The sequence below is a fragment of the Oryza glaberrima genome, chromosome 8 (assembly GCF_000147395.1).
Source record: "Oryza glaberrima chromosome 8, OglaRS2, whole genome shotgun sequence".
In the NCBI taxonomy this organism is placed as follows: Eukaryota; Viridiplantae; Streptophyta; class Magnoliopsida; order Poales; family Poaceae; genus Oryza; species Oryza glaberrima.
In genome coordinates, this window is record NC_068333.1 from 15,351,017 (window position 1) to 15,419,464 (window position 68,448).

The 68,448-nt window shown below is 43.0% G+C and overlaps 7 protein-coding genes across 8 annotated transcripts; 4 read left to right on the forward strand and 3 right to left on the reverse strand.

The window, feature by feature from the left end:
- Positions 1–805: 805 nt before the first annotated feature.
- On the forward strand, positions 806–3,923 carry LOC127783250 (nudix hydrolase 15, mitochondrial-like). The gene is made up of 4 exons (XM_052310490.1): positions 806–1,112; positions 2,666–2,808; positions 2,961–3,080; positions 3,446–3,923. Exons 1-4 carry the CDS (start codon positions 878–880, stop codon positions 3,644–3,646), a joined length of 699 nt encoding a protein of 232 aa, XP_052166450.1. The 5' UTR covers positions 806–877; the 3' UTR covers positions 3,647–3,923.
- A 3,911-nt stretch (positions 3,924–7,834) lies between these two features.
- Positions 7,835–11,180, reverse strand: LOC127783174 (receptor-like protein kinase HSL1). The gene is made up of 2 exons (XM_052310414.1): positions 8,557–11,180; positions 7,835–8,479 (listed from the first exon to the last, which is right to left on the reverse strand). Exons 1-2 carry the CDS (start codon positions 11,129–11,131, stop codon positions 8,127–8,129), a joined length of 2,928 nt encoding a protein of 975 aa, XP_052166374.1. The 5' UTR covers positions 11,132–11,180; the 3' UTR covers positions 7,835–8,126.
- An 8,251-nt stretch (positions 11,181–19,431) lies between these two features.
- LOC127782735 (patatin-like protein 2) lies at positions 19,432–23,323 on the forward strand. Its single transcript, XM_052310003.1, has 4 exons — positions 19,432–19,895; positions 21,026–21,203; positions 21,333–21,494; positions 22,628–23,323. Exons 1-4 carry the CDS (start codon positions 19,477–19,479, stop codon positions 23,189–23,191), a joined length of 1,323 nt encoding a protein of 440 aa, XP_052165963.1. The 5' UTR covers positions 19,432–19,476; the 3' UTR covers positions 23,192–23,323.
- Positions 23,324–31,049: 7,726 nt separating this feature from the next.
- On the forward strand, positions 31,050–32,590 carry LOC127782909 (leucine-rich repeat receptor protein kinase EMS1). The gene has a single exon (XM_052310187.1). It carries the CDS (start codon positions 31,164–31,166, stop codon positions 32,331–32,333), a length of 1,170 nt encoding a protein of 389 aa, XP_052166147.1. The 5' UTR covers positions 31,050–31,163; the 3' UTR covers positions 32,334–32,590.
- Positions 32,591–36,125: 3,535 nt separating this feature from the next.
- Positions 36,126–36,908, forward strand: LOC127781141 (two-component response regulator ORR8). The gene is made up of 5 exons (XM_052308052.1): positions 36,126–36,213; positions 36,337–36,383; positions 36,470–36,547; positions 36,646–36,716; positions 36,827–36,908. Exons 1-5 carry the CDS (start codon positions 36,126–36,128, stop codon positions 36,906–36,908), a joined length of 366 nt encoding a protein of 121 aa, XP_052164012.1.
- Positions 36,909–39,964: 3,056 nt separating this feature from the next.
- Positions 39,965–43,914, reverse strand: LOC127783072 (uncharacterized). The gene is made up of 8 exons (XM_052310342.1): positions 43,899–43,914; positions 43,324–43,502; positions 42,731–42,941; positions 42,348–42,619; positions 42,047–42,262; positions 41,310–41,402; positions 41,091–41,195; positions 39,965–40,321 (listed from the first exon to the last, which is right to left on the reverse strand). The coding sequence occupies exons 1-8, from the start codon at positions 43,912–43,914 to the stop codon at positions 39,965–39,967; spliced, it is 1,449 nt and encodes a 482-aa protein (XP_052166302.1).
- Positions 43,915–45,207: 1,293 nt separating this feature from the next.
- LOC127783403 (uncharacterized) lies at positions 45,208–50,550 on the reverse strand. 2 transcript variants are annotated; one of them, XM_052310673.1, is made up of 4 exons: positions 50,073–50,550; positions 47,381–49,924; positions 47,207–47,294; positions 45,208–46,344 (listed from the first exon to the last, which is right to left on the reverse strand). In XM_052310673.1, the coding sequence occupies exons 2-4, from the start codon at positions 49,915–49,917 to the stop codon at positions 45,544–45,546; spliced, it is 3,426 nt and encodes a 1,141-aa protein (XP_052166633.1). In that variant the 5' UTR covers positions 49,918–49,924; positions 50,073–50,550; the 3' UTR covers positions 45,208–45,543. The 2 variants fall into 2 exon arrangements, with proteins under 2 accessions (XP_052166633.1, XP_052166632.1); XM_052310672.1 differs by having other exon boundaries at positions 47,381–50,550.
- Between the last annotated feature and the right edge of the window lie 17,898 nt (positions 50,551–68,448).

Here is a 68,448-nt window from a genome sequence, read left to right on the forward strand (position 1 = left end):
GAAATACCTATTTCATAGAATTTTGGTGAGAACTAACATGGAACCGGTTGACCTAGGGTTCCAAAAACGATCGGTTCTCGTAAAACCACTGATCATTAGTTTGTGGTAACAAGCATTTTAGTTGGTTTTCGTACAACATTGACTAAAAATCGTTGGTTTTTACTGGTTTTTGTAGATTTTTTTATAAATCGGTGAGGAGCGGTTTTTATTTTGGAAACGAGAAGGAGAACTCTAGCCTCGTGCTTTCTCTTCCTTACTCGAAAAGTAACTATGATTTTCTTTTAGTGCCACCAACAACATTTGTCACAAATTCATGTGATCAATTGGATTGAACAATTTGTTCATATGTTTTTTTTCTGTTAATACGATTTCAAAAATATACTTCCGTAGTTCCAAAATATTTTGGAATGGAAGAAGTACATTTCGAAGCTCTAAACCCTTTTGTTTTAGATAATATTTCTCTGTTTCATCCTATCATAAGCTATCAAACTTTTTTATGTTTAATCAATTTTATAAAAATAATTAGCAATATAACTCCAAATTAGTTTCGTTAAATCTAGCACCAAATATATTTTAATAATATGTTTACTTTGTGTTGTAAGTACTAATATGTTTTTCTATATAAACTTATCAAACTTAAACAAGTAGTTTGACTTAAAAAGCTGTTTATAATATAAAATAGAGGAAGTAATATAAATAAAAATAAATACAGAATTACAAATGCGTTCTTGGCGGGGGTCAACGGTCAACTTTGTACGCGACACACACACAACGCAACACAGTACAGTAGGCAGGCCATTGCTGTCGTGTCGACTGAAGGAAACGAGCCCTCCTCCCCTTCCACCATTCTCACCTTCTCCGATCTCTCATCCTTCCCATGGTGGGGACGACGGAGGTGGAGGGCATAGAGGCGCTCGTCCGCCGCCTCAGGCTGTACCAGCCGCCTCCCTCCCCGTACGACGGCGCCTCGACCACGGCGGCCGGCGGCGGCGGCGAGCTGTTCCGGCCGCGGAGGGCCGCCGTGCTGGTCTGCCTCTTCCGCCGCGGCGGAGGCGACGGCGAGCTCCGCGTCATCCTCACCAAGCGATCCTCCTCCCTCTCCACCCACTCCGGTGAGCTCGCTTCCTTCCTTCCTTCCTCCTCCCTCGCATCGCCTTCGCGTGGTGTGGTGTGGTGTGGGGGGGGGGGGGGGGGGGTCCGTTGGGCGATCGGGCGCGAGTGCGATCGATCGGATTCTTGCGGGTAAGCTCGGAGATTTGTCGGCAGCGGGGCTCGCCATTGCGGTCCATGCGAGCGGTAGGTTGGGGAATGTGGGGGGAGGGGGGCGGGCATTCCCTAGGCGCTTTCTTCTTTCCATCGGTCCCCAAGGGGGATTGGCCGTTAGTTCTTGGCATTTTTGCTAAGGTCAATGAAGCAAATATAATTGTTTCTGAGAGCATAGAGGAGCAGGAGTTCGTGATTTTTTGGTGGATTTTGTTCAGGTATTTTAGTGGCATAGATGTAAGTTTCTTCTGTTTCTAGTGTCCTCTACGGTGCCTATAGTAGTTTATATAAAAAATATTAGAGTAAATTTCACAAAAATACAGGTATTTTGACCAAATTATCACAAAACTACAACTACAGATTTAATGTGTTGTATCACAAAACTACAACTACAGATTTAGCATCAAATTTATCACAAAACTACAGTTTTAAGGTTAAGTATCACAAAAATGCATATTTAATATTGAAGTTATCACAAAACTACAACTTGGAGTTTAGATCCCTAGCACCATTGTTATATTGGAGCTATAAACATTATTGCTTTCTGACTAAATTGGTTCTAAACTTGTAGTCTTGTGGTAATTTAGTTAATAAACATGTAGTTTTGTGACACTTCATCATAAATGTGTAGTTTTGTGATACACCGAGTTAAATCTGTAGTTTTGTGATAATTTTGTCATAGTATTATGTCAGATTGAAACATTTTTTCTTTTTGGGGGTGAGGGGGGGGGGTGTTAATATATAGTTCACAAATATGATAGGGAGTCACTTTCTAGTTTCTACCATGTGGGTGATTCATTCATGAAGTTAGTTTACAAATGATATAGTTGTTTCTCTCTTGTCTTGTCCACTTCAACATTATTAGCCAACTGGCTTTTGTGGAATGTTTTGAACAAACAATTTGTACAGATGATTGGACTTATACTAGGAACATCATAGCATTTCTTACTTCGGTGTCTACTTGAGAAAAACAAGTAGGGTGCATCAGAATTTACAAATTTTAAGCGACTTGGCCTCACCTCAGGAATTGTTTGAGCAACTTGAGATTTGGTTCTGAAGTGAAATGAAACAAGCTGACTTTCTGAAATACTTTTGAAACCAAGCCTGCTCGTATATTTTCTTGTTATAGATTTTGAGTTTGGGGACTTGAGCTCACAAATGGTCTCAAGATAGGTTTGGCTTACACAAGAGTTATAAATTGAGCTTCTGGCTCTACTAGAGAGCTGACTTGGTTTGAGTCAGCATATTCAGGTGAGCTGATCCAAATGTAGTCTGCCCTGGCTCATTTTATCTAAACTTGCTTCAACTACACCCCAAAGTGTTGATGGGTGCTCATAGATGCCCAATGCTGCTTCTATGCTTTTTCTTAACTAAGTTTCTTGCCTAAATTTGAGATTGTCAGGGGAGGTTGCATTGCCAGGAGGGAAGGCTGAGGAAGGTGATGCTGATGATGCAGCAACAGCACTGAGAGAGGCAAAGGAGGAGATTGGGCTTGATCCTTCTTTGGTCACTGTTGTTGCCTCTTTAGAGCATTTCTTGTCAAAGGTGCAATGCCTTTCGGTCTTCTTTTACATCGAAACTGAAATTTTTTCTTAGATCAGAGAAAACCGTGTTGCAATGCATCAATAGAAAATAGGGAAATCTTTTTTTATTTTTTTTCTGGTGTTACAAATACAAATCTTTATACATTCTTGCAGCATCTTCTGGTGGTTGTTCCTATTGTCGGCATCCTCTCAGATATTGAAGCATTTAAGCCTGTTCTTAATGTCGATGAGGTAGATGACATTTTTGATGTACCGCTGGAGATGTTCCTCAAGGTCAGTTTATTTATCTTCTTACTGTATTAATTAAAAGGCATCACATTGTTTGTACTTTATGAGTAGTAAATTTTTTACATCCTTCATTCCATGTTCATGACATACTGACATTTGCAGTTTACTGTACAAAATTACAATTCACTGTTAAAAATGTCCAGGCATAACTGCCATAGTTACCATGCTGCAGTGATTTACTTTGGAACATGCTCTGTTATGTACGTTGAACTGCTTTGGAAAGTTACCAGAATTGCATGGGTTAATACAGTAAATTAATTATTATGTGCAAATAATGGCAAAAGAAATCTGCTTCTTTTTTCTTTTTTTTTGGGACATTGTGATATCCAATCCATTCTGGAACGCTGCAGGATGAAAATAGGACATCTGAGGAGCGCGAAAAGATGGGGCAGACATTCACAATTCATTACTTCAATTATGAGAAAGAGAACCAGAAGTACTTAATCTGGGGCCTGACTGCACGCATCTTAATTCATGCTGCTTCAGTTGTATACCAGCGCCCACCAGACTTTCCCGAGCGAAGAGTACATTTCAACCTGCCAAAGTTCTGAAGGGCAGTGCCATGGATCAGCATATACTAAATACTGTTAACTTACTATGGAGACTCAATTATACCGATTGAAGAGCATAGCGGAAAAAAAAATCCCAAAAAAGGTTGCTGGAGAATATATATTTTCTATTCTTTGCACCATTCTTTACACAACACGCTGATGTTAACATTTGTTGATGCTGAGTTATCTGAGTAACCCCCATTTGCTCCCTGTTGATGTCACCAAACAGTTGCACTAATACAGTTGGGTTTTATATGTGAAGTATAAATCAAATTTAGTGTGTTGAGTGCGTTGTTCAGTCACTCAATTAGGATCAGATGTTTGTGAAAACCTACCAAATTGCTGATCCTGTTGATGCTCAATTGTTCCATTCCTTCTGAAACCTGTTTTTTCTGCAGTGTTATCTTTTTGTTAACCTTTCCCTATGTTTACTACAATCAGATCATGGTGTTGCTTTTGTCATGTCTCTATCCCACAACTTCTCTTGATGTGTCGCAAACAAAAATGGTATATCCAACATACCCAGATGAAAACTTTTGCAGGTGGCAAGTTTGGATTGGGCAACTCAACCTGAGATAAAACAAATGAGATGCAAAAGAAAGAAAGAAAGAAATGGTAGACAATGGATTGCTAGTGCTTCTCCCAGTATGTATGCAGATAGTATAATTTCATTGCTAAACAATTTTTTCTCACCTTCTTTCTCAGTTACATTACTTCACATCAGAGTGTTACTTTGCTTAGTTTTCTGTTGGCTTTTTAGCCATCGTGTCCTCCTGTGGTTAGGCACTGTACTGCAGGATTGTCCATGGGCTTTCTGAAAAAACCTAACGAGTAGTGGGAACTTTTTGGTAATAGAACTTTAGAGCAGATTCATGGAGCCCACACAACATAAGCATGCCTCTTGTAAATCTTTGGGTTAATCATGGGGAGGCTTCCATGAATGTCATTTCCATGGATTCCATCATCCACAAAAATCAAATCATGCACCGCCATTCTTTATCTGCGCTTCGGTTGTTGACTACAGCGATAGCATGGCTCTATTGTAGTTTCTCTTGAGCGGCATGATTTGGGAAAAAAATGGTAGAGTTTCAAAACGAGATTTGTATTATTTTTTGGGGAGTTCTGCTGGCAATAAAGGGTCTGTTTGGTAGAACTCCAACTTCTAAATTTAACTCCAGGAGTTGGGTCTGGAGTGGAGTTGTAGAGCTACCTAAACACAGCTCCACCAGTCTATTTCATTTTGTGAGAGAGCTCCACCTAGATCCACCTCTTCTAGAGCTGGAGCTGTACTAAACATGTCCAAAATCCTGTTTGGAATGGAATTACGAAGGATTATCGTACTCTTGTTTGGTTGGACTACCCGTTGGGCATGTTGGTGTTTGACTGTTTGGTTAGCTGATTATCCCAAATTATGTGCTCTAGAACATAAGATTAAATTTAACAGTACATCAATTGGAAAACCACTACTCCCTCCGTTTCAGGTTACAAAACTTTTTGACTTTGGTCAAAGTCAAACTGTTTTAAGTTTGACTAAATTTATAGACAAATATAGTAATATTTATAATACTAAATTAGTGTCATCAAATCAATAATTGAATATATTTTCATAATAAATTTGTGTTGGGTTGAAAATACTACTACTTTTTTCTATAAACTTGGTCAAATTAAAGCAGTTTGACTTTGACCAAAGTCAAAATGTTTTATAACCTGAAACGGATGGAGTATTTATTAAGGGATTTTTTTAGCAGATAGTTTAGAGTTGCGAGTTTTGTTTAAAATAACTAATAATTGGATTCCAAATGGGATTACCTCGCCTACTATTTGGTGTTCTTTTTTATTATTCCAGTTGCAAAATGGCACAATTCCTTCTTTGTGTATGGTTACCCAATGCTATGTATCATCTTAGAAAATGAACACATCATAACAACCACAAATTTTGGACTGTAGAGGGTGTTGAATCAAGAAGCCTTCTTTGCAAAACCGAGCAGCAAAGATGGACATGATGCAACACAACTCCTTTTGCATATCCCCCAAAAGAAGAAGCAAAGAGGGACAGATGGACTGGTATTGATTTCGCAATAACATCTCTTGGAAACTCCTGTTATTATAATTCAGTTGATCGGTATAGGAACTCAAACTCCTCATTTCATAAACGGCACAAACACACTTCCTCTTAGTCCAAAGACAATGTTTTTTTTCATGCACTAATGGAGGTAATGGATTACACAAAACATGCCACTGAATGTGACCTGAGACAGAAATTCCCACTGAAGGAAACTTCCAAACCCTTGTGCTTTATTCCTTTTCAGCTTTAGCAACTTTGTTGATGTTCAGAGTTTCAGACAGACAGATAGACAGGGATGTGCACCTGTGAAGGAAAACGACGGCAGCACTAGAACGGAAGCTAAAAAGATTATCTGAATTTCAGTAGTAGGGGAGTGTGTGCTTGTTGTCTCCAAAGGCCACTTTGGTCAGGCAGGCGTGCCCCTGCAGTCCCATCGTCTCTGCATTTTTTGGCTGTCCATTTCTTCAGTCTCCCAGCTGCTTGCCATACCACTCTGCTCCTCTGAAAAGAAGGCGAATTGGCAATATGCATCCATGGATAGAGAGATTGCCTTTTGGTTTCAAGTTTTTAATTTCGACAACAGTGGGGCTGAAATATATAGATAATGTTTGGATCATAATAAGTTTGAACAGAAAAAAACTTTGTGAACTCCTTTCTGAAATAGATTTTGCAGTCTTTTCGGTGGTCAACTTTTCTTGAAACATTTGTGCTAACTTTATGTGAATTTTCAGTTAAATAGTAATATACCTGTGCATACCAATAAACATTGATTCATAAGCTTATGGGCCCATATAATTAGTAGACTCAAATTGTTTTTAGAGTGGATGGACGACTCTACTTTTAAGTATTTTCAGTTGACGTGAATCAAGAAAAACTCGACGATAAAGACATGTAAAACTGAAAATCCTTGAAATATCAGCAGGCAACAAGCCGACCATTCTGATCGTGACCCTGTCATATATCCTCTCAGAAAGAACCATTGATATAGTAGGCTATCCGAAGAGTCTCCTGTCTACTACTAGTACCAACAGCATGGACCCACATGTAATTCAGACAGACACTTGGACAAGTTTGGGGTTAACTGGTTACTGTGCTATGGTGTGCGGCAGCCGTTGAATTCAGTTAGTTACAGAAGTGAAAACGAAAATTCACTGATGCTGATCCTGTCCCCTCATATAAACTGTCCAAGCAGAGGGTAATTGTCTGGATCAGTCAGTGACAAAGGACTTAAAGACAGTAAAAACATTTTCTCTGAAATCTATGAAGGACAATTTGGAGCTTAGCATTTCATAAAGGTTTTCTTCAGGACCATTGACACCAAATGTACATGTTACTGTAGATGCAGACATTCACTACACAGTTGTGTGGCTATGGTCCAGGACTCCAGACTGTGTCCACAATTTGCATATCCTGACAGATGCAAAGCCCAACAGTAATCCCAACAACAAATCACCTAACCTTTTTGGATCTAAACCCTGCAGGCTAGCAGAAAGGTAAGGGAAGAAGGGAAAAGAGCCAGCACAGCTTCTGTACAGCCTCTTGTTCTGTTGCTGTCACTTGATCTCCACCACAGCTGAATGCTCCCAACTTAATAGCAAAAGCTGAAACCTAAGCCTGCAATTGAATGGAGCACTGAATGACCCAAAAATTACAGCACTGAAGGATCATATTTATCCGGGTCGAGAGATGATGTTCAGGTACATACCTAGAAATGCTTATACTAAAATGAAAAGTAATTAACATGTTAAAACTAAAATAGCAATTTTACTCCCCTTATCCCATAATATATGAATCTAGAACTGAATGGGACATAACATAGTACAATTAATTTGGACAGGAGATCTATCCAAATTTATTGTACTATGTTGTGTTCCATACGATTTTAGATTGCTATGAGTAATTACTACCCAATAATTTGTTCGATCCAAGCCAAATCAATCACTATATCTTATACATGTGTCTGTGTGATAAACTGATAGCAAGTGATAACTGAACATGTAAAATGGAAAAAAGCCGCTCAACAAGTTCAGGTACAACAAGAGGCACCTTTTTCACTTTTCAGGGTCTGAAATGAGCACAGAATAATGCAGATGGTCCACAGAGTCAAAAGTGTTAGCACCATCTAGCTTAAACCAAATCCTTGTTGGCATTGATACTTTAGACAAACTGGTAGTAGTACATTAACCCATGAAAATACTAGAATGAGCTATACATAGAGGACCTTTACTTAAGTAGTTCTAGCTTACATTGCATGCTTGAGGCTTCAACCTTAATGCTGGGTACTTGAGTACATTAATTACTACTGATTGTTAATGTGATTATGCTAACTGATTTTTGAAGCGAGTGATTATGCTAATTGCTAATTAAAGTGAGGTACTACTGTTCAGTGTGTTCATCAGTGCTGGCTTTGTGTGATCAAACGAGGAGAGGCTTCTCCTCCGCCATGGCCTTCTCCTTGCTCTCCGGCCGGAGCTCCAGCAGCAGCTTCACGACGGACCTCATCGACGGGCGGTTGATCGGGAGGCTGGACGTGCAGAGCAGCGCGACGTTGAGCGCCCTCCGCGTCTCGTCGCGCGGCGCGCCGGCGAGCCTCGCGTCGAGCACGCGGTCGACGCCGTCGCGCTCGACGCCGCCGCACACCCACCTGACGAGGTCCTTCTCCCCGAGCTCCGGCCCCGCCGGCGCCTTGCCGGTGAGGAGCTCCAGCATCACCACGCCGAAGCTGTACACGTCGCTCTTCTCCGTGATGCGCAGCGTGTACGAGTACTCTGGGAACACAAGAATATCGTCAGCTCGAGCTCGTCGGCGGCGCCATGGCGATCGAGGTGTGCGCATGATAACTCACCGGGGGCAATGTAGCCGCAGGAGCCGGCAATGGCGGACACGGTGGTGGGCGGCGCGGCGGAGACGGCCCTGGCGACGCCGAAGTCGGCGACCTTGGCGCGGAGGTCGGCGTCGAGGAGGATGTTGTTGGACTTGACGTCGCGGTGCACGATCGGCGGCGCGCAGTCGTGGTGGAGGTAGGAGAGACCCTCGGCGGCGTCGACCATGATGCGGTGCCGCGCCGGCCAGTCGAGGAGGCCGCCCTTGCCGCCGTGGAGGAGGTCGCCGAGGCTGCCGTTGGGCATGTACTCGTAGACGAGCAGCCGCCGCTCGCCGCTGCTGAGGCTGCACCACAGCTTCAAGATGTTCTTGTGCCGTATCCTCCCCAGCGTCGCCACCTCCGCCTCGAACGTGTCCTTGCCGCCGCCGCCGGCTTCCATGGCCGCCGCCTTCTTCGCCGCGCCGCCGTTGGCCCAGAGCTTCTTGACGGCGACGACGGCGCCATCGTCGCCGCCGCGGGCGCCGTGCCCGAGGACGGCCTTGTACACCTTGCCCGCCGCGCCTGTGCCGACCACGTTGTCCTCGTCGTCGAGGCAGCTGAGGATGTCCTCCTCGTCGAACTCCGCCTTGTGGAACGACGTGACCACCCACCTCGGCTTCTCGCCGGCGGCGTCCTCCGTGCTCCACCTCCTTTGACTCCTGTACCTGTGGACGAACCACGCGGCGCCGAGCAGCAGGATGACGCCGGCGACGGTGACGATGGAGGCGGTGACGCTCCCGACAAGGCCGCGGCGGCCGGCGCGGCCTCCGCGGCCGCTCGCGCACGAACCGCCGGTGCACAGCCCCGGATTGCCGAGGAAGCTGTCCTTGTACATATCGCCGGCGAACAGAGGAGGCAGGACGCCGGCGAGCCGGTTGTTCGACAGGTTGAACAGGCTCAGCTTAAGGTTCTCGAGTTGCACCGGCACGCCGCCGGTGAGCTCGTTGTTCGACAGGTCGAGCGAGTTGAGCACCGGCAGATCGCCGAGCTCGGCGGGGATGTCTCCGGTGAGGCGGTTGTCGGCGAGGTCGAGCTGCGTCAGCTTCCGCCACCGTCGAACACCTCGCGGCAGCTCGCCGGAGAGCGAGTTGTTCCTCAAATCAAGCCGGCCGAGCGTGGTGACCACGGTCATCGACGCCGGCAATGGCCCGGAGAACACGTTGTTGGAAGCCGACAGCTCGAACAGGTTCGGCAAGCTGCCGAGCTCCGGCGGCAGCGCGCCGGCGAAGCGGTTGTCAGATATCAGCAGCTGCGACAGGTTCCGCGCCGTGGCAATGGCGGGCGCGACGGCGCCGGAGAGGCCGTTCCCGGCGAGCTCCAGCAGGTAGAGGTGCGGAAGGCCCCACATGTCCGGCGGCACGGCGCCGGAGAGCCGGTTGTTCGGCAGCCGCACCCGCGTCAGCGTCCGGCATTGCCCCAGCTCCGCCGGAATCGGGCCGACGAGCTCGTTGTTCAGCATGAGAAGCTGCTCCAGCTTCCCGGCGCTGCACAGCGTTGCCGGAATCTCGCCGGAGATACGGTTGTCTGACAAGTCCAAGAACTCGAGCGGGCTGTTCTTCCCGAACTCCGGCGGCAACTCCCCGACCAGCCGGTTGGTGAACAGCCTGAGGTCGTTGAGCTTCGCCGCGTCGGCCACCGTCGCCGGCACGCGTCCGGTAAGCTCGTTCTGGTACAGGTGGAGGCTCTCCAGCCTCGGGGCGAGGAACAGGTCGGCCGGTATCTCGCCGGAGAGCTGGTTCATGGCTGCGTCGAAGAACCGCAGCTTCCTGAGCGCCGCCATCCCCTCCGGCAAGCTCCCGGTGAGCTGGTTCGAGTAGAGCTCGAGCTGGACGACGCTCTCCAGCCCTCCGATGCTGCTCGGGATCTCGCCGGTGAGGTTGTTCGTCGAGAGGTCGAGGTTGACGAGGCTCTTCAGGCTCCCGATCGACGGCGGGATATCTCCGACGAGGTTGCACCCGGCCAGCCACAGCACGCGCAGCCTCTGGATTCCGGTGAACGTCTCCGGCAACGGCGACGGCGCGAACTGGTTGTACGCGAGGAGGAGCTCCTCGAGGGCGCTGACGTTCGCCAAGAACGCCGGGAACTCGCCGGACAGCTCGTTCCCGGCCAGGCTGAGCGTCAAGAGAGACGGGAACCCCGCGCCGTAGCTCCTCGGGACCTCGTCGGAGAACCCATTCCCGGCGAGATCAAGGTGCCTCAGCGACGGCATCGCGGCGAGGCAGCCGGGCAACGGCCCGGTGAGGTCATTGTACGACAGGTCGAGCCGCGCCAGCGAACGGAGCTCGCACAGCGGCGCCGGGAACTCGCCGGCGAGGGAGAGGTTGGAGAGGAGCACGGCGGCGACGGCGGCGGCGGAGGAGGACGACGGGTTGGAGCAGAGGAGGTGCGGCCACCGGCACGGGGAGAGGGACGGCGACAGGCCAGGGTCCCACGCGGCGAGCGCGGAGGACGGGTCGGAGAGCGCGGCCTTGGCGGCGAGGAGGTTGGCGAAGTCGGCGGGGAAGGAGGCGGCGCCGGCGGCGAGGGCGAGGGCGAGGAGGAGGAGCAGGGGAGTCATGGGGGAAGCGTGCAGTGGAGCGAAGTGGGAGTGGGAGTAGTGGGTGGCTATTAAGGTGGATTTGGGTTTTGAGGCGTGGGTGGCTGTCTCACTGACTGGTGGGACCCACCATTCGTGTCAGTTTTGAGGGAGATTAGGGGGGTTTGGGTTTTGGAGCTTGGGTTACTGACGGGTGGGCCCGTGATTCTGTGTCAGTTTAGACGGAGTAGGCGTATGTTCTGCTTGCTAATGGTGACACTTGAGGCTAACCTACTCACAGAGTGAGCATGATCCAATGGGGGCGATGCAGTGGCGGGCCAAATTTAGAGCTTAAAAAATATAATTGTAATTATATTGAATGTTATCTGTGAAAATTTAATATTATTTCCTAAAATATTTTATTAATATAATATTTTAATTAATATATTTTGTCAATTGTTTTAAAGATTCTAACTTTTTATGAAAATTTTTTCAAAACTATTCGATGACATGTAAATAAAGACATCTCCTCGATGAGTTAAAAAAAAAGTCTTTTCCTCAAATTTATAGCGGTATACTCTATCGCCTTCCTATTATTACTAATGCAAGTGCATGAACCCAACCTTTGTAGTTATATACACAATATCAATTGCTAAGAGCTAGTATTTATTAACTCTTACCATCATTCTGATAGATGCTGCTAATACAAAGTGATCTTTTTCAAAAAAATATATATTTCTTCATTATTTACCCGCAACAAACAATATTGTTTGATAATGCATGGCCACAAGTTTCCCTTTCTTCTACTAGCAAATTAAAGCAGCAAATGAGATTATCATGCATGAGGTGATGAGGGGCATGCACATACATATAGCGTATTGCAACCTGTTGGTCCACATTATACATTATGGACATGCATGGGTGTGGTTGTGCAGTCTTGTGTGACTCTAGTACCGTGGAGTGCGAGATTAGCGAGAGCTCAATCCCTAAGCAAGTGCTTAGCTTGCTAAGCTAGCTAGCCATCCGAGCATGCAGGAACTGCACGCTGATTAAGCAAGAAAGAGCTAGTAGTTGGAGCAGCAAGAGAGGCATGCATGCAGGAGCGCATGTATTGCATGAGTGTGATGTGCAACCGTGTGGATTTTTTTTTTCTTTTGAAGAAATGCAACCCCTAGCTTTGACGGATGTATCCGCACCGCACATGCACACACTCGTTTCTATACTACTTAAAACATTAGAAATGGTGGTATCGGTTATGCCAACTGCAACACCCTCTCTCAACTGATATATATCCCGGACCCACAATATCGGATGCTCCCAAAATCCGGATCGACCCACAGGGGCGGATCTAGTTACTAAGACCAATGTCAGGTGACACGGACAATGACTTTAGACAAAACCTATAGCAAAACTGTTTATCCATATGTTATAACATCATGGTCTGGGCTGTGTATATCCACTTTGGGTGTAGAGGCCGGTTAATCTATTATCTTAAAAAAAATAACACCATGGTCTAAGTATAATTAGCATACTATGACACTGATAGACATGTCATGACATCAACGAACCAATTTTTTGGATCCGCCACTGTCCACCCATCCGGCCTGTCTGCACCGCCGCTACCTCTCCATCTTCGACGCCGCCCCAAGCAGCCACGTCTGCCGTCGATGGCAACTTCCCTAGCGAATTGCGAGCACCCACACCACAACCTCTCTCCGCCGCTGCTTAAGTGGGGCTGGTTGAGAGTTGGGAGCCACTGTGGTTTGGAGGCGGTGCCAAACTGTCCGTGTCTACATACAATGATACCCTTGCAGTGTGGAAGCCTAACGTGATTAAGGTGGAGCAGTGCAGAAGCCCACCGTGGATGCAGTGGCATAGCGTGGAAGACAGGCACCTCCACTGAAGTTGGCCTTATTGGGAGTTGGGAGCGATGTTGGCTTGGAGGCGGTGTCAAGTTGCGTGAAAACTATGTCGCGCACGTGCGATTTTTGGGCACGATTTCTGGAGGAGTTACGTAACTAACCAAGTTAGTTTAGGATAATAACGGTAATTAATTAAGAAAATATTTTTCTTTTTTGGAAGATTTTTTACTAGAAGATTAAAATAAATCTATATGTGAAAGAAATTTTCAACTTAAAATTTGAAACTCTAAGCTTTAACTTTTAAAAATTTTCAACGGTTAAATTTAAAAACTTTCAACTCAAGATTTAAAATTTAAAGTTAAGACAAATTTTAAAAACTTTTTAACTCGAGATTTGAAAACTTTTAGTTAAGATTTGAAAACTTTAAAATCTAGATTTAAAATTTTCTTTAGATTGAAAAACTTTTAAGTTAAGATTTGAAAACTTTCGACTCAAATAGATTAAAAAATCGGAAAAAGAACATGATAAAAAGGAAAACGCGTGAGGGGAGGGGGAAGAAAAAAAATGAAAAAAGCGAAAAGACGGAAAAAAAAGAAGAGAAAAACGAAAAAAAAAAGGGAAAAAAAGAGAGAGAGAACGGGCCACGGCCTCGCGGGTTGCGGCACGGAAGCCCGACGCGGTTGAGGAGGCGGAGTAGAGTGGGAGCCCCACCGTGTGGAACTGTGGATGCATGCTGCTGCGTGGCATGGAGGACGGGAGCACGACGTGGATGACGCGGGCCCAGCGTGGATGCAGCGGCGTGGCACGGATGCCAAGCACACGGCGTTGCTACGGAGGCCGAAGTGCCACGGTCGGCTGTGGCTGTGGGGACGGCGAGGCAGAGAGCGGTGTCGATCTGGAATTCTCGATCTGACACCTAGGATTTTATTTCTTCTGTGTATTTATATGCACGTAACAAATGGGCCACCGTCCGGTATTAATTTCTCATACAGATAATCCCTTCTATACCCTTAAAATTTTAACTAATTCTTTCTATGCTTCTAAATTTTATTTTCTTCCTTGTATATCTCCAAAATTTAATTTTGATCTCTTCCATGCCTTTTCCATCAATTGACCGTTAGTTGACGGTCTAATTTCTATAAAAATAACCATTATTAATAGTTATGATTGCTATGTGATATATTATTTATGATAAAATTTATTTTTAGATATTGAAATAATAATTATATTTATTTTATTTTTTGAAAATCATAAAAATGAGGAGCATTCATACAATGATAGGACTACCAATGCTCACGATATTTTTTTAAGAATGCTCCCGATCAAAAAAAATCTATTGTCCTATTAAATTTTAAATAAAAATTTGATTTGTTACATTTGTTTTATTTTCAAAATTTTCCGAACTAATTATTTAGTCTCATTAGTTATATAAAATGCACACACTCTGCACACAAACAAAATTTTCAATTGTTTATTAAGCTTATATTCAAACCTAAATCATCAAAGGCATTAAAGACATTTGCCACAAAACTTAACGGTGGAATGAAGGAAAATGTAATGGGAGGGGCATGGAAGAGATCAAGTTGAAATTTTAGGGGTATAGAAGTGAACGGGTAAATTTCAAAGGTATAAAAGGGATTGAGTGAATTTTCAAAGGTATATAGGGAATTTACTCTTTCTCATATGGGCTATGAGCATGTTACTGTAGAGGAATAAGTCTATTTTCCATCAAAGAATTGAAAGAGAGAGACCGAAGCCATAAGTTACGCATTTCACGGTCGTATTTAATAATTCAATTGAAAGATAACTCAACGTGCTTCGTTTGCTTTTTCCTTTCCATGGACTAAGATAAGACTAGTTGTTGGTTGGTTGTAAATCTGGGAATAGTCTAGATTGAGAATATGCATTATCTCGTTAGAGGAAACTCACTCTAGTAAGATCAGGCAAGGCAGCATATGATCCAAATATTCACTCGCTCTAAGCACGGGAATAGAAGCGAAAACGATCTCGATCCGTGATTTTTTAAATATCCAGAATGATCCATCCCGGTAAAGATAAGATAAGAACTGCTCGTTAGATAGAATGGATTCAATTTTGATTTGGAATTGCTTCTTTTAGGTAAAATAAAAAATAAGTAAAAGCACAGACCTTAATTTTACTTTACAGGAAATGCGTTTTTTACTGCATTTTTTTTCTTTCTTTTGGTATTCTTCATCTCTTGTTCCATGGAGGCGGCCATTGGAGGGCATGCGGCGGCGGTGTTGGAGGAGGAGGAGGAGCGCAGATCGGGTCCGGCGGGGCTGTGGCTCAGGCGGCATGGAGCGGCGGTATTGGCGTGGATGGGGCCGGCGGCAGTTGAAGAGGAGAGCGTGGAGCGAGAAAAAAAAGAAAGGCGAGCCATGAGATTAGGCGATCGGGTTAAGTGGGAGAGTGCGAAGCAAGAAAAAGAAAAGAAAGGCAATCGAGCCATCGGATTCAGCGATCGTATGGTTCACACTCCGCGGGTCTACCTGGTAAGGATTCAATACCACCACTACGTTTTTTTTAAAAGTAAAGTATATATAAGTATAGATATAGATACCAAACACCATCTAGGTATAAATACTTCTATCCTTACAAACATTAATATGTGGTCTTCATTATCCCATGGGTCTTTATGTCAGTGACAGTGATCGTACTAACTAACAATTATATCACACATCGAGCCCGTTTATTAACAATAGCAACTGCGTATTGGAAGGGGCGGAAATAAGGGTGGGCAATTAGGGCTTCAGCCCTAGGCTTAGGACCAAATTCCCATAAATTTATTCAAAATACTGTCAAAAGTTGAAGATAAAGAGAAACTTGCTAAGAACACACCAATTGAGCCCTACTTAGCCTCAGGAGTGATCTTTTCTTGGCTCCGCCACTGCGCATTGGTATCATACATTACAACCTAGCAACCACTACTAGAGAACTGATCTTTGCTGGGTCATGCAAAATCCACATTAGTTATCTTTAATCCTGATTCAAAAGCTTAACGGTACGTTTTGCTCTTTAGCCCCGGTTGGTGTAAAGATCATTTTTAGTCCCGGTTCAAAAATTCATCAGGCTGTGTCAAGCCCCCACTATCTTTAGTCCTAGTTGTTTATACCAACCGAGACCAAATAGAAAAAAGCGAACGAGCCGAGCCACACGCCTCCCTATGCCAGCTTCCCTTGTCCTTATCTCCTCCTCCCCATGCTGCACGCCTCCCTCGATCTCTGTCTCCTCCTTTCTCACTCCCTCTCCCTCCACCGCACCGCCCGGTGACGGCGGTGGGAGGGGAGGAGATGGCGGCGGCCCGGCGCTCGGAGGTGGTCTCTCGCTCCCCCTCTCTCTCACTCCCTCCCTCCACCGCACCAGCCGGAGACGGCAGAAGTGGCAGCGCAGTGGCCGGGCGGCTGTGCCCTCCCCTCTGCCAGATCTGGCGATAGGGGAGATCGGGCCGCAGCCCGGCGGAAGCAACGGTGGCGACCAGGCATTTGAATTTTTGTGAATTTTTTGTGATGTGGGGATTTAAGATAATTTTTGTGATGTAAATTATTTTTTCGATGTTTTTGTGACTTTATGGATGATTTTGTTGTTGAGTAATGCTCATTTGATGTTGAGTATGTTGTGAATCTGTGGTGTCAATTTGATGTGAGGATTTCAGTATACGGACGATTTCAATTTGTTGTTCAGTATGTTCAACAGCAAAAGACAATAAAAATATGCAAGCAAGCAAAAAAGCAATAAAAAAACTTTAGCGCGGGTTGGGCGTCCCGGTTTGCAACCCTAGACTAAAGGGGTTACAAATCGGGACTAAAAACGCATTCCCCAGCAGTGGTCCTTACCCAATACGGCTGCTTAATTATGAGTATATACCAAGTTGACGACCGAACTAGGTCTATGGCTTCAAATATTTCGTATTTTAATCCATTTCAATATGTTAAGATATATTTAAAAGTCTCTCACTCTATTTAACTAAAAAAAATCACCCTCTTACTCCTTTATCGATCTGGGTAGAATATTTTTGTTTTCTTCAAGTCTGTTCTGGTAAGTGTTCAATGGTTATTTCTATGACCACCTTAAAGAGCTAAGACTTATGACAATGATATGAACATGTATTTCATGCATTAAATATTTCATTTGTTCCTTAACAGAAAAACAAATCACTACTTCATGACACAAAATATTTTTAAAAGTTTTTTTTTTAAAAAAATTATCCGGATTCAGATAGAGCTCCACTCTTTTGTTCTTACATTTTATTTTCTAAATGTAGAGGCTCAATTTATAGTTAGCACCGGGAAATTTATATGTACAGCCATACTAACCAATACTTTATCCGTCTTAAAATATAAAAACCGAATACGGAATAGGATATATCATGTCTAAATTTATATATAGTATTAGGATATGTCACTTTTGCATAATACACTACTTCAGAAACCGTTTTTACAAACGGCTAAAAGTGATCTTTGCATGCGGCTATCCCAACCGCATGCACCAAAAGGCCTACGAAAATAGAATTTTTTGCATGTGGCTAGGGCAACCGCATGTAAAAATCCTATTTTTTTCATGCGGTCTCCTATACCGTCCGTATGCAAAAATAAATTCGGCGAAAAAATAAAAATAAAAGAACCCGGGTGAACCCGGGCCCGCCGCTGTCATCGTCTGGATCTGCCGCCCGCCGTTGTTGTCGTCGGTGCCGTCGGATCCACCGCCCGCCACCTTTGTCGTCGTCGGCGCCGTCGGATCCATCGCCCCCACCTCCCTGCGTCGTCGCCTGTGCTAGATCAATGTGAGGGAGATCCCCTGGCGCCAGATCCACGCGGGGACGGCCGCCGCTGTCGTTGCCGGTGCTAGATCCACGCGAGGGAGGGCCTCCGGTGCCGGATCCGCGAGGGATTGAGCTGCCGCCGCCCATCGTCCGTCGTCGAATCCATGCGGGGTGCCGCCGCCGCCGATGTATCCATGCGGGGCGGCGCCGCTCTTGGCCGCCTCATCGGTGTCGCTCGCCGCTTCCAGCCACCCCGCTCCCGGTCGCCCGCCTTCGTCACCGGATCCACGCGTGCCGCCCGTTGCTCCAGGTCTAGCTCCCCCTTCGGCCGTCGAGCCTGCTGGCTCTCTTGGCCGCTCCCTCGGCCACCCGTGGCGCGCCGCGCTGCTCTCGCCGTCGCTAGTGAGAGAGATGAGAGGAGAGAAAGTGAGAGAGAGGACTGAGAGGAAAGGTGAAGATAAGGTTGGTGAAAAATTTTGAAGTGGTCAAGAGGGAAGGAGGAGGCAAATCAGACTTCTAGGCCGATTACTAAGAGGCTCGCATGCAAAATAAATGATTTTTCATATGCGGGCATTTTAAGAGGTCCGCATGCAAAAATGAGCTCTTTTTTTTTCATGCGGCCCCTTAAGGGGTTCACCTACGAAAATCAATTTTTACATGCGGGCCTCTGAAGGAGCCGTATACGAAAATGCTTGCTTGATTTTTGCAGACGCGGCCAGTTATAGTCCGTTTGTAACCTACCGAGGGTCACGTACATAGAAATTGCTTTTTTTAAGTGATGGGTTTATATATTTTACTCTCTCCTTCCACAAAAGTTACACCTATTACTTTTGTTACCAAGATCAAGAAGAAATTAACTTATTTTACATGTAACAAAGATAAATGAGTATATATATGCATGAAACCAATGAGTATTAAGATAACTCCTTGGATTCTAACCCAACATTTTACCTTTTCATTTAAATCTGAGATAAATAGAGGCTACAAATAGAAATAACCTATTTGAAAATTTTAAATATGAAATAGGTCTACTTCCTCCGTCCAAAAATATATGCATTTTTAGCATAGTGACAAGTCAAACATTTTTTAACTTTGACTATTAATAGTAAAAAAAATCAATTATGTAAAATTGATGTTACTAGATTTATCATTCAACAAACTATTATAATATGCAAATTTTTTTATTTAAAACATCTTATTTATGTAGATGTTATTAGTCAAAATAGTATCTTCGAAGATAATGTGAAAGTTAAAAATGCTTATATTTTAGATAGAGATGTAGTAACTCTTATGGATGGACGGAATATGGACGAGGGAGTACTTTACATGCATGGCTGCGTAGCGTGTGCATCATGACGACCACGAGCTTTAGCTGCAACAAAATTAATTTCCTAAGTATTATTGTACACATATCCAGCTTATCCAGTCGTAGAAAAGTACGGTTCACGGAGTCACGGGCCATTATCCGTACGGCACATTATATTTCTTTACAGTTACAAGCAGAGCATGCATGCAATGCAAAAGCACGAGCCAGCGAGATTCCGGGAAAGCTCCCCTCCCCCCGATCTGCTTTGCCGCCCAATCGCACGTGCTGATCTCCGGCGCCGCATGCGCCACCACCTACCGCCATTCGCCGCCGTATATATAACACCGCCGGCGAGGGACGCATATAGCTCCCACACTACAACAACCGCGACCAACCTCCCCTTCAACTCAGTCGATCTCTCTCGCTCAAGCAGCCAGCCATGGCGCCAGTGCAAGTCCCGGCTGAGCTCATCGGCAGCAACAACGGCGGAAGCGCGGGGGGGTCACTGACCGTGGACCCGGCGCTCGGCCGGCGGCAGGCGACGGCGGCGCTGCCGACGCCGAGGTCGCCGCCGCCGGCGTTCGGGAGCATCGTGGCGGTGCTGAGCATCGACGGCGGCGGCGTGCGCGGGATCATCCCGGGCACCATCCTGGCGTTCCTGGAGGAGAGGCTGCAGGAGCTGGACGGGCCGGCGGCGAGGGTGGCGGACTACTTCGACGTCATCGCCGGGACCAGCACGGGCGGGCTGGTGACGGCCATGCTCGCGGCGCCCGGCGCCGACGGCCGGCCGCTCTTCGCCGCCAAGGACATCGTCGACTTCTACCTCCGGCATAGCCCCAAGATATTCCCTCCTGTCATGTACGTGCATAAGTATATACTCCCTCCGTTTCACAATACAAGTCATTCTAGCATTTCCGACATTCATATTGATGTTAGTGAATATAGACATATATATTTATCTAGATTTATTAACATAAATATGAATGTGGAAAATGCTAGAATGACTTACATTGTGAAACGGAGGAAGTGCGGTATATATACAGTGTTTGTATTTACCTTTTTTTTTCTTGACCAAATTTTACATCCAACGTTCTGTACTTTAGTATAAATTATGAAAAAAAGGTTAACTTGATTATTAAAATGTAGTTAACTGGGTGCATCAGTTAACTACATTTTAACTGTAGTATAAGATTTACCTAGACTACATGAAACAACAGATAATTTAGATAAGCGTAAAATGGTCTAAATTAGTTTAAGAGTAAAATGTACTAGCGGTTCTTAAACTTGTGTCATGAGGTTTCACATAGGTCCATGAACTTGTAAAGCGCACATCAATATCCGTAAACTTGGTTTATTGTATCATCCCGATTTAAAACGTCATTCGACCATGGTCGATGACATGGCCTTTTTTTCCTTTTTCCCTTTTTCATTTTCCTCCTCTTCTTTTATCTTCTTCCTCCACTGGAGCCACCTCGAGCTTCCCCGCGCCGACCGCCGCCGTCATCGCCAAGCGTCGCTGCTGTCGGAGGATGAGGCCGAACCGCCGAAGAAGAGAGAAATGAAAGAGGAAAAAGGGAGAAAAAAATAATAGTAATAACGTGCCATGTTATCATCTATATGGCATGCCATGTAGGCAAGACCACGGTCAAATAATACTTTGGACCGGGATGATACAATAAACCAAATTTAGAGACCTCAATATAGACTTTGTAAGTTCGTGGACGTAGATGAAACCTGCTTACAAGTTTAAGGACCGCCAATGTAATTTACTCTTAGTTTAATAAGAAAGAAAGAAAATTAAATTTCACAAATTTATACTATAGTTGCTGCATTTCAATTTAGGCTATTTATTCTGCAAGTTTAGTAGACTGGCAATTAATTAATTAAGATTATGTGAAAATACCTACAAATTTCAGTCGCTTTTACACGGTTCTGATCATGCCAAGATTCATCCAAGCAAACCTTAATGTTCCCATGTATAAATGCAGCAAAGGACCCCTGGGTTTGCTGAAGAGCATGATGGGTCCCAAGTACGACGGGCGATACCTCCGGTCCATTGTGCAGGAGCTGCTCGGTGACACCAGGATTAGCCAGGCCATCACCAACGTCGTCATCCCCACATTTGACATCAAGCTCCTCCAGCCCACCATCTTCTCTAGATTTGATGTAAACTTCCAATCCTTTTTGTAAGCTGTATAGTATATATATACTATAGTGATGAAAAAAGACATCACTATATATTGTAAACAGAAGTAAAATTTACATGTGCATTTTACTATATCCATGTATGTCCAGGCACAGAAGGATGCGTCCAAGAATGCTCTCTTGTCCGACGTGTGCATCAGCACGTCAGCGGCGCCGACCTACCTCCCTGGCCACCGTTTCGAGACCAAGGACAAGGCCGGCCAGCCCCGGGTCTTTAATCTCATCGATGGAGGTGTTGCTGCCAACAATCCGGTAAACAATTAGCCTATGTAGGATATTACTATGGAAATCATTTGCACAGCTGGCGTCTAACCCATTTATCTATGGGTGAATCTATAAGATGCACCCGTCTACCGCTAACAGGTTGAAACTAGTACGGATAGTTTCCGTCCGTCCAGACCATTTTTTAGATTTGGATAGGTTTGATCGAAACTATTCGGAAATTCTCATATTTGGAAACGAATTCGGATTTTTTTTCTCGGAAACAAAAACAAATACAGTAAGTGTACTATCCGCCGGAATCGGAAAACGGTCGGAAACTATCCGGCAATTTCGTTCGGATGTCCGCAGACATGGATCAAATTTTTGAAAACACACACACACACATATATATATATATACATAACTTTTTTCATATGGAGTCTGATGAAGACAAACTTTATATCAAAATTGTAGCGCTTGATGAGATCTATAACTTTCTTGTTGACTATTTTTTTATTTGAGATTATATGATGGTCTAAATGTTCATTATAAAATACCATATCTATTTTTACAAAATCTCAGATCTACAATTCAAACCACATCTGATGGAGATGTGTTTTGGGAGTAGATTTTAATCCCTCAAGAGGATGTCCCCTCGTTGTTTGCATGTTACTCAAATGGTTGAAAAAAATGAATAAAAAAGATGTATTAACATGTGATATATCACTCCAAAAATATGTAAGTTCAAATTCAAGTTCTACATCTCGCAACGAGAAAAATAAATTAAACTACAACCAATTATCGTATTCACAGTCAAATTTATTTTTTTCATTGCGAGATGTAGAAGTTGATTTTGAACTTGTATGTTTGAGGAGTGATATATCACATGTTAATACATCTTATCATATTTTTTCAAATATTTTTATAACCATTGGAGTAATATGCAAACAATGAGTGGACATTCCCTCGAGGGACCAAAATAGTTTCCCTATCAAAGTTGTAGAGCTCAATGAGATCTACCACTTTATAGTTTATAACATTTATATTTGAAAAATATTTAAAATATAAAACAGACACTATAAGTTTCAGATCCAATTGTCCCAATTTTTGATGAACAAAACACTTCAACAGTAGTGAGATTTGTCTGATTTATGTACTAAAAAGTTGTTGGTCCTTGTGTGTAGACGTTGGTGGCGATGACCCACGTGAGCAAGCAAATCCTGCTGGGGAACCAGGACTTCTTCCCGATCAAACCCGCCGACTACGGCAAGTTCATGGTGCTCTCCCTCGGGACCGGCTCGCCCAGGGTGGATGGGAGGACGTTCGGCGCCGACGAGTCCGGCCGGTGGGGCCTCCTCGGCTGGCTCCGCAACGACGGCGGCGGCGGCGGCGCGCCGCCGCTGATCGACAGCTTCGCCCAGTCCAGCTCCGACCTCGTCGACATCCACGCCTCCGTGCTCTTCCAGGCGCTCCGCTGCGAGCGCCACTACCTCCGCATCCAGGACGACGACCTCACCGGCGACGCCGCCTCCGTCGACGTGGCCACGCCGGAGAACCTCCGCGCGCTCGCCGGCGCCGGCGCGGCGCTGCTGCGGAGGCAGGCGTGCAGGGTGGACGTGGAGACCGGCAGGAACGTGGCCGACGCCGGCAGGGGCACCAACGAGGAGGAGCTGGCGCGCTTCGCCCGGATGCTGTCGATGGAGCGCCGGGCGAGGCTCGGCAAGCAGGAGTCAACCACTCGTGTATAAATGAGGCAATGAGGGCTTGATTAATTAATTAATTATTACTCCTTTCGTTCCATTGGAATGCCCGCATGTATTTTAAAATTCAACTATCCAAATATATTTGATCAGTAATATTTTATTATAACTTTCGTTCCATTAAAATGCCCGCATGTATTTTAAAGTTCAACTATCGAAATATATTTGATCAAAAATGTTTTATTAATTAAGTTTTATTTGATAGAAATAATTAATATTATTGAATTGACATTTGAATTTACTTTTTATATGTAATTGTGATTTTGTTACTATAAATATCATGGTATTGGGGAAATTTAAAGACGAAGTTTAGTTTTAAAGACTGACCGTCTGTTAGTAAGTGGGACGAAGGGACAAATTCTGGGTTTAATTCTATTGTTCTGACTAATGTTTAAGCTTTTATTTTTCTACCAAAGGTGTAGTCAGTGTCATTCGTTTTGTTTTTGTGTGCATCTCTTGTTTATTTAGTTGACAATAACATGTTGCGTGTGCTGTTTTTTTATTGTGTTTTAATATAGGATATGTAGGACCCCCATGAGTCAATGACATGTGGGTCATGATGGCATATCTCAAATTTTGTAAAATTATAATGGCATGGTTCCAATTTTCCCTTTAATTAATTATAACTTTTATTTTGGAATAACTGTGTTCTTTCGGAACATTTGTTGGACCATTGATATTTAGTTGTCCTGAGTACAGGGACACGCTTAGGATCGTTTGTGTTCTTGGTTTGGGAGAGATGGAAATATTAAACAACGATTATTTTCAAAATTTCGGTAAGTTCGAACCATTAGCAAATCATTATCTCGTCTGAAATTTTTGGTTTTTCTTAAATTTTTGTGAATTTGACCTAAATTTAGTCAAATTCAGTTAAATTGGGCTAAACTTTCAAAAAATTTTGTCCAAAAATTTCGAAAATCTCAAAATTTCATGAATCTCGGTTTAACCGAAATGGCTAAAATTTAATCTCGTTAGTGCGAATATTTGTTGCCAATGTTTCCCAAAGTTGATAAGTTAACCATTTGAGGCTAGTATTGAATTATTGACAAAGTTCTAGCATTCTACTTTCTTTACTGTATTATCTAAATATGTCATAGACACATTTTCTAGCTAGCTAAAACATGCCACAAGTGTGCCACATAAATTGGGAGACAAAATCCTTGGCTTACCACAGTTTTGGCAAAAAAAAAGTGGAAAATTGTGTCATTGTAGAATATGTCTCAGGTTTTATGTAAACTTTCTTGGTGACTACAATATTCTATATATTCTTTATATTTCATTTGCATGCTAGAAACTCTTTTACAACAAAAAAAAATATGTGACTCAATTTCACTTTCACCTATAATGGAAGTTGTATTCAATTCCTTCTGATCAGAGAACCCCTAATTCAGTTCAAGGAGTACAAGTCAGTTATATTAGTAATAATCATCATAAATATCTGAGATCTATGTGGAAAAATCTAATTTGTTGTATTCTAATGTTTTCTAATCTATTACATCGACCCTCTTATAGGGTATATATAGGAATACATACTGGATAGAGACTTGGAGTACAATACAAGTAAGAGTAGATTTATCTCTAGGACTCTATTTTATCTCTAGGATTCTATCTCTAGGATATATCTTATCTCTATATTTGTATTTGACTCTTATCTCTAACTAACATATTTGTACTTCTAACATTCCCCCTCAGTCGTAACGGGAGCAAAGTGAATGATTGCTACTATTTGAAATATTCTATTTCTTCGTCCTCTTCATCTTTTTCGAGTCACCATCATCAATTGCATCTCTGATGGACGGTCCTCCACCTGGTGCCTGCGTCCTCTTCTGTGTCATCTCTTAACTCTCCTCTATTCCCTCCTGCAGTCATAGCGAGAGTGTTATGGACGATAACAATGACACGGACGCTTTGACTGGAGTTTTCGTCAATGATTTTTTTGTTATAGACGTTCGTAGGCTAGGTTGGAGTGAGCAGTGTATGGTCACCAAGAGTGGGCCTAGCATTAGATGTGTTCCAAAAAATAAAAGGGGGAAGGGAGATGAAATAAAACAAAAGGAAGGTTTACTCTTAGACCCATATGTCATGAACATATTTTCTAGCTAAACATACCAAAAGTGTGGTAAACAAATTTGGAGCCATAAAATGTTTTAGCTAAATCATACGACACACATTTTCTAGCAAAACATGCCAGAAGTGTGCCAGAAAACAAATTTGGAGCGTAAAAGCGTGGCAAACATGCTTACCACACAAGGGGAAAATGTGGAAAAATGTGGTATGTGTAGCATATACGTATCATTTTCTTTATAAATTAACATTGATGGTGGCTGCAATATTTTCGAAATCTTTTTGTTGTTGATTTGTATGCAATAGTCTCTTTTACAACCAAACATTAACTCAATCTTAGTTCCACATTTAACTGAGTTAGTACTGCTCTTTTCAAAAAAACCTTATATTTAAGAACTAAAAAAAAGTCAGTACTACAATATTCTTTGTAATACCTAGGATTGCAAGAGTAAGTTGTATGAGATCTTCATAAGACTTCAGGCATGATTTTACATTAAGATACAACAATTAAAACAACTTTAATAACCTTCCTTGTTAGACAAACATAGGATTGAGCATTTGCCGAGAAGCCAATAGTGATATTCTTGTTTTCGAGTAGTTCCTTGCAAACTGATAGGTTTGTTGTTTAAGATTGTGCGGTGCTAGATCCAAAATAGATTGAAAGAATGATTAGCGACAACAAGGAACTGTACTATAGCTTTATGGAACATAGGCGGATCCAAGGGGTGGTCCTGGGACCACCCAAGAAAACCTATCCCAATGGATATATACATATGTGAAAAGAGACTTTTGGAAAAAGAAAAATACTTCCTTGTTAGTATATTATAATGCATATTTGATCAATTTATACTTCTAACATAGTTATAGTTAGGGTATTTAAAAATATATATAAGTTGGAATACCATACAAAAATTCTAGATGCGCTACTGTTATGGGATGAACGATTTTTATTGCAGGAGATAACATTAGTTTGAGCGGGTCCTAACCATAACGATGTTGTTCGTTTGGCATATCTAGTACATCTGTACATGTTTTTTGGCATACCGGTACATGAGATTCTTCTATGTTTTTCGGCTATTCATGTTCATCTCTGCATGTGATTCTCATCTCGCGGACTTTCTTTCTCATGGTGAACTCTTCCTCCCTATGGATTCTTCTACGGTGTTCTCTTATATGGGAAGTGTGAACTGTGATGTTACTGAGCGTATTGAGCCATAGTGAACTGATGCACGATTTAGTGATGTTACTGAGCGTATTGAGCCATAGTGAACTGATGCACGATTTAGGTATGGGGCTGTTTAAGTTTCCCCAAGGGGATTGCTCTTGCCTAACCATGGATATTTAGGTGCAACCATGTACAGGTATGTAAAGAGATGTGATCCCTGAATAGCCGAAAATAGTACGATCTTTTAGAAAATGCACGAACCTATTGTGTTCATTGGAAAACTATCTTGGATCATTTAGAAGGAGAGGATCAGAACGATTTTCTATAAAATACTGCCCATAGTCCATAGCCTAGGATTATATAGGATGTCAGAAAGGTTGGCAACCACCTCAACAAATAAAAATGCAATTGAGGAAGGTAGCTAAGGGTTACAAGCTTATAGAAGGTTCTAGAGAGAGCTAGAGGAAGTAGTGGAGCCTATAGTAGGAAGAAGAAGCAACGAATGAGAGAAATCAACTAGGTTCAGCTTGAACCAGGTCACCACTCTTGCCATTGCCATTCTATTCAAATGATCCCCTTGAAGTCATCCTCCGATTTTTTTACATTTTTTATTAAAAAATTACAAAAATAATTTTACATTTCGAAAATTTACAAATCTAGATGCCTCACCCCCTCCAGAGGATGTTTTTTAAAAAAGGTCCTTACAAAGGATGTTAAGGGACCTAAATGTAAAATTTTTCAATATAGATTGTGTATTCTATGATTTTGTAATTTAAAAATATATCATATAAAATCGGATGAAATCAAAATTTTTAACGAAATTGTAGAGCTTGAGAAGATCTACAACTTTGCAGTTAACAACTTTTTCATTTAAGATCTTTTAGATGTCCAAAACATTGTATGAAAATAAACTTTATATAAAAATTGTAGATCTCGACGAGATCTACGACTTGGTAGTTTATTACTTTTTAATTTTAAAATAATTTAGAGTGTCGAATAATCATTAATTACAGGTTTTTAAGCAATTGAATCCGACAGAAAGGGTTTGAATACAAATAAAAACATCATGTAAAAAAAGACAAATAAAAACATTACATTTAGGTCCCTTAACGTCGTTTGGAAGGGCGATTTTTAAAAAAGACGCTTCTAGAGGGCGTGAGACGTCTAGGTTTATAAATTTTCGAAACAATTTTTAAATATTTTAATAAGAAATTGTAAAAAAAAATGTCATCTGCCACTGCATTTATAATTGTTCTCCGAGGCTTAATTGGGCCCTGAGCGGCCAGTTGGCCCATGATCAGCCCATCCAAAATCTTAATAGGAAAGTAGGACATCTTACAAATATGAGGATCCTTCTAATTAGTTTGATGGTTGAATTTTATAATTTTTGTTTGAGCAAAGCTTGGTTCTAGAAAATATATACTACTCTTGTTGAAATATATGGGCAAAATATATCTGCTAGAAAAAAAAATCCCCGCTAGTGTGGCTTGCTCTATCTGTTTTTTTTTTTTTAAAGAACTCTATGTTGTTACCAAGATATCAAAACTGGGATGTATCGTGTGAACATATCTGTGATAACCATCAAACCATTAATAAGTAAAAATCCATCAAAATAGGATATAAAAGTTATCTAAATTCATAAAAAAAATAGAAATGGGTATATGCGTGAAACAAATTCTCACTAAATCACAAGTCCGAACTCGAAGAGAAAAAAAATATGAATTCATTAAATTTTCCCATGTATCGTAGTCATTTCTCATCGTTGTTCTCATGGTGTGAACTTCGGAAACCAAGGGAGGATCATCAAATAAGAAACTTAACTAACGAAGTTCTCACGAAAAAAAGAAAGTTCACATTTGTAGTATTTGTTCTTTCGCTGACATAAGATCTTCTGAGCGAAGTTAACAACAATCAGTTTCCTTTACCTGCTCTGCCCTTAATAAACTCCACCGGATCACGTTAGTTATAACAACTAATACCTGTTTCAAGTGTTGGGTGCATGAACACAAACATAAAAATACAAACTTGCAATTCCTAACATGAATTTGGTCCAGAGTTGACGTAAGATTGGGCATCCAAACCCCGCCCAACTGCTATGATCGATTTGCTACCTGCACAGTTGCACTTGACTACATTATCATAAAATGGCCATGATCATCTCTGTTTAATTAATTAATTGGATGTCCAGGATCTCCCTCTAATCCACACTTTGAAGTCTCAGCAGCTAGCTAGATATATAACAACAGGCTCAAAGTTTTTTTGAGTTCAAAATGTGTAACAAGGTCTGTTCACTTTGATGCCATTTTCAACCATATCATTTTTTTTAAAGTTACAAAACGTTTTAGTTTGTTGCTAAATTTAGTTAATACATAAGAAATCCTACCAAAATTTTGACAATATTATCATCTTATCAAAATTTTATCATTGCTAAAACTTGGTAAGATTTATTTTGGCTACAATCTGAATAGGTCCTTATTTCCAATTAATGATCCTTCCGCTTACGTTTTCACAAATTTCCAAAGTTTCCAATAAGAATCCGAAATCAATATGTTTTCTAGGGAGGCAGAGGGCAATCTTTGCATTCAAATTTGTTGGATTAGAACATGATGTTTGTTAGTGATATGCCCTACAGGCAATCATAGAGATGATTGTATCACATACTATGTTTACATATTTATCCGACATTGTTCCTTGAAATAGATAACTCCTTATTGGTTAATGAATATGTGATTCTTTCATGAGACTCTTTATGTTGTTTGTTACTATTTCTAAAGGATCCCTGATCAAATATCATATGTGGAACAAATATGTTTATATGATCAGCACATGTATTAATTGATGATCATGTCTCATGGATCATGGTATAGAGATACCAAATTGATAATGTGGACATATGTTGGTAAATATGTTGTTGGATAGACCCAACATGAGACACTGCAAGAGCCATATGTATTGTATCATCAGTGATCTCATTGAGTGTTGGTGTTGAATCCTTAGACCTGAGATTATCATGGTTCTCAACACATGTGTAGTAGCTTACTTAGGGACTGCTAAACACTACTCCGTAATTGGGTAGTTATAAAAGTAGTTTTCGGGTATGTTATGAAACATGTAGTGGGATATGAATAATCAAGATGGGATTTGCCCCTCCTATGGAGAGATATCTCTGGGCCCCTCGATGTTGTAGATTATGGAAGTGCATGGCCATGCCAAAGGTGATTGAGGAGTCAATCACGAGTTATATAATCTCTTAACATGTTCGAGTGAATGATTAAGCTATTAGAGGATGGCACATATCTAGCCTTGAGCTTAATCGATATCGTGAGGCAAAGGGGTTCATACAAGTATACACTAGAGGTTCAGCCGATATGATCTTTATGTATGCCCGGTGGGTCAATACGTTTTGCTAGGGGCCGCTGTTAACGTGTGGACCGAAAAGGAGTTTTCGGGTTACAGCCAAGTATACATGAACCTACAGGGTCGCACGCTTAATGGGCCGGAATAAGGGGATTGGATAGAGATCCAATATGAGCTTAATTCGAATAGGGATCCGAATAGGAGTCCTACAGGCCTTGGAGGCCCAAGTGATGGATCCTATATATTCGTGAGGGTGTGACCGGTGGAGGCATTGCATCACGTGAGAAACCCTAGCTGTCACTTCCTTCCCCGAGCAAAACCCTAGCCGCGCGCGGGTGCTAGCACATCTGCGCGTGGCGTTCCGTCCCTGTACGTGTGGATACCGGTAGAGGCACCGCTGGTTTGCGGTGCTGATCGGCGTGGGATTACGGCGAGGAGAACGTACGAGGAGGAGAAGGACGAGCCGGTGCGATCGACTACTTCCTCTACATTGACGCGCGCTACTTCGCGAGAGTTCTTTCGACTTCTCAGTGTCTTCTTCCGCTGCAGAGCGTGTCGAGTGGAAACGATCTATGATCTAATACTTGCATGGTTCCTGGTTTACGCGATAGAAAATTTTGATTTATACTATCGTAGCCTACGCGTATCCCAACAGTTTTGGCTGGACTAAAAAAGAAAACTTGGCAAGTTCTTGTACATGAATCCCTCGTGTACCACCAGAAGGTCCAAATCTTGTTAATTTACAAGATCACACCAGCATCGTCAGAGGTTAACCTACATATTCTTAATGGGGTATCTGTCGGGTTCAAATGTAGAAAAAAAAAACAAACAACCAAGCAGAAAGAAATGTAAATTCTTCATTGAGACACAAATAGCAAGTGCGAATCAGAAATATAAATCTTATATGTTCAACACAATAAATAAGCTTGACTGCCAACCAAATTCATTAAAATTAACAATAACAATTATATTTGTTTTTGCCTTAAGAAGATACTAGAAAGTACCAAGAAAAATACTAGCATGATACCCATAAGTATTTCTAGTAAAACCAATTCATGCCAACCATTCCAACCATGTCAGCCACCCAATAAATATTTTGGATGGCATTCTGTTGACACAATGACACTGACTTCGGTTGTTGCCATTGTACGCATAGCAGATTTGACCCATGTTTAGTTTAATCACGTACGTACCGTGTCACTTAGCGTGCTACTTAATCCCACTGAAAATCCGCTCACGAAACGTCTCCAATTAATCTCTCTCATCAGGTGACACCGACGCGCGCCGCGCCGCGCCGTGCCACGCCCGTTCGTCCATGTCCGCGGCGGCGGTGGCGGTGGCGAAGTTCTGATCCATTGACTAGCTAGCTCGGCCATGCGCGAGTCCGTCGAGGAAGCCGTCCACCACGCCGTCGTCGCTGTCGCCGCCGCGGCGGTCGTGGCGCTGGCCGTCGCGCTGTTCCTGCTCTGGCGCAACAAGCGCGTGGCGAGAGCGGGCGGTGGCGCCGGCGCCGGCGGTGGTGGTGGTGGTGGTGATGGCGACGGTGGTGCGATTGCGGTTGCGGTGGCGCCGTTGCCGGTGGTCCCGCTGGCCGACGTGGAGCGCGCCACCGACGGGTTCCACCCGAGCAGGGTGATCGGGCAGGGGAGGCACTTCACCGTGTACGCGGCGGCGCCGGGGCTCGCCGCCAAGCGCATGCGGCCGCACCTCGTGCTCGGGGAGCCCGGCGGGCGGCGGTTCCCCGCCGCGCTCCGGTCGCTCGCCGTGCCGCCGCACCCCAACCTCGCCGGCATCGTCGGCCTCTCCGAGGGCCCCGGCGAGCGCGTCCTCATCGTGGAGCGGGCGTCCGCCGGGTCGGTCGGCCTCGACGCCCTCCTCTACCACGGCGGCACCGACGCGCCGCTGCTGCCGTGGCCGGAGCGCGCCGCGGTCGCCGCGGGCGCGGCGCGGGGGCTGGCGCACCTGCACGCGCACGGCGTGGTGCACGGCCGCGTCAGGCCACGCAACGTGCTCGTCGACGCGGCCGCCGCGGCGCGTGGCCCCTGCGGCGTCAGGGTCAGCGACTACGGGCTGTCCACCTTCCTCCACAGCGACGACGGCGACGGCGACGACCACGGCCGCCTGGACGCCCGCGCGGAGAACGACGTCTACATGTTCGGCGCGGTGCTCCTCCACCTCCTCACCGGCCGGCAATGGGACGGCGGCCGGCTGGCGCACTGGGCGCTCCCGCTGATACGCGCCAGCCCGCCGGCGCTGGCGGAGGTGCTCGACGAGCGCGCCGGCAAGCCGGCGGACAAGGCCGAGTCCCGCCTGCTCGCGCGGACGGCCAGGGTGGCGCTGGCGTGCGTGGCGAACGACGGGCGCAGCCGGCCGCGGATGGCGGAGGTGTCCGCCATCCTCGACGACGTGGAGGCGGCGTACCGGCGCCGCGGCAGGTCGCCGGAACACGACGTGGACGGCGGCGAGGAGCGGTTCAGTGGGTGCCTTCTCGCGCCGAGCCGGAGCGCGCACAGATCGGAGACGCTGCTCCGGCTTCCCGTGTGAGAACAGTGATGATTAATCGGATTCTTTGGCGTGTCAAGTGATCATCAGCTCATTAATTAGCTAGGAAATTCATACTCTAGAGATTATAAAATGTTCTTGTTTGGTAGAACATGGGATGAATTTTGGATTATATTTTCTCTCTTTTTTTTTTGCGTTAGTTTCTGTATCTGTATACATTGTAGTACGGAGTATTGTACTACGCAGACGTTGACTAGAATGTACAGAGTACTGAGTGCTTTTAATATATAGTGATTAAATTTCTGAAAATTGATTCTTTTCGATCGTCGGTGATCACTTTCATTTTCAGGAAGTATCCCATGCATGTCACGGCATCACCTGCTGAAATCTGAAAAATCTGCAGAGGATGCCTACCGTATACTCAATCCATGAATAAATGACATTCCTTGAGTTGTTAATCTTATCCTTGTGATTTTTTTTAACACAAAACCACATAATTTTAGCTTTTTGCTGTCAATCGAATTCTACCTGAAGCACTTGTACTTTAAAACCAAGGCAAAGGGTTCATTTGAATAGTTGGCAAAATTTATTGAAGCAAACTATTATGAAGTGAGAGCAATCCCCTTTGCATGTGATGTGTAAAGAAATATATTTTGTGCAACGTTGGTGAATTTTGCAAGAAAAAAAAAAGGAGAAAGGACTCATGGTCACACACACGCACATAGTTACGTCCTAATAATGTCAATGTTCAGACCTTAACTCGTGTGGATAAGTTCTACCACAAGGAGCGTAATGGGAGAGGGCCGATGTTCATGAATCTTAGAACATTGCACCATGGTGAATGGTGCATTACCGATAATTTCATGTCTCTACGCCAATACATCAAGCACTCACCTATATTGAGGAAGGTGTTTTCAAAGCTCAGTCTGGTCAGTACCATCGATTTGCATCATATATGTGCTATCATATCTGGAAACATAAAATCCTAATAATATTGTGAATCTTTCAATTTGAGGTGAATTGGCGGTTTGAACTCACAACCGATCAGTTGACGGCGTTGGTCATAATTAGCCGAGGAGGTTCCATCTATATTGACTTCTACTATAACTGAAGGCTGAGGTGTTTCTGCAATAGTGTGCAATGCTGAATTAAACTATTGCAAAGTGTTGCAAGCTCCGTTTGCTAGCGGGAAACATTTGAGACCCAAATAAGTGTTCTTGTGTTTTAATTGGAGTGGATCAAATTTGTTTGTGACTATATGCGATAGTCTGGAGTGTGGATGTTGTTTTTGATTGTGGAGTCCTGGTTACTTTACTGTTTGTGGTTGGCTATTATATGGATGAACCAGTGAATCGTTAGAACCTCATATCATGCGATACTTTATCCTCTTTTTTTTTTCTCATTTCATAATTCAGCAGTTTGATTTCCTCCTGCTTTGTGTGTTCAGGACCTGTCATAATTCTGCTTGGTTTTTAGCTTGCTGCATAAAACGCTTTCCTGGAACTATTTCGGGTAACTGTTTGTTAGTGCTGGCAAGTTGACAGCTCGTATTATTGGTAATATTTTAGGGGGTGTTTAGATCTAGGGGTGTAAAATTTTAGCGTGTCACATCGGGTAATACAGGGTGTCGCATGGGGTGTTCGGGTACTAATAAAAAAACTAGTTACAGAATCCGTCAGTAAACAACGAGACGAATTTATTAAGCCTAATTAATCCATCATTAGCAATTGTTTACTGTAGCACCATATTATTAAATCATAGAGCAATTGGGCTTAAAAGATTCGTCTCGCAAATTAGTCGCAATCTGTGCATTAGTTATGTTTTTAGCCTATATTTAATACTTCATGCAGATATTCAAACGTTCGATGTGATAGGGTATAATTTTTTTTGTGTGGGAACTAAACAGGGGCCTAATGTCTTATTTGGATATGTAGGTTGTGTTAGCATATGGAGAGTTGGGAACTAAACTCCCTGCACGGAAAACGGAGTGATCCATTAGTGCGTGATTAATTAAATATTTGCTATTTTTTTTTTAAAAAAGGATCAATATGATTTTTTAAGCAACTTTTGTATAGAATTTTGTTTGCAAAAACTGTATCGTTTAGTAGTTCGAAAAACATGCGCGCGGAAAAAGCGAGAGGTGAGTTGGGAACTCTGGGTTCTGAACACACCCGTAGTAAGGATTAGAACAAGACTTTTGAATTCGTATATCCACCATTCCAAAGAGACTATCCTATGATGTTGTGCATTCACGTGACACTAAACATCATGTAACGTGGTATGTGAGAGTTGCAGTATGTATGTGTTGGGCTTTTTGTTGTACAAAATATGGTCACGATGAAGATATTACACTCATACTATAAATGGCTTAATATATATTGCAAACTTTACATCTTCGTGAGTCACGGTTTATGGTTGTCGCCGCCATAACGCCATTGCAAGTCCCCCTTATCCTCTCTTTATTTTTTCAGCCCGTGACATATATCAGTACAATAGATTTGGCCTTCTATGATGGATTCACTGTGACAAAAAGGGAATCCATCATTGATCTATGACGAATTTTCAAGAAATCATCGTAAAGTTCAGGCTCGGATGATTCTAGTGGCAGCTTGAGTTTGTGGTCACAAAAAATGTCACGATGGTCATCTGAAACACTACACAATTTATCATTAGAAATTTGGGTTGGCATATGGTCACAAAGTATTCCGTCATAGAACTTGGTAACCATGGTCCTCATGGGTCCATGGTAGATGGTTCCATCTGTAGGTACAATATTCTATGACAAAGTCATCACAAGAGTAGGGCCAACACATGGCGGTGAAGTATTTTGGTCATAGAACTCCAGTAATAGTTGTCACGAAGTCCCACATGTAAGTATCAGAAAATATAAAGGAGGAGACAATTTGTCCAGTATTCACATGAACTGTGTGCATTTGCCTAGAATTTGTTTTTCCAAATCAATGTACATCCGACACTTTGTCGGTGACTGGATCCTATAACCCGGTGCGGTTATCTCATATGAAAACGTGTCGATATGCTCAAGACTTGGGAAGACGCCATTGATCACCATCGTTCTCGACTGAAAGCATGTTCCCAATGGTTTATTTATCTATAAACACCACGATTTAGATGGCCAATGGTTCATTCATCCATCCCCGATTCCAGGAGCACGTGAGGGGAGCCTTGGAGAACAACGAAGGATGAAACGCAGCTGCGAGTCGCCATGAAAACAACACCACGAGTTGGGCCTTATAGAATAAGATCATGCAAAAACCATAGTGGAGAAGGTACAAGCTTCACAAGATGGGCCTTTCGGACCAATGGGCTAAACCATGCCCATGTACACCACTACTCACTTGCTTTCTTTCATTTAGTACCATACCATCTATCAAACTAGGGTGTGACCAATTAATTAGTTTCTACTAGCCTCTTTGTTGTATTGACATTTAAATATGTACAAATTAAATAGGGCCAAGCCATTTATCAATATAGATATATCAAATATATGCTCATACATTAGACTATATCATTGCTCCTAGGTAGCTATAATTGTTGCAAGGTCACTATAGTTAATTTGTAAAAAATGAACAACTCTATAGGTACGAAAGAGGACAAATCCGTCAATCATTATACATTGTATGGTATATCAAAATTATCAAATACACGGTCACTAGTGATACTGTGAGATATGAGAGCTAATTATCATGCTAGTGATTTGATATTATATCTTTGCAATATCTCCGCGATTTTAAGACTTCTGCACTTTAAATGTGTGCATTCTAGGTCCATTTTCCTCAACAACAATTCAAAGTAACTCTGCACCAAAAGTTTGCAATGTCGTCCCCCCATGTGCTTGTTGTGGATGATACCCATGTTGATCGCCATGTTGTTTCCATGGCCTTAATGCGCCATAACGTCCGAGGTTCTTTGTTATGCAAGTTTCCATGTTTTTGACTGTTGTTAACTAAGTGTTTCCATGTTTGAAATCTTCTGACCTTCTTTTCGACTGTTGTTAACTAAGTGTTTCCATGTTTGATATATGCAGTGACTGCAGTAGAAAGTGTCATGCAAGCATTGATGTTTTTGGACTCGGTAAATTAAAAGTTTTCTACTTGTTTATTTGGTAATGTTATTTACAAACCATATAACAAACATGTATTTATGTCTGATGGACACAGGAACATGATGTGGACATGATTGTTAGTGACTACTGTATGCCAGACATGACCGGCTATGACCTACTCATGGAAGTGAAGGTGCGTACATACAATAGTGTTAATCTTCATCATATATATTTTATAATGTTTCTACCAAATATTTTACATGTTCAAATTGGGCTTGTTTTTACTCATAGAAATCACCTAAACTGGCACATCTCCCGGTTGTAATTGCTTCCTCTGATAACATCCCAGAAAGGATCAGAAAGTAAGTATGACGATGTATACCTTGATTTCCTTAGTTGATAGATTCTTAATCCGAGCAAGTGGATCCTAATATGTGCTCCCTTTTCCTTCTTTTTTTTTTCCTTGTTGGAGGTGCTTGGATGGAGGAGCAAAGGATTATATTCTGAAGCCAGTCAAGATTGTTGATGTGCCTCGTATTCTGAACTACATATGATTGGCAAGATCAAGATGGAATAAATTTTCGTGTTAAGATTAACTAGCTATTTTGTGCTTTGTTTGCTCTATGAGAATAACATTTTCTTTATTACCAAATGGAAACTAATGACAATTATCTGGGATTAAGAAAACAAACTCGATAATACTTCGGGTGCCTTCTCTCAAAGATTATGGTTCCATGACACAGTTTTTCTTTTTAACCGGAATCTATCACATAATATTGTGTTGTTTTCATCAATCAATTACTTTAAGAGGTGTGTTTAAACAATTAGACATGTAAAGAGGGGATGAAAATTAACACTGTATCTCTCTACTCCTTATTTTCCAATGATTGGCATTAAGCATAAATAGTACTAGGTGATTCCCCGCGTTTGGTGCGGAAATTCCTAAGTAACTTTTAATATTTTTTTTAATAATCGAGCTAAAAGTAAAAATTATATTAGTTATTAACAATAAATAAAACTGATTTGTCAGACTAGTATGAGATTGTATGAGATTGTAGATGAAATATGATATCGTATACAACAAGTCAAATCATACACAACAAGCATTCTTAATTTGGTTTGCACATTTTGCAAATAGCGTTGAAAGGCTAACTTAATAAAACTTTATTCTAAGGTCAAAACTCAGTAGACCTAATCATGGCTTAGGCAGCTTGCATCTCTTGACGATGTTATCTTCATAGTTCTTCATCTCTCCTTAGGAATTGACTGGCTGGGAGAGCTCCCTCGTCATTACTTGTGGTCGATCATATCCATCACGTACATACTGAAAGAGAACTCTAAGAACTCTCTCCGAATTGATTTGTTGATCGAGCTCTCTCTTGGTTATTTGCTGTGGCAGTGGATCCACTTCGACATCGACCGATTCATAAGATGCCATGAGTATTGTAGCACTAGTGAGTCTCATGGGCTTATACAAAGAAGGAGGATCGTGTGTTAGGGGAGAGGTAAGGAGAGAGAGGATTGTGTGGAAGGAGATGATTTGAGGATATATTTATCGACAGATGGGTACAAGGAATCAATGATTTTTTTATGATTCATTTGCATGTTGGAGGAGCAAATCATGACAAAACCAGGTGGGACTCATATGTAAATAGACACGCTCCAATAGAAATACAGTACTTTTGCGCATGCCACTATGCAACAGAATTGAATGAGCTGTCACTCATTCTCACCCCTGCCGCAAATTTATCACATTATATCAATACTGGAATTTAATATTAAAATTTATAAACATTATTAATATTTGATAATGTCTAAACATAGAAAATATATTTCCGGACATCACATACCATATCGTTCACAAATATATATTCACATTGTTTTCATCTTGCTTGTCAGTGAGTGATTACAGCGTGGCTAACTCCTATGATATGTTAACAATTGTTGTTCATGGAGTTGAAAAATGGCCATGGTAGCCTCAGAAAAAATGAAAAAAGATCTATAAATTCGTTTTTGCACTACGTGACCAATAGTTTGACATACGTGTTAAAAAGTCAGATGTTTAATATTAAACAATTTCAAATAAAATTACCCCGCATATAAAGTCAACTTTTCTATAAAAAATATACAAATTTGGCATACAATACTATTTCTTTTTTAATATTGGAATTTATAAAAAAATATTTATTAAGATTGGATGATGGATAAACATCTCTGCTAATATAAAAATCACTACAAGAGCTTAGGCCTTCTATGACTAATTAATTGTGACAATTACAGCCTTTTTCTTGTCATTGTACCCCTTCTATGACACACTAGTGACAAAATAGCTATAGTCATTGAATCCCTGTCATTATCCTCCTTCTGTGACTAATAGACCCAATTGTCATTAATCGTAGTGACAATTGCACGCTTGTCACTGGTCTATGACAATGGTTATTTGTCACTATATTTGTCATAATACATTAGATGGGATGCTGACAAGTGTCTAGCCATCTGACATGGCATATGACGTGGCGTGTGACATGGCATGTGGAGTATGACAAAAATAATTGTCACAAAAATGAAGTTGGCCCATTTATAACATGTGCTGGTTTTGCAATTATAATTCAAATAAGCCTAACTAGCCCATGGGCCAGCCAACCAATTTTGGCCCATTTCTCAACAGCCTTTTTATTTTTTTCATGTAAGCCCAGTAGTATTTCAGCCTATTTTACAGTTGATATTGAAGCCCAAGCTCATTTAAAGAATCATCATAAATAATAAACAACTTACAATTTTATAACAAAAATAATTAGACATCCAAACAGATCATTTCCTCCAAAATTAATGGTTCATACAACCTACATACAATAGTTCTAAACATTCACCATCCATCCAAATGAATCACAACAAAATACGTCCACCAAAGTCCTACAAGTCCAACAGATCACTAGGTCACCAATCAGTAATACCAAACATACATCCATCAAAATCATTCTAGTCAAGGAAATAGCAGATGGCAACTTCCAATCATCGCATGTTCACCAACTGCAGCAACCACTCCACTTACAGTTTCAGTCATGGAAACAATAGCATACACAAGTTTTTGTCATCACGAGATCACTAACAGAAACAACCACACTCCGGTCCAGTCATGCCAAAAGCAAAACACATGGTGTCATACTCTAGTCACAGTCACACCAAACTCCATTCACAGATCACCAAAATGAATCCAATAGCCTGCAAAGAACATTGTGTCAGGAATTAACACTAGTAAGAAATAAACACAAGCTCAACAATCTAGTAGTCCCTAGGGGCAGCAACCTTTTGGAAATTATATTCACCAGTGGTTTTATTTATTCAGCCTCATGAGTCCTAGCACTATAGGAAGTCATTGTAGTAGAGATATTGATTCCAAACAGTACCTATGTTCATTTGATTCCAGTATCTAACTATATCATACAATACTACTAATAGTATCAAAAAAAATGAGAGGTCTAAGAATAAGAAACAGAAACTGCATTATGTAAGAAGAGGCATATCATAAGATGAAGATGTGTACCTAAGCGCAACCAAGTCAAGGAGGAGTGGTCTGATGAGTGACCTGAGTCTGTCCAAATGCTATCATCTATCGAATGAGGTTCTGAGTATCTGTTGCTGACTTCTGAGTATTTGTTATTGCCTTCTTTAGGTTCTCAATCTCCTCAGCTTGTTTCTGAGCTTTTGCCTCAGATTCTTCTGCCTGGGCTTCCAACCTCTGGACCTTTTGGCGAAGTCCTGCAGATTCTTCCTTCTCAGCCTCCAATTGTGCTTGTAGCTCCTGCATCTGCGGTGAAATAGATTTTGGAGCGGCAACAGGCTGTTGAAGTCCCACATTACGAAGGAATGTGCTTGACTTTGTCAATACTTGGGCAACAATATCTGTGCAAGTCATTTCCTGCTCCCCTTCATGTACTGGTCTTCTCAAAATGGCTTCCATATCATCCTAGCAAGACAATGATTTGTCAGGTTTCCTTCACAATTTATTTTATCAGTAGTTTCCTTCACAATCTCTACTCTAGTCCACTTTCACTATTTATTTTTTTCACATTGTAAAGTTACATTGTATAGCAGGTTCTTGTGTGAAGATGATGATTAATGGGTGCATGAAGATGATGATTAATGAAATAACAGTTCAATCAATCTGGAGCAATAGAGAGTATACTTCAATTAGATGGAGAAGTCCAAGTTATGTATTTGTTTATGATATTGTAGCTGAAATTGTACATTTTTTTCCTGAAGTTCACCTTTTCATGTAAGATGTAAATTACCATTCAGTGAATGAAATGTGTGATTTTTCGACAAGTCCCTCCCTGACTTTTTTTATTTATAATGCTAAAGTGTGATGCAGTCTGATGTTCTCCAAATAAAATTGTGGATGCCAGAATTGAGGAGGTTTGTTTCTGTATCTAAGAAATTTATCTGTAGAGACGGTCTGAAGCCGTATCTAGTGTGTTTATTATAATATTTCTGCAAAATATGGAAAATATATGTAGAGACGGTTTATCCGTCTCTATGGACCGTCTCTACCTGGTAGACACGGCTAGCAAAACCGTCTCTTGAAACGGGAGCAATGGCAACGCCTCAGAGACGGTTCACAGGCCGTCTCTAGTACACCTAGAGAATGGCAAAACCGTCTCTACAAGAGAAGAAAACCGTCTCTACATCCTGTGTCTACTGTAGTGTACTAAATAAAAAAAAGGAGAGATACTTACTGCAGCTTTCTTGGCATCATCACTAAAACCCTTAGTTTTGCTGCAATGCGTCAACTTGAATAGATCAATTGTAGTGGGCTCTGTATCTTTGTATTTTTCTTGCTTCTGGAATGTTCACAAACATATAATGACATTAGCAATGCATAGATTAAATACACACGTAAGATAAAACGTGTTCCAACACATGCATGCTGTCATACAACCGGTTTATATTCTTACCGCGACGTAGGCTGCTACAATGTAAGACCGAGATCCAGTACACTGGTGAAACTTAACATTTTCACGGTTCTGTTTGAGCTTTCCACATTTTTCCTAGACATGACACAAGTGTATATCATAAGTAATACAATAAATATTGGAAACAGTAAAAACAATATGGTATTATATGAGCAATCTGGTCATGCACAGTTCATTAAATGTAATGTTTAGTACTATCAAATCATGGATGATATGAGCTAATTACTGATATCAGCATTTCATTGAATGTAGTGTTTACTACTGTTAAATCATGGATGAATGAGCTAATTACTGATATGAGCAATCCAATGCAGATTAACACCTACAAATAAATTAAGGAGCAATGCTGTCAATATGAAACTAGGCCTACAAATAAACCAATGATATTGCAGTTCGGGCTAAAAATGATAGTAAAACTGTACAAATATATTCCAGCAACCAAAATGATAGTTGAAAACCTGACTGGAACAAAGCATCACATTACAGCAAATTGACTGGAACAGTGCAGCAGGAAACCTGAAGGACCAAGAACTATGCAAAGCAACAGAGCACATTCATAGCAGCTTGAAAACACATCACCAGCACACATATCTCAATTACAGAGTTTACATAATTGAGTTCACAGCCCATAAGTTCATCAGCTTAAAAGACACATTAGGATGTAGTGCTCGAGTGCAACTAGCGGACTCACAGAAAACCAATATTGGCATAAACCATACCTTGTGTTTTGGGTTTGACCACATGTCTACCAATTTTCTCCATTGTTCATCAGTCATAGACGAACATGGTGATGTAGTCCTAACTTGATTTGCCGGTACCCCATCGAAGTATTTCTGCTTGAGCCTATACCTCATTTGGCGTGTTCCACCCTTTAGCATGTCAGCACACGCTGAAGTTACATCATTCTCCTTTTCACCAGTCAAGCTTAAGTTTACCTATACATTGAATAGCATAACATTAGTATTTAAAAAAGCAAAGGATGAAATTAGCATATATCGAACTAATCGAACAACGTCTTACAGATAGTTTGCCAATGAAGTTGTCCAATTGGTCCTTGAATTGGACTTTGTCCTTCTTGTATTCTTTCCAACTTGTAAGTATGGGTACATGCTGCCTGACTATGATCCCACCCTCAGAAGCCAACTTTGCAGCCTGCATAGGTGCCTCGGGCCTTCTTTTCCCTTCCTTTATAACAACTGGTATCCTAGTCCCTAAACCTCTGGTTATGCTATCCAGTTCTATGCCCATACTTGCTCCCCGATGGTCCACTTGAGTACTTGCCGTTAGGGTGCCTAAATAATACATTTCAAAAACCTTGTTGTCAATAATAAGATTCATGTGACTATTATGAATGAATCAGATCACATAAATTGACATTGAAATAAATAGTTGAAGGTACTTGCCTTCTACTGTAATGTCCATCTCTTCATCATTCTGGATAGAAGTAGAATCTAGTACTGGTGGTGGCACCTCTGTTGCTCCAATTAGTCTTAGCGCAGCTGCTTCTTTTTCTCTCATGACACTCTGCCTGGTGCACCTTGTTTGTTCCAAATTGTTAGGTGCCAGGACCCTCTTTGTAGTTGTTCCTATTACAGCAACAGACAGTGCCATAGCCTTACAAAGAAACAGAGACATGACACGATAAGATATTGAGAAATTTCCACTTCAAAGAAATTTCCACTTCAAAGGTACATACAAATATCACTCAAAAAAGGGGTCAGCCAGGAAATTGATTGTGCTCTCTGTCCATTGAATTACTCCAATAAAATTTACTTTACTCAAGAATAGCTACTCAACTTCTTGGAACCTACTCATATTTACAACTGAGTGAGGTGCACTACAACTGTGTTTCAATATGGGAGTCTTTTCTTGCCACTCGTAAGAAAAAAAAAGGTGATGTGACTGAAAAAAAAACTGCTTAATTCAGTTATAAAGACAAATAGAATTGCATTAGCACGGGCATATTACTAGTGTTGTGTAGTAGAAGAGTTGGTACCTCAAGTTCAGTGCTTTCACTAAGCTGGTCATTTTTGTTCCTGTTTTTACTTGGTTTCTTCCTAGCATATGACTGCTTAACAATTTCTGATAGTCTTTTGATACCCAACTGTTGCATCCTCTGATCGATCCTCATGATATTCTTAGCCCTCTCCTTCTCAATGTCAGTTAACAGTGGTTCTGCAGATACATTGGTGCATTGAAATTAGTGGCAGATAAATGAAAATGAAATAATCAAAAGTGATAGTACTAGTAGCAGTGCCCATTTGATATGACTTAATAAACTACCAGGATTCCAAGAATTACAATATATGGTCTGAAATTGAGGGAGACATAACTATACATAAGTATACGAAGGCACTGAAACACAGCAGATCGATCACCGGCCGGAATCGGAACCACAACGCAACACAACAGACGCACTCCATTGCCGCAGCCCCCGTCTCCTCGCGTCAGCGCCTCCGCGCGCCGCGCATCTGGGGACCCCACCCCGGCTTCACCGCCGTCCGGCCCTGGTGCTCGCGGCGCCGTCGTAGCGTACCCCGTAACCCTAAGGACTAATAGCCAAGATGGTACCTGGGACTACCGCCATTGATGGTCTTGCCCTCTTCCTCCCCGGAGGCATCTTCCTTCTGGTTGGAGCAGCAACAGGAAGGAGGGAGGGAGTCGACCGTCTGGATAGGGGGGAGTGGCGACTGGCTGGCGAGAGTGAAGCGAAATTTGGGAACGGGGAGTGATTCTAGGGTTAGCTTTGTATATATATGTGTGGCGCACCAGTTGGCTTTGTGCGAAAATGCCCTCACTTGGGCTGAGCCGCGACATAGCTAGTAGGGGCAAAACTGTCTTTCTCCATCAAAATCAGTGGCGGGGGGCTGGTTTGGCTTGCGCGGGTTAGCGGGACGATTTGGAGAACTAACTCCAAATGTGATGTTTTTTTCCTAAAATTTTCTAAAATCATTCTATTCAAGTTGTTGCGTTCTTACTTAAGTATTATTTTTGTCAATTTTTTTATTGTGAGCATTTGAAATTTGAATTTAGAAAATGATAACTTGAAACATCAATTTGAAACATCAAATGAATTCAGCTGAAGAAGTCATTAACATAAAAGTTGTAGAACTCACCTATATCTACAATTTTTATTTTGGTCATTTGTTCATTTCACAAAGTGATAGTAACATTGTGATGGGGGAGGGCACCACATCCTCCGCCTCCACAAAGTGATAGTACACGAATGCTGCTGCTGCTCTGGACGGGAAGTCTTCTCTTGCCACGCGTCCTACGACCTCTCCGTCCACCGCTGCGGCACCACATCTACCCCTTCGCACCCTCCCCCGCCGCATCCCGCTTCCACGTCGACGCCGGGGGCCTCCTTTTCCACCACAACTTCACTGCCTCGTCTCCCATCGTCAAGGAGTTCATCCTCTCGGTGGACACTGCTGGCAACACTTCCGACTGTCTCATCAACGCAACGGCAGCAACATGTGCACTGTCCGCGATTTTGGTCGTTACCGAGCCTGGTTGCCCTTCCCCACCCCCGGCGTGGCGCCATCCCCCACCCTCGATGAGGTGAGGCGCAAAGGTGGACGGCACGGCGCCCTTCCCCCACTCCGGTGTCCTCCTTCACCGGGAACACTCAACCCGCCGCGACGCTCTCCCCTAGCCCGAGAATTGCAAAGTGTTGCCGAAATAAAAATTGTAGATCTCGAACAGTTATGAAACTTTGTAGTTAACAACTTTTTCATTAATTTAAATTCATTTAGGGCCTCAGTCAATTCGAAGCACTAATATATATATATATATATATATATATATATATATATATATATATATATATAAACATATATGAAATTAATAGCCATCGTAGTAAGGATTAATAGCCATCGCATTAATGACCTTTAGGCACTGCTGCTAATAATCCTAGTACAAGAAAATGCCATGTCATGGATCATCCAAGAAACTAGAGTAATGATGCCTAGAGTAGAAACAAGGCAAAAGATGGCACAGATATTCCAGCAACTATGTTGTCCTCTCACAATCCAGAAATAAAATAAGAGCAACAAATGTCAGTACAATTCCAGGCACCAAGAACAGCTGGAATTCGCATATCTCAATTAAGGAGTTTACACAATTGAGTTCACAATTCATAATTATTTCACGGCTAACACATTAGGAGCTGTTTAAAAGCAACAATTTCATCACAACTCAGATTCACATATCTCAATTACTCGACATCACTATACTCACCATCATCATTAGGGATCATAATTGTACATTCATTTTCACTATCATACTGCCCTAAGGTATCATCATCGTCATCATCATTGTACAGGTCATCTTCTTCAACTTCCAGATCCCGTTGCCTGCGAATCTGATCAACTAGGGACTTTGGTACACTTATACCATCTTCGTTGACTGGTTGTTCGTCGACCAGAGATCCTTCCATGGTTTCAACTCGAGATATTTCCTGCTCATCATCTTGGTATGTCAGATCAACCCCTCCCTCTTGCCTGTCATCATTTTCCTCCTCATTCACATTCCACAAGTGCCGATGCGAAAATTTTTGAACAACTTTCCAGGGTTCACCATGCTTGTTATCATCCAAGTAGAAAACCTTTGTTGCCTGTGTGGCAAGAATGAAAGCATCATCTTTGTACCAACAACTTCCATGGCTGATGCTTTTGAAATATCCATCATTCTTCATCCTAGACTTTTTGCTACAGGTATCAAACCAATCACACTTGAATAACACCACTGTCCTTTGACTGTCAGCGTCAGAGTTGTACTGCAACTGTATTACTTCTTTCAGCTGACCATAAAAGTCTATATCTTCTCCATTATGTGTGCCCTCAACCATAACTCCACTGTTTTGTGTTCTTCTACTGCTCTCACGTTCCACGGTGTGATATCGGACACCATCAACAATACATCCTGAAAATATACGAACTCTAAGAAGTGGTAGACTTGCCAATGCATATAGGTCTTCATCGATTTGTTCTCCATTCACAAACCTCCGAGTAGCAAGCTGCAGTATATATATGTATATATATATATTAGCAAGGTACACCAGAAATAATGCAAGTACTAGCAGACTACTTAACTCTAAAAATTTGTAAATAGATTTTTCCTTAGGTCCATTTTTTATGCACAGGTTCTTCCATATTGGTCTACTAGTTTTTTAGGGAGAAAAAGACATTTTCTCAAAATGATTCAGGTAACACTAGCATGAACCTGATATTTCTTACAATTAGAGAAAAAAAATGGTGTGACTTCTCTACTTAATATACTGTATTTCTTCGTGTGATGGTCATCACTGAAAACTGCAGCTTCCTCCAACTATTGCACTAGCATGTGCATGAAACTCCACACAGCACCATAGCCCTACCAGCTCTTTTGACAGGAACAAAATGCTATGTGGATGTAGCCACACAGCCTGACAACACCCCACAGATGAACAAGGACGCTGGACTGGGAATCTCCATCACCAATACGCAACAACAATCATCCTATCAGACTTATATACAGGGAGCTATCAGGAATGTCATCATGGCAGAAGAGGCAACTGCACTTAATTTAGCAACTCATCTAATCTCAAAACTAAACATGCTGCTAATAAAATCATTTGTTGTAAAAAAACAAAAAATGCACACGATGCTCTATTCCTCTCATGTGCTTCATTCTGCCAAGCAAGGTTTTCAACAGTAGAAGCAATGATGCATGATAGCACAGCTGCATTTTATTCATGTACATATGTAAATTTCATTTGCATTCTCACTTCAGTAAATGAGATATGTATGAGATATATTCATTTGCAATATACTTGAAATACTTAAATAATGATATATTATCACAGAGTCAAAACTGAAAATACTTAAATAATGACTCACATGTTTCCTAAACCATCCCGGAAATTCCTTAGCAAGGTTCCCCTCAACATCATGACTGCCAGCAGTTTGTAAATCCTTCATGTAAATCCTACAAACAGGTGCACAACTCCCATGTAAGAGCTAAAATTTTATATGATACACAAATAAAAACAGGTGCGCTATTCAAGGACATACTCTATAAATGGCTCGACCTCCTTAGTATTGTTGAGGACATACCAAACCATCCTATCATACTCCTTCTCATTATATGTAAGCCTTGGTGCCCCCAACAGATTTGCTCCATGCTGGAAAATAGATAAACCACATCTACTCATAGGAACACGCTCTTTGTTCCTACCCTCACGATTGTGCCTAGTGTCAACATCAGCAAAATACCTTGAGCAAGCAGTCAAGCACTCATTTGCGACATATGCCTCTGCAATGGAGCCCTCAGGCCTTGCCATGTTCCTTACAAAGCGTTTCAAGGTCAGCAACCTACGCTCTACAGGGTACATCCATCCATATTGAACTGGACCTCTTAGGATTGCATCATCGATTAAATGAATGCATAAGTGCACCATCACATCAAAAAAGGCAGGCGGGAAAATCTTCTCAAGCTTGCACAATATTATTGGGATTTCACCTCTCATCTTGTTCAAAGCATCTAACTTCAATTTCTTAGCACAAATTTGCTGGAAAAAGTTACCTAATTCAGCAATTGCTTCATATATTTCCTTATGCATGATTCCTCGGAGACCGGCTGGTAATATCCTTTGCAGAAGGATATGACAGTCGTGAGTTTTCAATGCCTGTACTTTGCATTCATCAACACTAACACACCTTGCTAAGTTGGAGGCATATCCATCTGGGAATTTGACATTTTTTATGAAAGCACAGAAAGCTTTTCTCTGGGCTTTAGTCATCACATATGGAGCATGTGGAGCAGTGCATGATGAATTCCCATCATCCTTCAAGTGTAAATTTTTCCTTATGCCCATATCTTCTAAATCGAGCCTCGCAGTAACAGAGTCCTTTGACTTGCCTGCGATGTCGAGAAATGTACCAAGAAGGGCCTCACATATATTTTTCTCGATATGCATAACATCAAGATTGTGTCGTAGCTTTAAATTAGACCAATATGGCAAATCCCACAGAGTCGACCTGCGCTTCCAGCATTGACCTTCTTCTACCCTCTTTCTCTTTTTGTTATTAGGATGGTTCCCAGGTCTTACATGTTCCACCCTCGCCAATTGCTGCATCAACTCATCCTGAGTAAATTCTTCCGGTTGCGCACGTTCTTCAGTCTGACCATTAAAATCTTTCTTTCTCCTCCAAATATGGTCCACTGGAAGAAAACGGCGATGGCCAATGTAGCAAATCTTGTTCCTAAGTCTTTTGTAGCAAGGATTTTTATCACAACGAACGCAAGCATAGTAGCCTCTAGTTACTCTACCTGAAAGTGTGCTCAATGCTGGATAATCATGAATGCACCATGTGATTGCAGCGTGAAGATCAAATTCTTTGCCGGTCAATGCATCCAAAGTAGGGACACCACTCCAAAGATTTAACAATTCTTCAACCAGTGGCTGCAGGAAGAGATCCATATCCTTTCCAGGGCATGTCGGACCAGGAATAAGTAGGCACATCATGAAGTTGGATTGCTCCATACATTGCCACGGAGGAAAGTTGTAAGGGATAAGAAATACTGGCCACATGCTATATGAGGAGCTCATCTTCCCAAATGGATTAAACCCATCGGTAGCGAGGCCAAGTCGGACATTCCGTGCATCATTTGCAAACCATTCATACTTTCTATCAAAATCTTTCCATGCCTCACCATCAGCAGGATGGCTAAACTCATTGTCCACTGGTTTCCTCTTCAACTTGTGCCATTGTGCCTCAGCTGAAAGTTCTTTCGATCCAAACATCCTCTTCAACCTTGGAATCAAAGGAAAATGCCTTAGAACCTTTTCTGGAATCTTCCTTCGGCTATCTGCATCCTTCCATCTTGAAGCACCACATATTGGGCATGCATCCTTTTTAGCCAACTCCTTTCGGAAAAGAACACAGTTATTCGGACACACATGTATTGACTCATATCCAAGTCCTAATGCACGAATAAAATTCTTTGCTTCAGCATAGGATGCAGGGAGAGAACAATTTGGAAATGCTGAACTTAAAAGGTCCAAAAAAGCACTGAATGCAACATTGCTGATTCTGTAAAATGACTTGATGTGGAGCAACTTCACCACAAAAGAAAACCTAGTATAGGGACCACCGGGGTGTAGCACCTGTTTCATCTCTTCTAATATGGTGGCAAACTTTGACTTTGTTCTTGGTCCATGATTTTGATCTGGGTACAGATCCTGTACCATACGGTACATTTGATCATCTTCTGGGTCATCCGGAGGCTCATTCGTCTCAAATTCAACATTGCAGCTAACATCTTCATTCAAATGCTCAACATTGCAGCCAATATCTTCATTCAAATGCTCAACATTTCCAGTGACCATGACCAATTGTTCTCCATGATGTATCCACCGAGTGTATGTGTTAGACATCCCGTACATAAGTAAGTCATCCTCCACATGTCCTTTATATTGATGTAACCGATTCAAACACTTACGACATGGGCATAATATCTTCTGACTGCCACTCAAATTTTTAGAAACAAAGTCCATGAACTCAGTGACCCCCTCCCGATGCTCCTTGCTAAACAACTTACAATTCATCCAAGTTCTTTCCATTTGTTACATATTGAAATAAGACAAGCATTGAATCAATGACTGATCATTGCCCAGACTGCTATTTTCCTATTTCTATCACTTCAAATCTATGGTTTCAGTTCAAAATTTAAAACCAAAACATAAGTTCTTCTCATATGTACCTTTCCTTCCTAATTGAAGGGGATGGGCAGTCTCTGGTCGACCTCACCCGCCGTCGGCAGTGATCCCAGGCTAGAGCTCTTGGGGGCTTCCTAGCGGTTGAGCCCGTGAAGCCCGGCGGCCAGGATCTGCAGCCAGCCGGCCCAGCCGTCGAGATCCTAGAGGCGGGGGTGAGCTACTGTCATCGGCGTCGGGCTCTTGGGGGCATTCCCAGCAGTTGTGCCCATGAAGCCTGGCATCCTGGAGCTGCAGCAAGCTGGCATCGAGCTCCTGGGGATGGGGTGGGGCTTGGGATCCAGCCGGCGGTGCCGGGCTCCAGCAGCCGCGTTGGGCGAAGGGCGACGGCGTCGAGCTCCAACAGCCGGGCGCTACGTTGGGGACAGGGTGGGGCTACAGCCTGCGGCGTTGGGCTCCAGCAGGAGCAATGGGAAAGGGCGGCGGCGTCGGGTCCAGCAGCCGGGATGGGGAAAGGGCAGCGGCGTTGGTCTTTGCTAGATGTGCGTTGGGTTTCTTATGTCTCCCAGCAAGATGAAAAGAATCAAAGATTACATAGCAACGGAAGAGTAGCTCAGTGGTTTGTCTGTTACCTGGGATGCCAGAGGTTGTGTGTTCGATCCCTCCTCATTGCAAGAAGCGCTACATTTTTAGTCTTTTCAAGTTAATATTCTAACTTACACATGGGTCCCACATGTCCACCTAGACATGCTCACGTGGCTGTGCCAAGGTGTTCTTTTTTAAAAAACAAATGATTTTTAAATTATGACAATCATATTTATTCACTTTTGTCATGAACTATTGTCACAAAGAATGGGAAAGGCACATTGTGACATTTGTTTATGACTAAATTACAACTTAGTCACAAACGCTTGTCATCCTAAGTAAAATTGTCATAAAGGAATCACTACTGTGACTAAAATGTGTTTTGTCATATGAATTTTGTCATAGAAGGCCAAATTTCTTGTAGTGAATCTATTTTTTAATGTCACATGAAAAGGAATAGGTCCAATAAAAAATCTCTATTTCTGAAAGTCCCATTCGCATGGCAACATGCATGCGGAGATGGATGGAAGGAATAATTCCAATCTAATTTGTACGGTTTATATGCATGTAGAATAATTCTAATTTGTACGGTTTATAGTGTGCATGCATGCATGCAGAGATGAATGGAGGGAATTAGTCCAAAACTAATTTATCTTTACGCCTTTTGCACTCCAACAAAGCACCACTGGCTATAAATAACCAGTGTTGGGTGAGGCCTCTAACAAAAATACCGGAAATCCTCCTACTATTGCCGACCTCCAAAATTGTCCTACCTTTGTCAGCTGACAAGGCACTACGATCCTCCTCATTGCTATTTCCATTTTCATCTTTAATTCACATTCTTGCATGTATCATTGTGTTCATATAAATATTTGTAGAAACAATCAGTTTCACGTTCCAGCAAGTTTAAGATGTCGGCTGCCATGGGGAGTAAGTCAGGTGGCGGGAGAGGGCAGCGGTACCACCAGTAACAAAGTCAGTGAATAGGTAAATGAGCCAACAGTGAACATGGACTCCATAGATGATGGGGGTTAATTGGATCCATGCCACTGTAAATGTGGCAAATCAGAAAAAAGCCACTATTATTTACCTTATTGTTTGGGTGCCACTAAAAGAAATTAAAATTGGATCTATGCCACTCCCGTCACTATTTCCGTCATACTCTCTCATGATTGTCATCCTCCTCCGTCGCGTCTGCACGGTGAGAAGGCGAGTGACGAGGACAGTTGCGTGGAGGGGAGCGGGCGCAGCCGCCGCCAGCGAGGACGCTCGCGGGGAGGTCGCAGAGGGCCGCGGCCGCCGCCGAGGACACTCGTGGAGGCGGGCGCGGGCGCAGCCGCCGCCGGTGAGGATGCTCGCTGGAGGTCGCGGAGGGACACGGCTGCCGGCATGGACGGTCGCGAGCGTGGTCGCGGGCGCCGCCGAGGACAGTCGCGAAGGTGGGCGCGGGCACCGCTGGCGAGGACGTTCGTGGGGAGGTCGCGGAGGCGGGCGCGGGCGCAGCCGCCGCCGGTGAGGACGCTCGCGGGGAGGTCGCGGAGGGGCGCGGCTGCCGGCGAGGATGGTCACGGAGGCGGGCGCGGGCGCGGGCGCCGCCGCCGGCGAGGACGGTCGCGAGAGCGGCTGCGGCCGCCGCCGGCGAGGGCATGCTTTCTTCCTACTCTTGGTTTCTTCTTCCTCCAGAGAAATCAATGAATGCTGCAATGTTGCTGCCATAGTGCCATTGCTTGCCTGCTCTGCTTCTGCTTGTTGTGCTTGTTGCTTGCTGATTGCTGGCTCTTGCTGCTGCCGTCGGCCCGCTGCGTTGGCCCGCCTGCCATGCATGCTATCTATTGGCCGGCTATCTCACCGCCGTCGCGCGGTTGCTTTGGCTCAGCACCAGCGCACAGCCGTCCTGATCGGCCCATCCGCCGTCGAGACGAGGACGACGAGAAGATGAAGACGGAGACGGTGGAAAATGTGACGGATAGGACGGAAATCGTGATGGAGTGGCATGGTTCTAATTTTAGTAGATTATAGTGGCATATACCTAATTTCATGAATAGTAGTGGCATTTTTCTAATTTCCCATATTTGCAGTGGCATGTATCCAATTAACCCTAGATGATGTACAACTTCCTTCAAATCCAAACACAAAGAGTGAGAACCATCAATACATGAAACAACATAGAATTGTCAGAATCCATTTGGACTATATGTATGATACCAACCATCGTGTTGAGAGTGACATGGAAGAATAGAAGTGCATGTTGGAATATATAAGTTATACCAAGATAACACCACCCTTTAAATTTATTAAATAATAGTGAGATATATGACCTCCTCAAGTACCAATAAAGCCGTCTTTGTTTTCTTGAGTCTTATGCATACCAATAAAGAAATCTTTCATGTGGACTAGATTATTTTTATGATACAATTTTAATTTAGCATGTGCAAATGGTTTGACAAAAAGTGTATCTTCCAATTTGTTCTTTCTAAGCGCTAATTTTGTTCTTCCATAATCAGGGAATCTCGGGACAAATTCAAACATATAGTTGCCTCATGACATTGCCATATGGGACAATCATAGATATGGACGTGCTGATGGTCAAAAATAATTTATTATTACATTGCTTATGCTTTCAATTTTTGCAGATTTTGCTGGGGTCATAGCTAATGTGGGGCCAAAAGGACTGCAGTCTGGCTTAGATTATGGGCGTGAGAGATGTAGCACTATTAGATATTTGGTACTAAAGATGCTCAATATTCTTTACCCATATATTTTAATAATTTCATACTTAAACCACCAATCTTATTGCACCTTGCAGCTATGATATTGGATTTCTTTTGATGCTAGGTGATAAAGGATATTATTACCGAGATATGCTAATGAGAGCAGAAGTAGAAAGGTCAATCATTGTTACAAGATCTGTAGAGTTTAACCATCGGACAAGTACGTACATGTGCGAGCATGTGTCTTTTCTCCTTTTTCGCAAAATTCACCAACAGATATGTGTATAGACATGTACATACTCGTCTAATGATTAATCTCTACAGAACTTGCAACAACGATTGACCTTTATATTTCTATTCTCATTAGAATATCTCGGTAATAATCTCCGTTATCACCAAGCATCAAAAGAATCCAATATCATGGCTGGAAAGTGCAATAAGGTTAGTGGCTTAAATATGAAATTATTAAAATATAATAGTAAAGAATATTGAGCATCTTTAGTACCAAATATCTAATAGTGCTACATCTCTCACGCCCATAGGCCAATCCGGACTAAAGTCCTTTGGCCCCACATTAGCTATGACCCCAGTAAAATCTGCAAAGAATAAAAGCATAAGCAATATAATAATAAATTATTTTTGAACATCAGCACGTCAATACCTATGATTGTCCCGTGGGGCAATGTCATGAGGTAACTATATGCTTGAATTTGTCCTGAGATTGTCCGATTATGGAAGAACAAAATCAGTGTTTAGAAAGATTACATTGGAAGATACATTTTTTATCAAACCATTTGCACATGCTAAATTAAAATTTTATCATAATAATAATCCAGTCCACTTCCAAGATTTCTTTACTGGTACGTAAAAGACTTAAGAAAACAAAAACTGCTTTATTGGTACTTGCGGAGACCATATATCTCACTATTATTTAATAAATTGAAAGGTGGTGTTATCTTTGTATAACTTATATATTACTACTTGCACTTGTATTTTTCCATATCACTCTCAACACGATGGTAGGTATCACATATATAGTCAAAAAGATTCTGACAAGACTGTTGTCTCATGTATTGATGTTGCTCACTCTTTGTGTTTGGATTTGTACGAGTATCTACGTCATCTATGGAGTCCATGTTTACTGTTGGTCCATTTATCTATTCATTGACTTTGTTAATGGTGGTACCGCTACCCTCTCCCGCCACGCGACTTACTCCTTAGTGCAGCCAGCATCTTAAACTTGCTGGAACGTGAAACCGATTGGTTTCTACAAATATTTGTGTGAACACAATGATATATGCAAGAATGTGAACTAAATATGAAAATGGAAATAGCAAAGTGGAGGATCGTAGTGCCTTATTAGCTGAGAAAGGCAAGACAATTTTGGAGGTCGACGATAGTAGGAGGATTTCTGGTATTTTGCTTGGAGGTTTCACCCAACACCGATTATTTATAGCCAATGGTACTCGTTGGAGTACAAAAGGCGAAAAGATAAATTAGTTAGGGACTAATTATCTCCATTCATCTTTGCATGCATGCACGCTATGAACCATACAAGTTAGAATTATTCCGCATGCACGGGAGATTGAAATCATTCCTTCCATCCATCCCCGCATGCATGTTGCCATGCGAATTAAACTTTCCAAAAATAGAGATTTTCTTATTAGACCTATTCCTTTCATTGTGACATTAAACAACTAAATTTTATATTAGTAGAGATGTGTATCTATTATCCAATCTTAATAATATTATTTATAAATTCCAATATTAAAAAAAAGAAATAGTATTGTAAGCCAAATTTGTATTATCTTTTTTTTAAAAAAAAATTGACTTGATATGTGGGGTAATTTTATTTGAAAGTTTTTAATATCAAACATGTGACTTTTTAACACGTATGTCCAACTATTGGTCACGTAGTGCAAAAACGAATTTATAAATCTTTTTTGGTTTCTTCTTAGGCTAGAAGGCCATTTTTCAACTCCATGAACAACAATTGCTAACAAATAATTTTCGAACTAATTTATGCATTAATATCCTCGTCTAGGAATTAGCCGAGGTGCATGATAGAACAATTTAATATACAGAATATCATAATAAGTAAAGAGATAAAAATACTTACAGAAGAATAACTTAGTCCTCACCACGAAGAAAACTGCAGCGGAAAAATAAAATCTAGCGAAGCTTCAACTCAAATAGGATTTAAGACAAAGGTTTTCTCCTTCTGAATCCTTTGTCTCCAAATGAGGTTTGATGATTACTGCAAGGCGAGTATATGAAATACTTCGCAAAGCACACAATAAGTATGCAAGTGCACAGCGATAATATAGGATGGCATAATATAGGGTTTATTTGCAAAAGAAGCATTTGGCAAAGAGTTGAGAATTTGTAAAACAGTAGAGTAATTAATTAAAAGGTATTAATCCAATGATATACAACATACCTGTTGTATATGCTCCACCATATCTGAACAACCATGCTCGGTTGAACAGACCCAATCTCCAAACCAGGAGCTAAACCAAAGCATCATCATTTATCACATTATTATTGTTAATGAATATTCTGGTACTAATCACGAAAAAACATTGTTAGGCTCGCCCCATAACCGGAGGTGTATACATTTACCCACAAGACATAGCCCATAACATGTAGCCATGCCATCAGTAGCACCACGATACCTCGAAACAGGATCGTGACAAGACACCTCGCATGACACAATTAAAAGCAATGCACTATCCCCGGATCATAGTCACCCTTTTTAAAGGGTATAGACTCCCCAGCAACCCTGTGGACTCTCTGCCACTTCTCAGTCTGGCACTCCACAATGAACCATATTGCTATACAACGCATCCAGACGTTGCTCACGTTGGCTTATGTCTGAGCCTTTACGAGTAGGATCAATAGTAGTTGAATGACAACAACCCTCTCGAGGACATACCTGGGCGACTGAGGCTCTTCCTACGTCAAGTGTTAGGATGGATGTAATTCTTGAATTTCTAGCTCTCTACGTGAGGAACGGAGCTGTACTTCTGGTGGAACCCTACCTTTAGGAGGGGGCGCTTTGTTCCTATCTTGACTCTATCCGAGCAATGGATGATTTCTCTATTCTCCAGGCAGCTTATCAGGATCTGTGGGATCATGAGGAATGATCAGTTTTCTTCCGTGATGTGGTTTCCCACAACCGTGATTTCCTGGAAGCTCAAAGCATGAAAGGAATGTGGATTGAGGTGGAATGGAAATTGCTATATTCAAAGATAGAACGAGCCCAAGCAAGGCTCGAAAGAACCGAATTCCAACCCACTCTTTTGTTCTTCCAATTAGAAGATCGAAAGAGGGAGAGGGAGGAATAATATGCTTCAGAACTATTATCATTATCACAACAGTAGTTTGCGAACTGGTCCTTAATTGTCATCAGCATGGCCATCAAAACACTATGCTCACAACTCACGATTATCAGGTTTTAGTTGGCGATTATTTAATTAACTAATCATGATTTACCATCACGAGCTACCATTAAATAGCCATCATTAAGTAATTGTGAAGCATTCATTATCCCAATAGTGTGCTAATGTTTCTAAGCATGGATAAACAATTACATCTAATATATAGCTGAACCAATATATAAGGTCCAACCTAGTCAAATTATAACCCATAAGATAATAAAATCATCTTCGGCCATAATATGAGAAAAAAGGCTCACCACCCAATGACATTCGAAAATAAATACATATTTGATTGAAATAGAGAATTTTAAACATGTGTTCAGCATTCTCAAAGGATATTTTAGATCTGTGTGACTTGCCTTATAAATAAGCATCTTCGTCTTCAGGAACTTCTATAGTGAACGAACGATCCTTCATAAATAGAACGAGAGAAAACACTAATAGAAACTAATAGAAACCAAATAAACAGTACAACTGAAGTTCATAAATGAGTAGAGATTGAATTTATATGAATTGTGAAACTTGAACGAGCTCATTCCGAGTTCACATGAATTAATTATGAATTAATGAAGTTTTAATAATAAAACCCTATAAAAACGAACTAAATGATTTACTGCATCATATTTAATTATGTTTGTACGCAAAAGTAGAGGAATATGACGTCAGCACTTGGAGAGAAGAGAGATAAGGTTGATGACAGGTGGGACCTACTAGTCCTGGAGCCGCTACCATGAACCAAGTCCACAAAATGGTCCACGGGATGGATGGCTCAGATCGATCTTGACCGCCAGTTGATTGAGATCCAACCGATTAGATTGAAGCTGATCCAAGGTTTAGATCGGCTGCCACGTGGACAGAATGATGACGTGGCGCTGAGGTGGCGGTAATATGGCAACGACGTGGAAGCCATGCGGGATCGACGCGGGCCGGCTTAGGAACCGAGGGTCGCCGGCGAACGGCGGTGCTCCGGCGGAAACAGAGGGCACGGGGAGGAAGAAGGGACCGAGGCGATCCTTACCACTACTTACACGATGACACATGGCGAAGGGAGACACCGGCGGCGAGCTCCGAAGGGCGGCGAGCTCGGGTCGGCGCAGGCGGCGGCTTTCCGGCGACGGGCCGCGGCATCGAAGGGGTAGACGGGCTTCTCCTCGGCGCTGCGATGACGGGGATGGCGACGGCAAAGGTTCGGAATGGCGGGAACAACGGTGGGTGACGGCTGGAGGTCGACGGGAGGCAGCGGCGCTCGGGTTCGTTTGGGTAAGCGGCTTCCGGTGGTCTTCGGCGCAAGGGAGCCGGCGGCCGAGGTAGCACTCGTCCTTGTGCAGCCGAAGGAGGCGACAGCGCAAGGCGGCGTCGACCAGAGGGGCGGCGCGACGCGACGTGGCCGGAGTTGGCGGCGGAGAGAGTGCAATCTCGCGGGGAGAGGTGGCTAGGGCACGGCGGCTCGGGGGAAAGGAGGGTACCGAAGAGGAGATCCGGGGCATCTTTATATAGGCGGAGGAGGTAGAGATCGAGTCGTATTTGAGGGATTCGGTCAAGGAAAATTAGTTCGTCGGGATAAGAACGGGGCAGAAATTCGCGCGATTTACTTTCGCGAAAATTGGGGTTTCTTCGGGGAAGCCTAGAGGAGATCGAGGGGATTCCGTTTCCGTGATCAATTTTGGATGAGGAGCAACGGCGCGGGCGGATTTGGTGGAGGAGACTGCGTTGCAACGCACGGGCACGGGGAGTGAGGCTGGCTGGAGGAGGAAGACGGCACTGTGCCGAGTGGACCCGAAGCGTCAGAGAGAAGGGAGGTAGAGGGTTGCAAAGCAGACTTTTCTTTCTCTCTAGGCCCGGTTGAAAGTGAGAGCACAAAAGGACTTCGGACGAGAGAGAGGGGCGCGGGCTGCGGGCTGAGGAAGGTAGACAGGAGAGGAGTGAGCCGGATTTGGCCCGAGAGAAGGAAGAAAGATTTTAATTCCTTATTAATTTAAATAAATGTTGAAATGTTGTTTCACTTATTAAATATACTTCCAAAGCTCAAAAAATTACGGGAAGAATATAGAAAATACATGAACACTCAAAGTGTTTAAGAGAAGTTTTATCTAGCTCAACACTTACTTTAATTTTTAAAAAAATAGCTAGAAATTTCTTTTTCACAACAATTTATAATTTAGCGGTTTTTAGGGTCTGACAGTTATCCGCATCGTAACCTCTCACTGACAAGCAAGACAAAAACAATGTGAATATATATTTGTGAACGATATGGTAACTGATGTCCAGAAATATATTTTCTATGTTTATCCATTATCAAATCTTAATAATGTTTATAAATTTTAATATTAAATTCTAGTGCTGATATAATGTGATAAATTAGTGATGGGGTGAGAATGAGTGACAGCTCATTCAATTCTGTTGCATAGTGGCATGCTTATAAGTATTATATTTCTATTGGAGTGTGTCTATTTACATGCGAGTCCCACCTAGTTTTGTCATGATTATCTCCTCCAACATGCAAATGAATCATCAAAACTCATTAACACCTTGTACCCATCTGTCGATAAATATATCCTCAAATCATCTCCTTACTTCCACACAATCCTCCCTCTCCTCACCTCTCTCCTAACAGACGATCCACCTTCGTTGTATAAGCCCATGAGTTGATGAAATACTAATGGCATCTTATAAATCTGTTGATGAAGAATTGGATCCACCGCCACAGCAAGTGACCAAGAGAGAGCTCCATCAACCAATCAATTCGGAGAGAGTTGTTAGACGAGTGTTGACAAGTGCTGTTATACGCAATGGATAAGATCGGCCACAAGTGATGACGAGTGTTTTTTTCAGGGTTAAACAGCAGGAGAGGCTCCTATTGTGCTATATTAATAAATAATAATATGTACATAAGTGAGAGAATACAAGAGAGGGAGGGAGAAAGAAAGGGGAGTAAAAAAGAAAGAGTTCTATCTAATAGAATGTATCCATGATGGTCAACTTGGTTTGATTGTAGCCTTTACTTTGTGCATATGCCGAGTAAATTCCTCCTTGAAGTGTTCATACTTGCACTTGTATTTTTTCCGTGTCACTCTCAACATGATGGTTAGTATCGTACATATAGTCAAAAAGGATTCTGACATGTCTATGTTGTTTCATGTATTGATGGTGTTCTCACTTTGTGTTTAGATTTGTAGGAGGTTATACATCATCTATGGAGTCCATGTTCACTGTTGGTTCATTTACCTATTCATTGAACTTTGTTGCTGGTGGTACCGCTGCCTCTCCCGCTACCTGACTTACTCCCCATAGAACCCGACATCTTGAACTTGCTGGAAGGTGAAACTGACTGGTTTCTACAAATATTTGTATGAACACAATGATACATGCAGGAATGTGAACTAAAAATGAAAAAAAAAAAGCAAAGGAGAGGATAATAGCACCTTACCAGCTCGCAAAGGTAGGGTACCATCGGAGGTCGACGATAGTATGAGCATTTCTGGTATTTTAATTGTAGGCTTCACCCAACACCGGTTATTTATAGACAACGGTGCTTGTTGGAGCGCAAAAAGGAGACAAGATATTAGTTGGAGACTAATTCACTCCATTCATCTCTGCATGCATGCATGCAAGATATTAGTTAGAATTATTCCGCATGCATATTGTCACGTAAGATTGGAATTATTCCTTCCATCTATCTCCGCATGCATGTTGCCATGCGAATGGAACTTTTTAAAAATAGAGATTTTTCTGATTGGACCTATTTCTTTTCATGTGACTTTAAAAAAAAGATTTTTATATTAGTAGAGATGTGTATCCATCATCCAATCTTAATAAATATTTTTTTATAAAGGAAAAAGTATGATTTACCCCCCTCCCCGAACTATCACGGTCGATCGAATTACACCCAAAACCACAAAACCAGATATTTTACACCCTCAAGTATTCATACCGGACAAAGAACCCCTTTGAGCATTGTTCATAGCGGTTTAGAGTTGAGCTTGTACACGTGGCGCCAACGTGGAATCTAGTCTGCAAATAAAATAAAAAAAATTCCCTGGGCCCACAAGTCATACATATTCCTCAATCAAATCCCTCCAAGTCCCCCTTGTGCGCTCTCTCTCTCTCTTTCTCAGGTGGCCAGCGGTGGAGGTGGACCTCGCTGGGCTGGGTGGCGACAGTGGTAGAGCGAGCTCGAGTGGCCGGCGATGGAGGCGGTGGAGGAGTGAGCTCGGGAGGCTGCCGCCGGTGGCGAAACGAGCTCAGGTGGTCACGGTGGAGGCGGCAAGCTCGAACGGCCGACGGTGTAGGTGGAGGTAGAGGCGGAGCGCGTCGTTTGCACGAATCCACCGGTGTCTCTATGCGAAATCGCCGCCGCCGCTCAATCTCCCCAGCGTCATCCCTGTCCCCAACCTCCTTCTTGCTGTTGCCGCCCCCAACCACCGTGGTGCCGCTTGACCTCAAGGTGGCTGGATCCACGCGGAGCTTACCTCAACGACCGGTAGCTCCAGTGGCTTATGGTGGAGGCGGACGCGGAGCAAGCTCGGGCGGCCGCCGATGGCGGAGGAGCGAGCTCGAGTGGTCGTAGTGGAGACGGCGAGCTTGGGCGACCGACGGTGGAGGCGGAGGTGGAGCGCGACGTCCGCGCCAACCACCCGCAACGTCCTCGGCCCCCCTCCGCAGCACCCAGCTTCTTCGCCGCCGTCCTCGGCTCGCCACCACCGGTGAGTGCTGGAGTTGAGGGGAGGGAGAAGAGAGAGGGGGATTGGGGAAAGAGATATGATAGGGAGAGGTAGAGAGGGTGAAACTGACAGTGGGGCCCATTGATTTATTTAAAACAAAATAAAATTGCTGACTGTACTGCTACGTAGGACGAAAACCACTGCAGATTGAGCCAGAGGGGTTATTTGTCCGGTTTGCATAGTTCGCGGTGAAGGATGTCCGGTTTTGTAGTTCAGGGGGGGGGTAATTCGATTGACCGTGATAGACCGGGGGGGGGGGGGTAATTCGTACTTTTTTCTTTTATAAATTCCAAAATTTATTGTATGCCAAATTTGTAAAAAAGTTGACTTTATATGCGGGGTAATTTTATTTGAATTTTTTTATGTCAATCATGTGACTTTTTAACACGTATGTCAAACTATTGGTCACATAGTGCAAAAAAAATTATAGATATTTTTTCATTTCTTCTGAGGCTACCATGTCCATTTTTCAACTCCATGAACAATAATTGCTAACAGATCATAGGAGTTAGTCATGCCGTAATTTCTCACTGAAAAGAAAGATGAAAACAATGTAAATATATATTTGTCAAGGGGTGATCCTCTCTAGCGGGAGGCTATGAGGCCCCCCTTGTGAGTTCGGCCAGGGGACTGGGTGCAATGCTGAGGAACGTGTACTCGTCCGAGCGAGGCGAGTCTACGGGAATCAAGCTCTCGAGGTGGAAAGCGAGAGGGTGACATAGAGGGTTTATACAGGTTCGGGCCGCTATCAAGCGTAGCACCCTACTCCTGTTTGTGTGTGATGATCTTTGTGGGGTTACAAAGACTTCAGATCCTGGGAATACAAGCTAGGGCTTGGCTAGCCTCTTCCCTGAACCTGGGTTTCTAAGAGACGTCCCCTTTTCTCGTAGGGCATGGTCCTCCTTTTATAGATGAAGGGGATACCACATGCATCGCCCCTGCTCTCTTCTCACGGGAGTGGGGCCCACAATGCCTGTATTAAAATGCATCTTGTGCCTTGGGCCGGAAGCAATCCATGCGGCTAACCTTGGGTGGCCCCCACCGAAACTTTACAGCTGACACGGGGGGCACCCCCCATCATTCGCTATTAAATGTTTGGTGACTTCATGGGCACACGTCATCGGAGATGACGACCTGCAGGACCTCCCACTGCGCATGATGGGACAGGGCATACCTGCCCCCACGCCGCCTGACACGAATCGGGACATGGGTGCGCTGTCGCCCGTCCCATCCATCCATCACCGGGTCACAGACCGGTCAAAAGGCGGTCGCTAGGCGCACGTCCATCGGTGAACGGCGCATGCCCTGCCACGTCGCATTAAATGCGACCGGGGCGGTTGGCGTGCCGCTCATAAATGCGCCTGGTGGACAGCGCTCACACCTGCTCGAGGCTCCTGCGTGGTCACCACGTGGCGGCCGAGCGAGGGCCTCAAGGGCGGTTCAACCCCTCAGGCCTGAGGGGTACGACGAGGTACCCCGAGCCCGGGGGAGGGGGGGACAGGCAGCCGCTTCCCAATCGAAGGCGTGACCCCTCGAGGGGGACCGGGCCCGCTGTGCGCGCCACACAGGAAGGGCTTTCCTTCCCCTTAGACCAGGTACCCCCTGGCCCATATCACCGACAATATTTGTGAATGATATGGTATGTGATGTCATTTCCTGCTACATGCAAGTGAATCATCCAAAAATCGTTGACTCATTGTACCCATCTGCCGATAAATATATCATCAAATCATCTCCTTACTCCCACACGTCCTCCTTCGTTGTATAAGCCCACGAGACTCACTAGTGCTGCAATACTCATGGCATCGTATGAATTGATTGACGATGAAGTGGATCCACCACCACAACAAGTGACCAAGAGTGAGTTCTATGAACCAATCAATTAGGAGAGAGCTGTTAGAGTTCCCTTTCAGTATATACGCGACGGATGTGATCGTGACGATGAGGGAGCTCCATCAGCCAGTCAATTCCTAGGGAGAAATGAAGAACTATGAAGATAACATCGTCAAGAGATGCAAACTGCCTAAGCCATGATTAGGTCTACTATGTTTTGACCTTAGAATAAAGTTTTATTAAGTTAGCCTTTCAACGTTGTTTGCAAAATACGCAAACCAAATCAAGAATGCTTGTTGTGTATGCTTTGACTTGGTACAGGTGCTGAACTATGATGTGATCATGGCAACTATGGATACAACCATTGCTCATATCATGGATCAACAAGAAGACATTAAGATCAAGTCCTCCATGTGCTGGAATTCGATTCGGCCACCTACTACATTGCTGACTTTAAACGGCCGCCAAATATGCATACGAGCTCTGTTTTGGGTCCGCGAGTACTTGATGGAAAGCTCTCCGAGGCCTCTTTCTCATGGATCCAATCTCATTGCGAAATTCCGTCTTAGTGAGCTGCAATTGAAGAAACAAGATGTTGCGTCACCTATAAAGGGCCTATGGGCTTGTAACTTTGTCTGGGACCCCGACTCAAGTGGGGCCCATGTGGGGTGCGCCCCAACCTGGTGGAGAACAACCCTAGGGCACCCTTGGTCATTCTCCCACCCCTATAAATAGCTAGGTATCCCTTCAGGGTTTCTTGGGTTTTGTTTAGATTAAAGTTTAGCTTTGCTACTTTGCCATATAATCCCGTGATCGGTTAGATCGCCGGTTTACTCATTACGGAACCCCAACTTATCATTTGTACTCAATTCCTATTTGCATTTCGGATTTCTTTTATCTTGTTCTTGCTTGTTTCTTCGATTTGTTTGTAGGAATAAGGTTGATCTGCACCGGCAAGATCAACAACTCATGAAGAGGTGTATCGATCGCTAAGGCGCAACACAACAATGTCTAGTACGGTTGTAGTCGGGTCATCACCATTTCTCCCAAGTCGTAGTTATCATCAACTCATCGAAAGATCGGGCCAACAACAGCCTTGAGTGTCTCGAGTGGAGCTCAGGGTTCATCATACTATCAAATAAAACATGCTTCTTTCTCAAAATATATTATCTATGTTTATCCATTATTTGGTAATACATATAAAAATATTGTAGCAATCGGACAGTAAAGAGATAATTTAATATTAATGGAGAAAGGAAAGGGTAGAAATTGTTAGTTTTTTATTATTTTCATTAATTACATAGTTGTGTGTGCATGTGGAACCCATGCATGTTAGCATAATATATCAAATGGAGTATAAGTTCTAATTTTTCTGACGGTATCATTATTCAGACAGATAATGTTAAAAATGCATTAAATTTGCACAAACAAATAAGTACACCCAAACTCATGCAAATGATAGGAAAAATTATAATTAAAGTTGTGCAAACAATATGCAGTTGACTGAAGTTTTATTCTCAAGTTTCCACAAATGCTACTGATCACATGTTCAGTCAAGAATGATTTCATCAGCAGCCAAAATACTGAATTGCTATAGTCAAGAATGATACATGATTCCCAATAAGGGTTTCATCGGGGTTTCAGCCGATGAGGTATCTGTACGTTGCATCGGCTTACAAGGATTGCATATAGATTGGATTTAGACGATGACAACAAAGACTTTATTGTTTATCTAATCTTGTGGATTTTATGACATCGGATCTCCAGCAGATGTATGCTTTAACCTTCGGATTAGTGCTTATTCTATCATGTCATTGTTAGCCGATTGGTTTCTACTGGATTATATTGTTGCTTTCTTGCATTATCATCAGCCGATTGCCTTTATGTTGTTATTTACATCAAGTGTCAAACTCCACATCAAACACATAGCCGATACCTCGAAACCCTCTCGCTATCGGTTTGTATCGGCATCGGCTGGAACTACTCCATCGGCTTGTCAGCCGATCGGCTTATTGATCTGCTATTTGTATATCTTGTCAGTTGCAGGGTCAAACTAACTGGCACGCCCGCATCTCATCAACCTTTGGACCTGCACTAGAGCTAAGCAGGTCTCCCAAGCCAGTGTGTGTTTTTTGCGTCAACGCATTTTTGGCACGCCCAGTGGGACACGTGTTTTATACCCAACATGTCTGAAGAGGAAGTCAATGCCAACAAGGGACAATCTCCTAAGCCGATGGTTGAAACATCTCAAGATAAAGTTGATGAAACATTTCATCACGCCTTGTTTGATCAGTCTAGGTTTTTTTTTTACTAGAATCAGTCTGGGGTTTTGATGAGTACACTACAAGATGTGATCAAGAAGATAGTTCCTGATGTGCTGATCAGTGTGTGTTTTTCGCGTCAACAATAGGTGACAGTACTAAGAGTATGTTGGTCAATGACTGAAAATTGTACTGCAGTTGAGCAAAGTGACAGGCTGGCTCTCACCGAGTCGAGGAGGATGTTAGATGGATTGAAGTTGGTAGATGGCCAGCATCTAAGCGCAAAGGAGGAAGTCGAGCCCCTTCGCCATGTCGGCAGTGGTCTGCATCCTCCTCGTCCATTAGAATGCTGACCCTCCTCTCTCCTGCCTTGCAAAGGCAGACGGTAGCAAAGTGTGGTATTATCCAACCCAAGAATTGGAAGGTGAAGCATCTAGGCCCCCGGTGTTAATTTTGGTAATTAATGACAAGCACTAATTGTGGACTAACCGTTGTCTTTGAGCTATATATTTTAAGTTAGGTCCACGTCACATGTGCGCATGGATGATTATCGATGGATTAAAATTGACGGCGCAACGCAAAGGGAAAGAAAACGGTAAAACTAGCGCTTTAATTTAGAATTGATCGAGGTGTAGGGCGATCAAATTTGCTAGTTTAATTTTAGTTTCGCCGTACTATTAAGAGGGGTAATGACCTAGCAAAGAGATGATTTTAATTGCCACATTAGGTCATTGTATTTTCATTTGTGCTCTCTTTTTCATTACACAAATTCACTGGGTTCGGCCTGACCAGGGGCGGTCAGACCGGCCACATAGTAGCGGTCTGACCGGCGTGCCCTATTCGGTCAGACCGGCTAGATAGTGACAGTCTGACCGGCAGCACTTTCCCGGTTTGACCGGCCTCCTGGAGGCCGAGATGATGCAGCTTGGGATGGCCGATACAGAGCCGACGGAGCCGTAGTCGGTCAGACCGAGCCGAGGCCGGTCTGACCGGCCACCCCATGTCGGTCTGACCGGCCAGGCCGATGGGGCCCTCCGACAGGGCTACAACGGCTAGTTTTCTAGCCGTTGTAGAGTAGCACGGTCTGACCGGCCGCATACCTCCGGTCAGACCGACAGAGCACAGAGTTGGGGGATTTCGCCCCCAACGGTTAGTTTTGGTGGGTGGGAGTATAAATACTCCCCCACCAGCAGCAAGGGGGCTCTCTTGGCACCCAATTCAATTGCATACACTCTTTGCACCTCTCTCACACTCACTTGAGCTTTGTGTTCATCCATCTAGTGTGTTAGAGGGTTGTTTAGCCAAGAGTCAAGTGCATTTGCTTCCATTGTAGAGCTAGTGTGGCACTTGATCATCTCCACACCGGGTCATTGCTTGTTACTCTTGGAGGTTGCCGCCTCCTAGACGGCTTGTGGAGGAGTTGCCCGGTGACCTCTCCGAGAAGATTGTGGAGGAGGCCCGGCGCCGGTTTGTGAGTGGTTTGGAGTTCACCACCTTGGAGTGAAGGAAGAACTACCCCGAGTGATCGAGGCTTGAGTAGTCCTCTCCGTGGGCCGCCTCCCGCCTTGCCCACCCCTTGACGAAGGGGGCGTGCGGTGGCTTCGTGGTTGAGCGGTGGAGTTGGGCTCGCCTCAACGGGGAGTAGGAAACCGGCGAGTTTCTGAACCTCGGTGAAAAATCTCTTGTCTCATTGTCTCATTTGATTGTCGCATTTACATTTGTGCAATTTACATTTCTAGAGACACACTTAAGATCATATCACCCTAGGATTGCAAAACATCGACATAGGAGCGTGATTTACTTTCCTAGAGATATATTTGAGCCACTATCACCCTAGGTTTGCAAAACATAACTTAGTTGCTTAGTTAGAGTTCACCCTCACCAAGCCTAGCAACTTAGGTTAGATTTGATTAGGTGTTATTTAGTTTTAAATCGCCTATTCACCCCCCCCTCTAGTCGACATCTCGATCCTACAAGTGGTATCAGAGCTTGGTCTCTCTTGATTGGGCTTCACCGCCTAGAAAGAAGATGTCGAACGAGGTGAACCATGTTGGGAAGGCTCCCATGTTTAATGGCACAAACTACTCCACTTGGAAAATTAAAATGTCTACTCACCTCAAAGTTATGAGCTTCCATATTTGGAGTATTGTGGATGTAGGCTTTGCCATCACCGGCACACCCTTGACGGAGATTGATCACCGCAACCTCCAACTCAATGCCCAAGCCATGAATGCCTTGTTCAACTCTTTGAGCCAAGAGAAGTTCGATAGAGTGAGCAACCTTGAGACCGCATATGAGATTTGGAACAAGTTGGTGGAGATCCATGAGGGTACAAGTGAGTACAAGGATGCCAAGCTTCATTTCCTCAAGATTCAATATGAGACATTCTCCATGTTGCCTCATGAGAGTGTGAATGACATGTATGGGAGGCTCAATGTCATTGTGAATGATCTCAAGGGGCTTGGGGCAAACTACACTGATCTTGAGGTTGCCCAAAAGATGCTTAGAGCCCTACCGGAGAAGTATGAGACTCTTGTCACCATGCTCATCAACTCCGACATGTCAAGAATGACACCCGCAAGCCTCTTGGGGAAGATCAACACCAATGACATGTACAAGTTGAAGAAGAAGGAGATGGAGGAAGCCTCACCCTCCAAGAAGTGCATTGCTCTCCAAGCCGAAGTTGAAGACAAGAGTAAGAGCAAGGTGAATGAAGCCAATGAGGACTTGGAGGAAGAGATGGTCCTTCTTGCTAGAAGGTTCAATGATCTCTTGGGAAGGAGAAAGGAGAGAGGAAGGGGCTCCAACTCCAATAGGAGAAGAAATAGAAGACCCAACAAGACTCTCTCCAACTTGAGGTGTTTTGAGTGTG

Bases quoted from the DNA above. Each gene is read 5' to 3' on its own strand.
- LOC127783250 (XM_052310490.1), top strand. From the start codon at position 878: ATGGTGGGGACGACGGAGGTGGAGGGCATAGAGGCGCTCGTCCGCCGC. The intron at 1,113-2,665 runs GTGAGCTCGCTT...TGAGATTGTCAG, and splicing joins CTCCCTCTCCACCCACTCCG to GGGAGGTTGCATTGCCAGGA. The intron at 2,809-2,960 runs GTGCAATGCCTT...ACATTCTTGCAG, and splicing joins TAGAGCATTTCTTGTCAAAG to CATCTTCTGGTGGTTGTTCC.
- LOC127783174 (XM_052310414.1), bottom strand. From the start codon at position 11,131: ATGACTCCCCTGCTCCTCCTCCTCGCCCTCGCCCTCGCCGCCGGCGCC. The intron at 8,480-8,556 runs GTGAGTTATCAT...TTGTGTTCCCAG, and splicing joins CTGCGGCTACATTGCCCCCG to AGTACTCGTACACGCTGCGC.
- LOC127782735 (XM_052310003.1), top strand. From the start codon at position 19,477: ATGGCGCCAGTGCAAGTCCCGGCTGAGCTCATCGGCAGCAACAACGGC. The intron at 19,896-21,025 runs GTACGTGCATAA...GTATAAATGCAG, and splicing joins AAGATATTCCCTCCTGTCAT to CAAAGGACCCCTGGGTTTGC. The intron at 21,204-21,332 runs GTAAACTTCCAA...ATGTATGTCCAG, and splicing joins CCATCTTCTCTAGATTTGAT to GCACAGAAGGATGCGTCCAA.
- LOC127782909 (XM_052310187.1), top strand. From the start codon at position 31,164: ATGCGCGAGTCCGTCGAGGAAGCCGTCCACCACGCCGTCGTCGCTGTC.
- LOC127781141 (XM_052308052.1), top strand. From the start codon at position 36,126: ATGTCGTCCCCCCATGTGCTTGTTGTGGATGATACCCATGTTGATCGC. The intron at 36,548-36,645 runs GTGCGTACATAC...TTTTACTCATAG, and splicing joins ACCTACTCATGGAAGTGAAG to AAATCACCTAAACTGGCACA. The intron at 36,717-36,826 runs GTAAGTATGACG...TCCTTGTTGGAG, and splicing joins ATCCCAGAAAGGATCAGAAA to GTGCTTGGATGGAGGAGCAA.
- LOC127783072 (XM_052310342.1), bottom strand. The intron at 42,263-42,347 runs GTAAGACGTTGT...TTCAATGTATAG, and splicing joins ACTTCATTGGCAAACTATCT to GTAAACTTAAGCTTGACTGG. The intron at 40,322-41,090 runs GTAAGTATCTCT...TTGTCTTGCTAG, and splicing joins ATGATGCCAAGAAAGCTGCA to GATGATATGGAAGCCATTTT.
- LOC127783403 (XM_052310672.1), bottom strand. From the start codon at position 49,932: ATGGAAAGAACTTGGATGAATTGTAAGTTGTTTAGCAAGGAGCATCGG. The intron at 47,295-47,380 runs GTATGTCCTTGA...ACCTGTTTGTAG, and splicing joins GAGGTCGAGCCATTTATAGA to GATTTACATGAAGGATTTAC. The intron at 46,345-47,206 runs GTGAGTCATTAT...TATATACTGCAG, and splicing joins CGGGATGGTTTAGGAAACAT to CTTGCTACTCGGAGGTTTGT.